At 34.2% G+C, this 72089-nt stretch overlaps 2 protein-coding genes across 2 annotated transcripts; one reads left to right on the forward strand and one right to left on the reverse strand.

Moving 5' to 3' along the window:
- Positions 1 to 15817: 15817 nt before the first annotated feature.
- Positions 15818 to 41778, reverse strand: LOC131042565 (chloroplastic import inner membrane translocase subunit HP30-2). The gene is made up of 6 exons (XM_057975881.2): positions 41130 to 41778; positions 18317 to 18435; positions 17702 to 17828; positions 16730 to 16878; positions 16555 to 16617; positions 15818 to 16412 (listed from the first exon to the last, which is right to left on the reverse strand). Exons 1-6 carry the CDS (start codon positions 41475 to 41477, stop codon positions 16379 to 16381), a joined length of 840 nt encoding a protein of 279 aa, XP_057831864.2. The 5' UTR covers positions 41478 to 41778; the 3' UTR covers positions 15818 to 16378.
- An 83-nt stretch (positions 41779 to 41861) lies between these two features.
- Positions 41862 to 42338, forward strand: LOC131858520 (uncharacterized). Its single transcript, XM_059211777.1, has 2 exons — positions 41862 to 41875; positions 41963 to 42338. Exons 1-2 carry the CDS (start codon positions 41862 to 41864, stop codon positions 42336 to 42338), a joined length of 390 nt encoding a protein of 129 aa, XP_059067760.1.
- Positions 42339 to 72089: the final 29751 nt, after the last annotated feature.

Consider the following 72089-nt stretch of genomic DNA (forward strand, 5'->3'; position numbering starts at 1 on the left):
CAAAATCAAGTCTTCATCAAACGTCTTGCACCAAATGTCATTAGTAGTTTCAAGATATTGTCTTCAACAAGCAAGAATGGATGGCACACGACGGAACCTGCATGAGATGAAAATTCAAAAGATTAGCCTCCAAGTTTTTGAAACAAGCTCAACAAATGAAACAAACCCTATAGCTAATAATAAAGCTTAAACTAATAACGAAAAAATCTAGGCTAAAACAATCTTTCTAAACTAAATAACAAGAAAAAGAAAGTGAAAACAAACCTATCTAATACGTTAGCCAGCTAATCTAAGCTAAATTAGTCTAATTTAAGCCGATTAAAGAATAAACTAAACTAAAATCTAATTAACAAAACTAATCTAAATAAAAATAAATAACTAATCTAGTTAACAAAAATTAAAAATTAATATAATTAACAAAAAAAAATTTAAAAACTAATCTAAAAAATTATAAAAAAAAAACTAATCTTAAAAAAAAAAAAAAATTTAAAAACTAATCTAATGAACAAAAATTTTAAAAATAAACTAAGCAAATTAGCAAAAATAAAAAACTAAGCTAATTTTAAACAAAACTAAATAAAAATTAATTTAATTAATTAACAAACTAATCTAATTAATCAAAACTAAATTAAAATCTAATTAAAATTAAAAACTAAAATCTAAATTAAAACTAATTTAACAACTTAAATTAAAAACCAAACAAAAATTATTTAAAACTTAATATTTAAAACTAATATTAAAACTAAACTGAAAAAAAAAATTAAAAAAAGAATGTGTGCAGGCCCATGTAACCTAAAGAGGTCTGCGTGGGTCTAGAGAAGGCTTATGCAAGTTCTCTAGAGGCCTATGTGGGCTCTGCCAGAGGGTTGTGTGGGTTGCTAGAGCGGAGGGATTAGTAGAGTGGTGGGAGGGCACGTGGAGAGAGAGGGGTGGTTGTGTAAGGAGGTAGTAGTGTGGAGAGATAAGGGATGAAGCATGGATTTTGGCATGGGTGCGAGATAGGGTGTGGAGAGTGTTGGTTAATAGATTTGTCCTTCAAAGAAAGTATAGAAAATGACTCAAAATGTCCAAGAAGAAGGACGAATAAGTATTGATAATCTTTCTCTGAATTTTAGAGGTACAGCTCCCTCATAAGATTTATTTTTAATTTTCTAGGGTATGTTTTTAACCAGAAAGTAGAAAAGACCAACTAACATCCGCCCATCACCATGGCACGAATGCGGTTATGAATTGAGAGACAAAGAGAAACATAAATAAATAGCACAAAGACCATTCACTCAGCTTCTCCACCACAGAATTACAAAAGGAAGGTTTGATATTTTCCTAAGACAAAAGGAAGGTTTGATATTTTCCTAAGACAAAAGGAAGGTTTGATATTTTCCTTTATGAATGACTTAAACTCAAAGATTTGATGACAAACATATGCACAATTAGAATGGACAGGAAAGCATTTAAAGACAATTTAGATAATTCAAAGATTATCCCAATCTGTAATAACACATTCAAACACAAAGATTTAATATATAATTCTTCCTTTCTTCAAATACATAACAAATGGCTCAAAGACCATGTTGCCCCTGCACAGAAATCATGTCGAAAAATATGCCACCCCTTTCTCCTTTACAACAGCAAAGTAACAGCATCAAATTTAAATTAGAAAAATTTGCAAGCTATTATGATATATAAAATTACAAATGGGTTTTTAACTATTTTTGAACAGCTCGCCAAATCAGGGTACTTCCTTTGTACATTGAGAAAATATTAAAATAATACATCATGTGAGCTCGTGTGGTCATGAAATTAAATCAGGGAACATTTAAGACCATAATATTAGGTGGGTTGTCCTCAAATTAAAATAATCTGCAACTTTTTTTTGGCTACATTTTTGGACTGGGGGATATATGTGCAAAATTGAACTGTCAGACTGAACCATTGAACCTTTTTATGTTGGTTTGGAGGTTCAAAGCAGAAATAAAATTCATAACTTTCAGCTGAAAAACTTCATTTCCCATGAAATTTTGATAGCAAAATGAATCGTTGAAACCTTTGAACTGCAGGGTTCAATCAGAAGGTTTAAAATTACAGACTTCACCCACTTCATTAATCACTTTGTCTTTACATTTTCCTGTGCGCTAAATTATTAGAGTTGAATGAATTATTGATGTGCCAATGTTAAAAGCTAAAAATTGAGTTGGTGCTAGTAAAAATAGGGGAAAACATTGTGGTGTCAAGATGCATCGTAAAGATCTTGTAAAATTGCAAGAATCAAATTTGATTTATCTATTTCAATTGTTCCTTGAAATATCATGCATGGTGGCTTGACATTTTCATCTTCAATGCAATGTGACATAATAATTTCAAGTGCTTTTATTTGCTTAGCATCTAAGGTTCCATATGATATACATGATATCATATCATCGGGTATTAGTAAGTCATTTTGTTTCATAGTGTTAATAAAATTTATTACTTTATTTGTGTAATCATATCCTTGATATTCGACATTCACTTTTTGAAATATATTATTTGGTATTTGTATCACACAATCTATTTTAATAGAATTGATCTCTTCAAAACTAACCTCAAAATTCCCATGAGATTGATGATGTCTTTGAATTGATTCATGATTGCACTGTATTTTTTGTATTTCTATCTCATTCAATTGATCAAATATCGTTACTCTCTTTATTCTTCTTTTGCATATATATTGCTAATTGGCATAGGTTCATGTACAATATGTTATCATCTTATGTGCATGTTGTCTAATTTTTTGTTCAATCTCTTCCTTTGTAATATCTATCATAAATTTAACATGCCTTTCTTTATCATTTTGGTTTCAATGATTCATTTATTCCCACCTTTGTGCATTTTTCATTTGCTCATGTTGTTGTCTCATATAATTTCTAGCAGATTCTCTTTGTTGTTCTCTTTATTGCTCCTCAATTTTAGGACTTCTTATTCATCTTTTTGTGCATTATCTATATTTGTTAATGTCATTGTCTCATATAATTTTGAGCATATTATCTTCAATGTTTTCTTTCTAGCTCTTCATTTTCAAGATTTGACCTTGGACAAAGAGCCATCCTACAATTTTTTATCAGTAAGAATATTTGTATATTATATTAAAGATCAAAAAATTTAATATATGTATGTGTATCCATTTCCACCTACACTAACAAAACCTTCCATTCAACCCATATTTCTAAATTGTTATCTAGAAAAACAACACCCTACTAAAATCAACCACTAGCCTAGAACTAAGACAATCTTGCTAATATCATATAAACATTATGTATTACTATGATGTCCAAAAAAATTTAGATTGAAAAAACTAACCAACTAGGAAATTAAGCCTTGTCTAGCAACAAAACCCAGTAATCCTCCTTTGAAAATATGGTCTTCTTGCCCTTCGACTTTGGCCCACCTTCTTCCTTGGATCACTTCTCCATTTCCCTCTCTTGAATATACTCTTTGATGAACCAAAAACATTTACCCGTCTCGGCTCATCATTCATCTTTGTTTTCATCAGAGCTTTATGTCATAATTGGTCGAAGAGGAGGTGTGAAACCTACAGCTTGCACCCATCTACCTCCTTGAGCTAAAAAGCTTTCACCTAGTCTAGAGATAGTTGTGTAGGCTCCAAACATCAATCTATTTTCACACAAGAATCCATCACCCACCAAACTTCTGCATCCATTCCTAGCATCGTAAATTATAACCAATCCAATTTACACCTCATGTTTCTACTCCTACTTTAGCCTAGCCTATCTTCATCCCCTCTCTAGGTTCATTTTGACCCTATTCTCCAATTTTGATGTCATGAAAACCCTTTGGTGGGTCCCATCATGGGATACCCTCCCCTCTTTCTCTTTATTTTGGTCCTAGAAGGACTGGGGCATGGGACAGCCTGGTCTGAACCAAGGCGCCCTAAAATGCCCTAGTCCCTCTCAAATGGGTCCCAATTTGAAATGAGGTAGGTTCTATATATGCCCGATGATATTTGATCCCCAGGGCTACACATGACCGTTGGAGGTCAGCCTAATTGGTAATATACCTAGGAGACCCTATATAAAGACATCCTATCAATTTATTTTAGATCGAAGACTCAATCTGTATTATTTTTGCATCCTTGAATCATTTATCATCAAGCATCTTCAAACATTCAAGGATGAATATTCATCCTTCAATCGTTGTGGAACAAAGTTACATCAAACTTCATGCAAGCATGTGTGTGTGATTAGGTTTTTTCATATCCATATGTTTGTCATGCCATTACATTCAACAGTTGTGATTACATTGAAAGAGTGTTGCATCATCATCAACAATTGCATATTTGAGGTATATCTCCTTAACATTTATTTCATTATTTCATTAACTTTGATTCCTAAACCGGCATTTGACTTAAACAAACCCTTATCCCCAACATCTTTCCCTTTCTTTAAGTGTCTAGGAAACAGGTTTAGGAGCTACACTTGGGAATTTCGGCAATGTTGATAGTGGCGAATAGGTTCAACTTTTGATAGCAAAAAATTCGAAGGACCGGGGTGGATTTGTGCTACCTGATCTTGAGAAATTACGTAAAACTTCAGGGAACGGGTTCTAAACATCTTATTTTGCCCAAATCTTAGTTGGTGGCTCCATGGGAATTTTATAGCTTACTATTTCTACCAGTTTACCTCAAGTATCTCTTATTTTACCCTAATTTCGTAATTACATTACAAATTCAATTAAGAAAGAGGATAATCAACCCCAACCAGTGAATATAATTAGAATCTTAGACCTTTCCTTATTTTGATTGAACCTAGATCTATAGGATTCACTCCTCTTTCAATGTATGTTGTGATCATTAGGATATTTAGTGGATTTACTTGTTGAAACCCTAATTCCTAATTTTCTCACACATTACATTTTGGTGAGCCCAATGGATTTCATGCATAATTTTGATTTGTTGCCTCATATATGATTTGTATGTATTCTAGCTTTCAATTTTGCACTCATAGATCATAAAAACATAAATTTAGAGGTTAAAATCATAAAAACCCCAATTTATTTTTGCTAAATTTGACTTGTGGGTTGCATAATTTATCTCTTATATTTTCATATTTGAATTTAGGCACTCATAATGGAATTTCCTAAATCTGAATTCTTTTATATTTCACACATGATTACATTGTTTTTTAGTTACACTTATCACAATCATGTGTTAGATAATGGCCTTTTTCACTTTACATTACTTCTTTTCATTCATAGTACTTTTGCATATTGCATTTTTAGGGTTTCAAAGATATTTCCTACTTGCAAATCATATCTCAAAGCTTTTATACATATTGCATGTTGCTTTATCATGGTATTTTTAAGAAAATACATTACATATGTAGATCACATAAAGGCTTTTGTAGACAATGATAATACTAGAGTTGACATTGGAAAAACTCTCTTGTACCCCTCCTAGGGCATCTTATGTGAATGAAGAAAGAGTCAAAACTCGTATCACTGATCTCTATAATAGAGAGAAAGCATTGAAGAGAAATATGGCACCATCTTTTTCTCATAGGCATACCCTAGTGCAAGGGGGGCAAGATCAAAATATCGGATTATCAATCTCTTTAGATCCTCCTTATTCTCCTAGAGTTTATCTTAGTCATCAAAATATTTGTAGAGAAGACGATGTTATGCATTTTATTCATGATATATTTCCTCACATAACATTAAGAAAAGATGAAGCCTTAGGTGATAAGGACATTCCCTCCAAGCCTAATAAAGATGATTTGAATAATAGTGATAGAAAGGAGAATCTCCCTACAAAGGATGTTCCTTCTTCATCTAATTTTCTCTTTGATCCTTCCATGTGCCCTTACATTAAAAAATTTAAGAAAGTTCATGATAATAGTCCTTCGCAATTAAAAATTTCTACAAGGTAATAGTGGCCAAGGACTTGGAAAATATGAACAAGGAATCAAAGTCCATGTAATCACTCCTTCACAAGCTAGTACAGAAGGTCTAGGATATGCACATCATTCACCTATGGATGATCTCCTTAGGGTAAAAAGGTTTAATTAGAGGACCTTACAAGACATAGAAATTTTCATCCATCTAAAGGTGCTTCCTCAAATAATCCTTTTTGCTCATATCATCAAAATCATGACCATCATGCCAATGGTTCTCCTGATTTTCAAAGGGAATACAAAAACTCATTGATAATGGAACTATCAAAATCATTGAAGGCAATCCTCCTCCCTATAGAAACCCTTGTCCTATATCTCAAGAGATAAGATCTACTCCTATTGATGATCAAGAGAAATTACCTACAAGAATCTTTTGGATATTGAAGTATGATAAGAATGTCATTTTTCCTTTCATTAAACTTAATTACAATTATAAGAATAAGGAAGGTGATGAGCATTGTCTTTTTCATAGTGGTTATTCTCATTCTCTTAGAAATTGTAAGGCCTTTAAAGATATGATCGATCTCACATAGATCTTACAACCAATCTTGCACTTTTCCTTGGTGAAGAGGCAGTGCCTTAACACTATATTCACCCTATGATGTTGCTCCTCACTTATGACACTAGTAGTAACCTTAATTAGGGGCTCTTTGTAATGAGTGGTGATGCTTTTTCAATAACAGACATCTTGGGGCAACAACATGGTTCATCCTTGTTTCCTCATTTGCGGGGTAAGGACAATATTTATTCAATTTTTTCTCTCCTTTTTGAAGATTACCTTTTCTTTTGAGTTGCATTGTGCATATTCACTTTAGAGAATGTTATAGATTCACTTACTAAACCATTAAGCACAGAAAAATTTAGCTAGTACAGAAAGACCATGGGTCTCACCTGTTATGAAGCTTCATTTGTTCAATTTCCCTTTATGATTTATGCAAGGTGTTCAACAAGAGGGAGAATGTCTTGAAAATGTCTCAACCTTGATATTGCTATTTTTGAATTTAATTACATCGAGAGGTGTATTGCACTCACATATGGATGTAAAACTGTATGTTAATAAAAACAAAAAAGCATTTATTTTGATGTGTTTATGAGTCAATGAAATTAAATTAAATTACTTAAGCACTAAGATGTGTATTACACTCACATATGGATGTAAAAATGTAAATAATTTTTTCAAAAATCATTTATTTTGGTGTGCTTATGAGTGTCAATGAAATTAAATTAAATTACTTAAATTAAGTGGAGTCGCTTGATCATTTAAACTCAAAATGAAATATCAAGACTCTAAGTTTGTTGATTTCATGATTTGATACGTTAAAAGAAGTTTCAAAATTTTATTTTTAATATAGAATTATGAGAAAAAATAAACTAATTAAAATTTAAGAATTGGAAAACTAGATAAAATAACAAAAAAAATAAAATAATTTAAATGAGTTGAATTAAATAACTTAAATGATATTGAATTAAAAAATCGTATATAATATAATCATCACACATGATAATAAGGCCTACAATTTTTCTTGTTAACAAAAGATTGAAATTAAATAATTAAAATGAAATTCAATTAAATAACTAAAATATTTTATTTAACTCTTTTTAGTTTGATTTTTAGTTCTATTTTAATATGGATCTAATACATAGTGCATGGTTCAATGCACTTATACTTACTTCAATTAGCTTGCATTAATCTAGGTATTTATTTTATGAAAGTTACAAGTAATCTAGGTATTTATTTTATGAAAGTTCAAGTTTTCCTTAGTAATATTACTCTTAACTAAAAGAAAAGTATGCATTGCAATTTTTTAAATAAAAAGTATATTAACTACTTTTAATAGTTGCAACTTTATGCATCTTTCTATTTTTTAAAAATTAAAATAAATGAATGAACAAAATAGAAAGTGATTGAAATAGTTGCAATTTTTAAAATAATTCTCAAGTAAATAGTTATAAGTTTTAAAATAAAAAGTAAATTAAAATAAATACTTTTAATAGTTGCAATTTTCTACATATTTCTATTGTAAAAAAAATTAAAATAAATGAATGAATTTAATAGTTGCAACTTTTTATTTTCAATTTACAAATATTTACATCTTGAAAATAATAGTCGCAGCTTTGCATCTTTCTATTTCTGAATGTTTCCATCTCTAAAAATAATAGTTGCAACTTTGAATATAAATTTTTAATTTATGTTTTTTTAAAAATTAAAATAAATGTGAAAGAATTTTAAAGTTGAAACTTTCTAAATATAATCTCATCTTCAATTCTCTATATAACATTCGTTCATTACTCGAATCCATTGTCACTTTTGTAATTGATGGAACTTTTTGAAATGCCTTCAATGGCCCTCGTTTGGTTGTTGACGCTTCTTGCAAGCCTTTGTCTACTATTGGGTCAGCTCTATCTGCCCTTGTCATGGATGAATTTCCCCCCTCTACCCCTCCCACGGTGGATGTTGGGTCAATGGGTCTTTCTACTATTGTGGGTGTGATGTTGGGGGTTTGGTTGTTTCTGGTGTTGTTGGTGCCATGATCTCTGTCATGGGTGATCTTGTTCTTCCCAAACCTCCTTCCTTTGTAGTTGAGTGAATCTTTGCTTGCATGGCCAAATCTATTGTTCATCATCACAAAGGAATTTGTCCTCTTCCTTGTGCCAAGACCTCCCCTGTTGTGGTATGTGGCCACGAGGTTGTGGAAAATGTTGATTTCTACCAACGTTGTGCTTTGGTTTGTAAATTTGTTGGGTTTTGGCCTTCTTTTTTGGACCTTCATCATTGGGTGAGTGATTCCTAGAATCCTTTAGTTGTTCATGGCATTGAGTTTTTTCCTTGTGCTAAAGGCTTTTTCATTGCTTCCTTTACTTCTACTCATAATCACAATTTGGTTTTGGGTAAGTTATAGGCTTGGGGAGATCTCTCTCTCTCTCTCTTAAGCCTTGGACAACTTCCTTTACCCCCTTTATTGAACCTCGTATTGTTCATCTAGTTTGGGTCCGCCTTTCTAATCTTCCACTCCAATTCTTGGAGCCTTCTTGTTTTGAGGCCATCGGTAACTCCATTGGCAACTTCTTGAAGGTTGATGATGTCGCAACTTCCATGGGTCATTCTACCTTTGTGCGCCTGTTAATTGATATCAACATATCTCTACCCCTCCCTAGGGAAGTGGTTCTAATGGTTGGGGATAGGTCGTGGACTCAATCATTGGATTATGAGGGCCTCCTTTTCGCTGTTGGAAATGCTTCTCAATGAGTCACTTAGCTTCAGATTGTTCTCTCTCCTACAGCAAAGATGTTGCTACTTCGTGAAAGGATGCTACTAAAGATCATTTGACGGTCAATGCTTTTGATTATGATTTTATCGACTCCTCTCAGGAGGATGATGTCTCCTCACGGGATGAGGTGCCCCTTACTACTGATGAAGACTTTGTCGACCCTCTTGTTACTGTTGTTGTGCCCTCTTCCGCCCTCGAGGCTCCTACATCTATTGCTCCTGCTCCACAACTCCACTCTACTCCTGGCGATTTTGCCCCTGTTGTTTTGTAGCAACAGTCTATTGTTGTTCTGCAGCAGCAGCCTAGTAGTAACTCTGCAGCGTCCTCCCCGCCTGATTTTTCTTTAAATGTTCCTAATGACAGTGTTGCCTAGACAATTGTTTGTCGCAAGCGAAAGAGGAAGTCTTCCCCCCTTTCCCAAACCCCTTTTTGTCAAGTTTTGGGGGTTTCTGCCCACTCTGACCTATCTAGCCTTGTTTGTTTGGGTTTGCGCCCCTTCTTAGTTTGTCTTTTGCTGCCTATGAGTTGTTGTATGCTAATTGATAGCCTATTGGCTATCTGAAAGGTCAGCACCCTTGTTAACGTTATTTTTATAATAAAAAACATTCATTCATTGCATTCATATCTTACATTCAATATTTTGCAAAAAGAACATTCACTTTCACCAAATTGTAGAATTACACATTGTAGTAGAGGAGTCAACCATAGAAACAAAGTAGCGGAAAAAGGTAAGTTTTTATGTATATCTTACATTTGTTTTCAATGCAATCACATCTATAATTATCAATATAATATTTGTTCTTGCATTCATTCATTACATTCAATATTTTGCAGCAAACAAATTCACTTTCAACAAATTGTAGAATTGTGCATTTGCAGCAAAGGAGCAGTAGCCAATCACACCATATCAATGAATATTAAAAACCTTATTCTATGCTTGTGCACTCTAATTATTTTTTGAATCACTTTCCATTACCTTGATTTGTCATAGGATATAGTACAAATAATTTATCTATATTTCATTCCAAAGGATCAAAAATCGTGAGAATGAAATAGAAATAATAGAGATTGATAGCACTGATACAGAAAAGTCCATATCAAGACCACAACTTCAAAATGTTTTAGTTAAGTCAAATGACTTGAATGACACTGAGTTTGAAGACTCCATCACGGGCCCACTTCTTTCTACCCATTTGTTTGAGTTAAAGGACTTAAATGATACTAAAATAGAAAAAGTGAGGAGATCAATAACGAATCTGAAGACTCCATCATGAGCCCACTTCTTTCTACCTATTCCTTTGATTTAAAGGACTTAAATGGTACTGAAATTTTAAAAAAAGAGTGAGGAGACCAATAACGAATCAGTGCAACGGACAAGTTCAACAACTGGAACTAATAAGCTCTCATGCTCATGGGATACAAGTTGCAGACATCACAACTTTTGAAGAAATGTTGAAAAGTATCATGCTACTTTTCATAAAATAGTTGTATTTAGTAAATTCATCAAAGAATTGTTTTTATGATAAACACTTACAGCAAGGAAAATCTGAGATTCTTATCCAAGCTATCCAAGGTTACCTGGACAAAATGTAATGCAATACTATTTATAGTATTGTGCGATAATAAATTCTTTACTTATGAGTAAACAATTGAAATTTTGTTCCAACATCTTCTATTTTACCTAATTTTTACTTTTGTTAGTGACATATTGTGACAAATAATTTGATCATAGTTGGTCTTTTTTTTTACTATTTATTCAAAAATATCCAAACAAAATGTAATTGAATCCTATTTATAGTTTTATGTATTCAATTATTAATACATAATTCAAATTTTGTTTGAAAATATTATAATTTATATATGTCTAAGTTGTTTAATACATACACATAAAAATTATAATATTAGTTTTCTTCATACCACCTCATAATTTATCTATGCATGCTTCAAATTTTCGAAGTCATAATTGTTTTCAGATAAAAAGAAATTATATATTATTAGAATTATCAAAATGTACAACCACTCATATATAGATTTTGTTCATCTATGTTGTGCATTACATTCTAGAATTTCTTTCAAATACTCTAAATGATCTATTCAACCATTTCACTTCAAACTCATTACTAGTAAAAAATTTATTATTATTTATGAATATTAAATACTTTCATAATTTGATATCTCTCGACGTATCTTACTTAGATTTATTAAAATATATGTATACTAGTTATTAATTAGCAAATTGTAATTATCTTTTCATTGTCATGAAAGTTGCCAAATGCAATAGTCACAACCTGTAAGATGTTTTAATTGTTAAAATAGTCAAAGCATGAAAAGAAAAAAGATAAATGAAAGCTTGATAAAGTAAGATCGATCTTTCCAAACACGGATAAAATCACAAATTGAAAGAGGAAGTTTTCTATTTTTTGTGATGTGTGCCTAAGTGGCTTTCAAAACCATTTATGATTTATGTTTTCTCTCATGACTATTTATTTAGTGTTTGAGTTGAAGGGAACGTATGTTATTCACAGGTTGAAGCAAAGATGTGTTGCAAAAATTCAGAGAGTGAAGTTGTATTGGTGTAACTATTTGAAGGATTAATAGAAGTCTTGAATCTCTTTGGATGGAGAATTTTTTTTCCAAAAGATTTTCTCTACAAAATTATTGAATTATGGTTTGCATATATTTCATTGTTTATTTCCATCTTTCATTTATTGTCATCTATTTATTTAGTTGTATAAAATTACTAGCATAATTTCACTATGCAGTATCATCCTCTTTTCAATGTACTTAACATTCTTTTTGCTCCAAGATCTAGATGCACCCTAATCCTTGTAAGCATTCAATGTAAAGTATTGCTCATCTTCACACTAGCGGTTCTTTTTGGCTCTTTGGTATAGGGGCAGTCAAACACAACTCCACATACATCCATAGGAATCCATAGGAACAATATCCAACAACACTTCAACAACAAAAAAAATTGTGAACATCAAACTTCAATCCATATTGTCAACTTTAGCCAAAGGCAACAATTTTAATCCAGCAAGGCTTGGTGTGTTGATATATTTCATTGCCAAATTTTCCGACCAAAATTTCGATAGAAGGTTAGCTTGGTATCTGAATCCCATACTAAGTTTTTTCCTTCTATCAAAAGATTAAAACTAATATTCTTATTTGAGCAAGACAATTCTGATGGGCATGGTCATCTTACTACCATTTTTACCTTTCAATATGGGCACTTTTCTAATGTAGATTCTAACAAGTTGCAATGTACAATAATTGCATCACAATGGTCCAATGTTATGAAGATTTTGTTGTCTTTGTAACACTTTACCTCGTTGTCTTGGTCGACTCCTTTTATGTTTGTAAAACATGGAAGACTATCTACTTCAAGCTAGTGACCATGTGCACATGCTTCACCTATGTCAACCATCTTAAAAAGGAATACAAGACCATGAAGATGGCTATGAATGCCTCTAATTATATCCTCGATAGCATTTTATTTACCATTCAAACTGCTCTTCTATGAAATTTGCTAATATATTGTTGACCACTTTATCAATCTCTATATATAAAATCACTCCGTACATTTTCACTCTGAAATATTGCATAATATTGCTTCTAAATCAATCTGGTGGACATTAGTAAAATCATTCATTCATTCATTACAGCCATGGAATACAAGAGACCTTAAAACCAAGTAAAAACATTTTGCTTATCTCAACTTAGCAAAGGCAATCTTTCGTTCCAAAATAAGAGAAGCTGTAATGAAATCTACCTCCGTTGGCTCAACTGATGATCAAGCTTTTTTCATCCATGTCTCCTTCGAAAGCAAAATCTCAATCATTACCTTAGCTTTGAATAAAGTACTCTTCTGTAGACCTGATTCACGGTGGCTGTGTTTTCTTCATCGAACTAAAGTGGGGCTTTCGCTTGCTCTTGGCATCTTCAAAAAGTATAACTTATCCATGAGAGCCTCCACAATTCCTTTCATTGTCTTCATTAACTGAAATATAATTTCAACATCAACTGAGAGCTTGAGGAACCATACATCTTCATCAAGAGGTTTTGCATCTCTTGCCATGCTGCTTCTCGTTTCCAACTATAAGACTCAACAATTCTTTAAAAAAGCAATAAATCTTTCCATTTGATCTAGTTGAAGACATGAAGACTTCCACAAGAAAAGAACTTGCTCTATTACCCACAATCCTTAGATTATAATATCGAGACCATACAATAATCATCAGCATTCAGACTCACGTGAAGGGATTAAGAACTTAACATTTGGAAATTAGATTTAATTTTATTTAGGAAAAAAACAGAGCAATCAACACACCAATTGAAAACACGAGTTTATCTTGAAGAGACCAAATTCTAGGAGATAACACAGAAAAGTTAGGAAAATTACCCTCAAATATCTCTAATGACAACTAGAATCTTATATCTCTTGCACTCATAGCTAACCTAAAATTAACTTATTTCAATCCTTATGATCGCTTACAACAGCTCTCTTAACACGCTCAGTTCGATCATTTAATACAAAGATGATTGTGCACTCGGACACTTGAATTCTCTTGGAATTCACTTCAATTCCGCTCACTTATGGTATAATGTATTTAGAACATATATTAATGTCCATGTAAAGCCAAAATAGAAAAGGAAAAAAATGCCAAGAAATCGAAAAGTGCAAAATTCAAATACCACAAGCAATTTTTGAAAGTGTGGCGAAACTAATGCTTTCCAACAAGGTACGTTTATAAAATTGCCACTTTTTAGGAGGCAATCGTGAGACTGCCACTTCTATGTAGTTTTTATTCTCTGACTGCTGGAAGCCAAAAATTTTGCATAGAATTTGGAAATGAGGTGACATTTTTTCCAAATTCCGTAACTTTTTGAGATGAATTTGAAGATACAAGAATATTCAACTTCAAGTAGCACCAAAGCTTTGTTTTGGACCCTACCACACTAGCGGCCTCTTAGCTTTGATCACTTTATCATATGTCAATCGTGTGACTGGATTCGTTTTCAGATACATTGAGTCGTGTCAAAGACATCATAACTATTTCTTCAACTGCTATGGGCCCCAAGACATTCATATCACCGAAGATTTCTTGCACTTGCCACTTTTAATCAACATGTGCATCCTCTATTTGTGCAATTGTGTCATAAACTGGGTGGAAACCTTATCTGCAAATACCTACAAGTAGAGCCTATTCATCTCAGCCGACTGAATGATGGTAAATTTTCATAATCCAATACCGAGAAATATCATTGGGTTAAAGAATTGCTTCTTACGAGATTCAAACATCTATTTTAGAATATTGAATCTTAGAACATATTTCTCCACTTGAATATAGTTTCAAGATAGATATTCAAGGACAATCGTCTCAACTCTCTTGGCTGTTGCTGAACAAGATAGTAATGGCAAGCTTGTCACAAAATACATAGCCTGCCCATGCCTACACAAAAGTTCACAAAAGTTCAAACTTGAAAACATCTGGTAAGGCTACACAAGCAGAAACCTTCTTAAAAATCACTTCTTTTTAATTTCTACATCTTACAATTCTAACGTCCTTTGTTTTTAGATCTTTGACAAGATTGCTGCTATTGCCATGTTGCATCTAAGGAAATTGTCGTGACTAAACAATTGAAAAAAAATACGGCACAAAAGTCACAAATCAATTGAAATTTCCTAGGCTCTACTTGCCTCCACATAGAGTGGTGTCTTACCTGTGACAAAGGGTTCCTACAACAAAGTGGACAAACGATTTTTTGTCACCTAGGGCCTCATAGAAGGTGCATCCTTTTTACACTAAGCTTCGTAAGGAATAAAGTGGACTACCATAGGAGTCAATAACATAAATTTACTGTTATAAATCAGTGACAGTTGAAAGCGGAGGATTAAGATTGGACGAAGGGTTGGGATACAAGACTAAACAAACAAGCCCAAACGAGAGTCATTAAGCTCTAACTCTAGCCATGCTTAGCAAATAACCATACAGAAATAATATAAACAGTTGAAGATGTCTTCATAATTGAAAGTTTTCATGATTGGTGGTTTCCAAAGAATTACCAACCTGGTCAAACTCAATCTTCTTTTAAAAGGGTTTTACTATCAAAACAGAAGATTAAAAATTTGTTATAGATTCACTGGTTAACATTCTTAATCTCTCTAAATCAGTAATACCAAACTTAAACAAAGCTCAATCTTCTTTGGCAAGGGTTACACGACTGCAAGTAAGATTCAGAGGCTCCTACAAATTCACCAAGAGCATTCTCTATCCTTCTAAGAGAGTCCTCAGCCAAAACTCACATAATAGCAAAGATAGAAACCTAAACAGAAGCAACTAAAGGAAGGTTACTCGATTGGAACTTGGTGTTTCATAAAGAACCATGTAGTTCATGAAACTGTTTGTGGGATGCTGTTGTTGTTGGACAGCTTGGCTGCAGTTTCACTGTTGTCTGACTTTTTGTGCTGATTGACATTTGTTGTAGAGGGTTCCAGGGCCCCTTCAAAACCTGTTTTCCCATAAAATCAAAAACAGGTGTAAACATTGATGACAAACCATACAAATTAATAACAACCCAGAACCAAATTAAGGCATACATCAGTTTGCATTTAATAGTTCTCATTAGGCATAATGTTTTATTCATGGGATAATAACAAAATGTCTCATTATCTGCCAACACAGCCATGGCACGTTGTTTCAAGGGGGGGAAAGATTATTTGCTATTGATATAATGAAGAAAATTTAATCAATAAGCACAATGTCATTATCATTTTCACATACGGATATGATGACATGACACTCGTGGAAACCACATGAAGTTTGGCAGTAGAAAAGAATAATCCTAAACCAATATGAACCCTGAAAACACCTCAGTATGATAAATCACTCTTGAGACATGTATTTTGAAGCTTGATGCAGCCCATGTCTACTTATTTAAGCATCAACAAATGGCACCCACACAATTGTGCAGGGATATTAATTTCTTCTCTAGTTACAACAGTATGGCATATCTACCTGGAACAATGTATACTGCAGTAACCTGTTAATGCCAAATCTTGGACTGTTATGCAATCCATACATATCAAAATTTCAGAGTTACAATGTTGAAAAGTATGGATATGACAGTCATTCTCCTCAACAGCATACAATTTCTAGAGGACAATTATTGCTTTCCCCTCCACATCACCTCTGGGTCCCTGCCATCAGAAATCAAGTGATTAAGAGAGATCCTCAGTTTGGAAAATTGTACAATTGTTTCAATTCTTATTGAACATAACTTTTGTTGCATAATACAAGTCAACCATCTTGTTCAGCATAAAAAGATGTACAGAGTAAAACCTTTGAATGTGGTCAAGGATGAGCAGCCTTGGTCCAGGAGGAACATTTGCATCTCTTAGTGCACTGCAAGTACAGAAATTGAAGCAATACGCTAGTCATTGAGGAACCAAAAAATATCTAGTAAATTTCTATGTAAGCCGCCATGTCCATAACAATCTTCAAATTCTAAACCTACCTGTCCGTCAAAAGAGGCAGTGTACTGTCCGTCAGCAAACTCTTCTTAAAATTCTTTTCATAATTTTGAAGCCCAAGTTTGCTTAACATTGTTCTTGTTTTAAGATAATAGACTTCTTCAGTCGATGGCTGAAAGAACTTTTGGCCTACCTGTAAGAAACAAGAAATTAATTCATAGTCCAAGGGTAGTTTTTTAAGATGACAGATGAAGCAGAGTACAAATTTGAGTCAACATTAATCAAATACAAATATTATATAAACAAGGAACGCAAAAAAAAATTCACTATAGTTCATGTTATGGCTCTAATACTTATCCTATAAGTATGTGTATGTAGACCTTTTCACGTGTGACCTCACACGTGATGGTATAAATTATCCCGAATGATAAGACTTTGGATCAACAATGTAATTTCATCATGATCATTCTTATCGATCTGTTTTGGACAGCAAGATGTCTTGTGTACCTTCCAGTCCAAAAAGTGATGCGAAACTATATACCCACAATCCACTAAAAGTAATATACTAAAATGTTGTTAAAATCATACAGTTAGTTCCTGTTGGAAAAACCTGTAAAAGATCACATAGAGCATCTTTTGAAGTTAAAGTTAATTTCTTCTTCATGATATCAGCTCAAGTTTGATTAATGTGAAGTTCCCTCCCTCCAATTTCATTGTATCAGAGCGATGACAACTGATGTACACAATGCGCTACTCACGTGCTTTCTCTGCACACTTTGTAATACTAATGACTAAATGAATTCATTATTTCTGAGAAACAATAAAACTTATTCCCTCCAGTTCATCACCATAGATAAAAGTTTGAGAACAATATAAGAGTCAGCATAGGGCTTTGCCATTGAAAAAAAGTTGTTTTCTAATCAGTGGTTTAAGTGATCCGTAGTCCATGAAAATGATCAAAAAGCTTCTGCATAGACTGGCCATACAATCTTCAAGAATATTCTTTGGTTGCTTACCTTATAAAGACTGCCTTGAAAAAGAGCACAGAAAAGGCCAGAAGCAATCGCATTTCGTGCCATGTCTGGTCCTCCCACACCACTTACAAGTGTGAACGTTGCTCCTGAACCAAATGCTGCCACCATGCTGGACACAACTATATTATAAGCCATATATTCTAGTTCAGGTCTAGCTGTCTAGATAATAAGGATACATGCTTATTGGAGATTAAAATAAATATGAACACTTAAAGAAAAGAAAGAGTAAGTCTTAAGTTTTTGTTGGTAAGGAGACTGAAAAGTGATTTCATTTTAAATAACTCCAAACACGAGAATACAGTGGCTGCAAAACAGAAATCGAAACTTTAGATTACAATTTTTCAAAGGTCCACACTGCGAAGTATGTTTCTTAAACATGACAACTTTATTTAAATTGTATCTCTATAACTATAAAAAGTATTGTGATGGAAAGACTTCTCCTGGCAGTCTTAGATTTAGGAACAAAACATTGCATGTTCAACTCCAACCTATAAGTTTATTGCCAGCAGATAAATAATTCCATTCCAATTGATCATACATGATGCAGCGCACACAGGACAAACACATACATAGACTTGTAAAACAGTAAGGTTTCACCTTGTCTGAACATCCTCCACACCTCCACGTAGCCTCTTCATTGCACATGCAATTCCTGCATAAACACCAGTCACAACTGCAAAGTTTCTAGCTTGCACCCACGGCCCGACTGCTAATGCCTGACATGAATGCCCATTTATTAAATATTGATTATAAACCTGACATTTTAGGATAGAATCTAATATTTGTGAAAAGGTAATTCTCCAACACAACTTTAGAGATAAAGAAATAGACAGACTTCCAGAAATTAAGTGAGAACGAGACAAAATGAGTAAAAATGGAGTTCAAAAGTAGATTACAGTTTCTACCACATACATAAAACCTGTGCACAAAATACATACAAAAATTTGAGACAATACAACATAAATTATTTTTTAGGTGTGAATTTTTCAGTGTGACTATTTAATACAACCTGATCAGTATTATAATCATAGGTAATAATATAGTTTGTACTCATCTGTTGATCGGAGTCTAGTAACTATGAACAGTGCGATTCTGCAAACCCAAGTTCTATTCCATATATGGTCATCTTGTTTTCTTTAAATGATCATATTCCATATGCACACTAAAATTCTGAATTTACTGGGTTTACTTCAATGGGATAGTCCTGACAATGATTACAAAATTTGAGTTCATGGACTGTGTGTATAGTGATAAATTGGAGAGCTTTCCATACAATAGACTTCAGTTCATTTCCATGTAGGCAACAAACAGACATTGAGATAGCCCTGAAAATGTTCATTAAATTTGAAGTCCATTAGATGAGAGTCTAATGATAAATTGGAGTACTTTCCATACTAGAGACGTGTGTTCATTTCCATGTTGGCAGCAAATTGACGGAGTTTGCTTCAATGACAACTTAACTAGGTCCAGATCCTAAACGGCTAAACCTACAAAAAATGGATCCAGTTCTTCTTGGATGCATGGATTTATCATTCAGGGATCTCCACCTCATTCTGCCTGCAAACAAATCGTAAATTCATTTGTTAATTCAGGTTTGTTTCCTATATTCAGTAACACACCTGAAGCAATAAAAAATTAATCCAGATGAGTTTCCTAGAGTAGTAAAACGTATCTGTTGACGTGCGTTTTGTGACCACACCAACACAGGATAAAGTTTTCTAACCGTCACTTTATCCTCTTGTGATCAAAATCAGACATGTGCTAAGATTGCAGGAAGATCATACATTGACTCCAAGGTTCCAACTGCGCACTAGCGACTTTATTGTGGATATAGACTCGTTTGGCTTTGATGTTTGCTGGTAATCTAAGGGGACTTACATTTGGGTCATTCTTTCACTTCTTCGTTGTGGGATATAGCAATTCTGTGATGCTTCTACTTCGAATGAACTGAACTGGAATGAACCGAAATTAAAGGGGAAAGGTTTTAGGAAAGCTATTCTAATCTAAGAACTCGATAGATAACAATGCTTTAGATGAGATCAACCACACTTCACTTCGCCACTAGAAGACAACTACATGAAGCGGGTGCAATTTTCAAAGGTTGTGTTCGAAGGATTTTAAACCATTGATGAACAACATCAAAGAACAATGTTTATCACACAATTCAGATTAAGAGCACACATAAAATAGCTCAGTCCAACCTTGCACTGTTGATAAAAATCATCTATCAACAAAAGGTATGAGCAAGTGATCTTCACCTTAAAACACTGCAATCAACCTTGTTCATCTAAATTAAAATTACTTTCCATCACTATGTTGGGAGATGTCGATTAGTGGCAACCTCATACTTTCCATCACTATGTTTTACACTTTTTGATATTTGTGACTTTGTCATTTTAACATTTGTAGTGCAAACTTGTAGCCTTTGGGCATTTTGGTGTATGCAATATTCCTATTTTTTTTATTTTAAAAGCAAAAATCTATCTTTCCCAAATCTTGCAAGTATAAGAGCTTTCAAACATCAGATGTTCCAAAGTTTCTTCATAAGTATAGCATAGGACACACCTAGAAGGACCAATGACCCCTCGTGCATTAAATTCTCAAAAGTGAGAATGCCTTTTTGCATAAATAGCCAAACAAAAAGATTAACTTTAAGCCACCCTTCCGGTTGCCAGATCTTCGACCAATCCATCCAAGGGTTGAGAACTTGGGAATGAGTAGACAGAAACGTCTCATAGCCAACTTTGACAATATAGGTGCCTAAGCTGCCATGACCCCAAGTAATTTCATCCTCAGAGTCATTACTAGAGAAGAAACGTTCAGACCAAATACTATTTATGATTATAGGTAATTCAAGAGGAATAGTAATAGGCCATTTTTACAATTTTTAATTGCTTGCATCTGTAATTCTAAATTTGAAGTCTTAAAATATTGCTCAATCATTATCCAAGCTTTAGATTATAAAGCGATTTAAATGGGAAGCAGTGTAAGGAAATCTTTGATAAAAGGGGAATGTTGATCCCAATCATCCGATCAAGAACAAGCCTTATTACCTTTTACCAATTTTCCAAAAAAGACCATCTTTGACCAATTGAGAGGCAAGCTTCAACACCTGCCACACGAGAGAGCCACCCCCATCCAAGGGATACCGACTCACATCACTCAAGTTAACTAAAACCAATTATAAATGCTAGTCATCATTTTGTTAAAAAGGGAGATGGGGTTGGAAACCCACCACCAAAAAAGTTTCCAACTAGAGATTTGTTATTCAGATCAGCACATCTGAGACTCAACTACCTTTCACCTTGGGTTGAGTAACCTTCTCCCATCTGACAAGGGCCCAAATTGACAACTCCTTTGCATCATTCCAAAGAAATTTCCTAGCCATTTTATCAAGATCCTTCCACAAGGAATGAGGATGGAAAATTTTAGGTAGGCAAGGCCTAAACAACAGATTGAAGAACGGTAAGTCTAACACCATAATTAGCCGTTTGTTGGACCAATGATTGATCTTAATTTTAATAGCTGCAAAAGAATTCTCCAAACAATCATAGGTAAATTTTTAAACAAAAAGGATCACCTAGATGCTCTAATGGCAGAGAAGACAAAGTGAAGCCCAATATGTAAAGAATGTGTTGTGGGAGCCACTAGTCAACATTGAAAAACACCACATTGGATTTCTAAGCATCGATGACTTGGCCAAAGGCAGAAAGGTAGGTATTCAGAGTTTCTCTAATCATCCTTGCTTCGAAGCAAGAGACAACCCCCATCAGTCCAGGATCATCAACAAATCATAAATGATAAAAAAAATTACTCACCAACCTTGAACCCAGCTAAAAGCCTTTGTTGTATTTTTTGGAGGAAGATTCTACACAAGCCTTTAGCAAGGATGAGAAAAAGGAAGGGAAAACAAGGATCTCCTTAACGAAGGCCCTAAGAAGCGAGGAAAGGAAGAGAAGGGATACTATTAATGAGAACCGAATAGGAAGGAGAGCTAACACAACTCAAATCCCATTCAATCCAAACCTGCAAATGACCAAAGGCAACCAACATTTTAGCCAAAAAGCACCACTCCACTCTATCATAAGCTTTAGACATCTCGAGTTTGATGAACATTCCTTTATGGTTGGCCTAATGGATAGAATCAATAACCTCCTAAGCAATCACAACACCATCAAGAATTTGTCTTCCTTCAATGAAGTCAACTTGTACAAGAGAAATAATCTTCTAAAGGAGAGGTTTAAGTCTTTCAACCATAATAGACATAATTATTTTGTAGATCACATTACATAAAGAGATGGGCCTAAAGTTAGAGAGGAAAGACCCTTCTGCCTAAAATTAGGGCAATAAAAGTGCAATTCAGGGCATTAAGCATCCTCTTATTTCTGAAAGACTCCCTAACAACCTCCAAAACACTAATTTGCAGGTAGTTCCAAAAAGTTTAGAGAAATTCAACACGGAAGCTATTAGGTCCAAGAGACTTTCCAATTCTGATGCCAAAGACAACCTTCTTCACTTCCTTTGCTTAGTGACATTGTGGAAGAATTTGGAATTCTTATCTCCTTCTGCTAACCAGGTTTCTCTTGATTTTTGTCTCCAAAATGCCTCCTCTTTGGCTAGATTGTCTTCATAACAAGACAACAACTCCTTTTCTTTTAAGTATTTCTCTTGATCCATCCCCTGCTTAATAACTTAATCATTTAAAGATTCCAATTCTGCTTTTATTTCCTTCTTCGTGGTGAATATATCCTTGAAATGCTCCCTATTCCACTGTAAGAGCTTCTGCTACACATATTTTAGTTTTGCAACTGTCATGCTTTAATTTCATTCTTCGTAGTGAATATATCCTTGAAATGCTCCCTATTCCATTGTAAGAGATTCTAATTCAATATTTTAGTTTTGCAACAGTCATGCTTTAATTTCCTTCTTCGTAGTGAATATATACTTGAAATGCTCCCTATTCCACTATAAGAGCTTCTGCTTCACATATTTTAGTTTTGCAAGAAAGCAAAAGAGCTCTGAACCCGAGAATTGTTCCTCCCCCCACCAATCTTCAACCAAATTATAAAAAGTATTATCCTCCATCCACATGTTTTCAAATTTAAAGGGGCAACAAGCTGGTTTTTTATCCCCCATAATCATCAACTGTATTGGGTAGTGATCTGAACCAAAGCAAGGAATGATGGAAGCCTTGAGACTGAAGGGGAATGTGGAAAGATCCCCTTGAAGGAAGAATCTATCCAATTTTTCAGCAATATGGCTAAAACCTACCCTTTTGTTATTCCAAGTGTATAGCCCATTTTCTGATTAAATCTCTAATAGATTGCATCTACTGACCCAATCCATGAAGTCTACTTGAACTTGGTCGATTCTCTGCACACCTCCTCTTTTGTCTGACAGATGGAGAATAGCATTGAAACCCTCACCAAGAATCGTATGGGCTGAGGGATGTGTGGTCAAGAAGGTACTCAGTTCCTCCTATAATTCCCTCTTTCTTATGCTGGGGGTCGACCTATATACATTTACTAGTTTGAAACTGAGATTTGACATTATGCTCTTGATTATTCCTCCAATCCAGTACCTACCTTCTGCCACTTTCTCAAAAGGAGACCCCACCTGGTTTCCAGAAGACCACAAGCCCCTCGGAGGCCCCATCAGCTTAAACTCAATCCATTTTCCAATTTCCCAACTTCTTATGAAAAGCCTGCATTTCTTCATTGGTTAACTTTGTTTCCTACAACATGATGAAATCTGCTTTTGAAGCTAATATCCTATGCTTGACCAAGCACTGTTTGTTAGGGGCATTCACATTCCAAGTTAGGAGCATCATGTCCCCTAGGGAAGGGATTTGCCCTTCCCCTTTCAGAAGTGTAGTGATATTGGTTTGGTCCTCTGCTTCTCCATCTATGGATCTTAACTCTAATAAGAACTTTCTTCCTTTCCTTTTGTCGGACCATTTACCACAATCTGGTTTATTCTTGTTAGACAAGTTTTGACAAAGTCCTACTCCCCTAATCTCCTCTCAATCTTCATCCCCCTCTTGGGGAAACTCATCACTGAACAGTGCCTCTTGATCTGCCATCTCCATCTCATCCAAATCCAAAATTCTCTTGATCATTTCCTATTTTTCCTTTAATGTATCTTCATCCTCTTCTTCTAGGATTTGGGAGAATCCAAGAAATTCACATACCGCTTCTAATTCCTTGTTGACTCTGTCCTCCTTATCCTCATCTTCCTCCTACCCCATATCTTCCCAGGGGCTAACCACATCTAGCTCAGCTTGATTATCTATCTTGATACCAGATGTTGTTTGAGGGGTAGATGCCTCCTTTAACCCCTGATCCTCCACATTCAATACAGTATCTGAACCGGCATCCCTACACCCAATAAGCACCTTCGACTCAATGTCATTTTTGTTCAATTCTCTATCAATCTCATTTTCCTGAGCTTCTACTCACCATTTAAGAGCTAATAATTCCTCCTTATTCTCAATATCCTTAGACCCCTCTATATTAGAATTCTTGTCCATACTTTGATTCTCCCTTATAGAAGTGTCATATCCAACCCTACCAAGATCCAGACCGATATGGTGTCCACAAATTGAGCTCCTCCTCGTTATTCTTCTGGAGATAGAAATAAGGGATGTCTCCAATTCCTAATTCATCTTATCCCAAGATTTAGGACAGCTCACCAGATATCCTCGCCCTAAGATGCATCGGCCTCCTTTTCCATACAGATCAACCTCAATCTTTTGCCACCATTTTCCTAACTCGGTGATGATTTCCAAATTGTCTAGGTATTTTAAGTTTGTGTCCATGTTGACAAGGATTTTAGCCTCCAACCCTGCTTTGCCCAAGAAAAAATCTTCATCAATTCCAATAATAGATCCAAGCACATCTTCAATCTTTTCCAGAGCACTTAAGCTCCAATGCTCCAGAGGTAGGTTTTTTAATTTGATCCATTTCAGATATCTTCTAGGTGAATGTTTTGTTCGGTCGAAATTTGGTTCCCAATTCAGCCGATAAAAACAAAATCCCTCAAAGAAAAGTGGTTTTCCATATAACAGTTCATTCTTTAAATATTTGTCCAAACAATCAATTAGGAAAAATCGGTTGGTTAGGATTCTAGCCCATACCCAACCTCTGAATTGTGATTCCCACCATTTGATGATTTCATCCGCCAAATATTCTCCACAGTCCATTTAGCAAAAAAACCACAATCCTTAAGATGTTCCCATACTGATTCTAGGGTTTTGGAGGATATGACTATGGCTTTGAAATTATCTTTTGCAAGTGTGCTCCAATTCTTCCTGCTTTCAATCCCCACACCCGCCTTTCTAATTGTTTTCCCATTGCTAAGATGTGTGGGGCGATGGCTGAATGGATTGTATTCCTGAGTGTAGGCTTTTCTTTCTTTATAATGGATGCTCTATAAATCCCAACCGGATGCTTGTTTGAAGCATTTTTTCCTTTGAGAGCCCTAGTCAGCTCTGTAATTCTGATAGTATTCCTTTTAGGCACCTGAAAGCCAGCCTGCCCTATCTATTTATGCATCCATACATCTTCACCAAATTGTTTAGATTTCAATGGGATCTTGTTTGCCCTTGAGGCAAACCCTAGAATCCTTGAAAAAGGGTTGCGATTCATTTGCAGAAAGCCCTGCCCTTCGTAGGATCGCTCATTTTGCAGAGTTTTTATTTTTCCTTAATGCTTACCACGATATTTAATAAATTAATAATTAATAAATAAAATTATTTAATAATTGAATAACAATCCCCTTTGGGCTAACTCTTGTTTGTAATGGTTTTCCCTCGCTAGGTCGACATGATCTAAGTTTTGGTAAGGCAGTTTGCTTCTTGGCCGACTTAGGAGAGCATGGGTATTATTAGAGATTGGTGTGGAGATGAAACCATGAGTTGGAGAAAATTGCCTGTAGGCACATCAATCACCGGGGCGACAACCTCAAAGTAAAATTTATAGGTGGGATGAAATTCTCACATACATACTTCCATTGTTCATTGCCTTTCACCATTGGTGCCAAGAGTGAAAGTGAATTTCAAGGGTGTGCCAGTTGTGAGAAGATAATCAACGTGGTTTTCCAGCTTAGGCCCAAGCCAATTATCAAATACAAAGGCAACACCAAGTCACTTCAAGTCTGAGTTGATGTGAACTTGAATAGTGCTCAGACTGAAGTCAAAGAGCTAGCGAACAAGGCTAAAGCTTGTGCCTCTACACGCAAGCTTATTTCTGTATATATAACAATACACATGGGAGCTCAATATGCCATCCCTCTAGCATAATTTGTATTCCTGAATCAATTTTCTCAAGAGGAAATTCTTCCTATATGCTAGGTAATTGGTATGTAGATTGCATAATTCCAGAATTGCCACCGTTGTTAAAAGTTCCTAGACATTGCGTAGTTAATATTTCCTGAGTATTATATTGTTATGTTTTAAGGGTATGCGATCTGGTGAATTGTTTTAGTTGGGCACATCCGAAACGATATTGTGGAAATGCTCAATTGAGTCTGAGTGTATAGTTTTAATGTCTTGGAAAATACTGTTCTAGTTTTATTTGCAGTCAAGATTTGAAATGTAATAAGTTGGTATATTTCAACTTCATCTAGTCCTTCCGATCTTTTGCAATTTTTGTAAGTGACAACTCCTTCCTGAAACAGCCATCAACATTTGGACATGGACATACAATACACTCTATTCTGTTATGTGGCAAAGGTGCCCATGAACCTTGGTCTAGGAATCTGTATACTGTTTTAGATACTCATGACATGTCCATTTGTAACCTCCACCACCTTGAATTTCATCAAGAATGGTGACATACATCCACAATGGAGATCTAAGGTCCAGTTAGATCCACGTTTTGTTTTCTTCAACATCAAACAATAATGATGCCATGATTGATATCCCACAATAATTAAAATTTTAATAAAACATAAATAAATATAAGTTGATTTAACCAATCTATTTTAATAATTTATAATACATATTTAATATTTATTAAATTGATTAAATTAGAAACAACTTTCACATTTAAATCTAAATTAAAATAAAATAAAGTTATAAATTTAAAATAATCTAATATTTAAATATAAAGAAAAATAATTTAAACTTCAAAAAAATCACTTCCACATTTAATTTTTTATCTTAGTTAAAAATTAAAAAATTATAATAAAGTGTATATAAATTAAAATAATATTAATAATTTGGTAAAAAATAATAATAAATAGTAATGAAATTAAAAATTAAAAAAAAACAGAAAAGGTTAAAAATATATAAATGTTTCAAACAAAAAAAATAGAAAAAAAATATTTCATTTTATATTTTATTTTATAAATTTAATTTTAATTTATTAAGTACACTGACATAGTGTGACAAGAATATTTTTTTTAATTTGTAAACAACTAAATATCAACTTAGATTCTTAGTAAATTTTATTTATACAGAAAAAAAAAATTAAAAAGATTAAAACTCTAGGTTTCAAAAACAAAATGTAAATAAATATAATGAACAATTAAATTTTTTAAATCTTTGGTAAACAACAAAATATAAATATAAATACAAACAATTTAAATTTATACATACCTCAAGATTAATAAGTGGTCGCACAAAGATGAAAAAATAAAGATGTCCTGAAACATTAAAACCCCTAGAAAATATAAAATGCCCAAAACAAATGCATTATGATCACATTGAAAGAGAACAAGAAAAAATGTGTAGTCACTCCAAAGCAAAAAAAAATATAATGATTGTCTTCCTGATATGCTCATGGGTTTATTTATACCAAAAAATGAGTGTTTTTCCCACGTTCTTCAATTTTTTTAATGAATTTAGCTAGATTCAAGTCACTTTTGTAAGAATCATAATCCCTAAATATCCAACGCAACTAGAAAAATGGTTTTTTTGGGTGGAAGCAAGTACAGTATCCAACCTGTATACACAGTGTACCATATATATATATATATATATACCGAGTATGGCATCATGTATACTTTCAAAGGTGATGGGCATATCTTGCAATTCCAGAAAAGGATGCTCACCTTATTGCAATGACACTCACAATTGGTGGTACTTCTATGGCCAATAATTCCAACACTTACAACCACTTGTGATCAAAGTTTAAAAAAAAGAAAAATTATCTTTGTAGTTTCATTTAGAATTAATTTTTTTGTTAGTTTTATAGCTTTAGCTCTCTAACTTTGTCTTAGTAGGTTGCTAGTTCATCTACATCTAAAACGAATTGGAACACATGCTCCTTCAATCACTTAGTTAAGTGCAATTGACTGCACTCAATAAAGACAAAGAACTTAGCGTATGTGCATTCCAAGTTACAGCTCCTTTCCTACAAAATAAAAATCGTTTACAAAGAAAGAGACACAAAGAAGTGGTATATCGCACCAAAGCATACTATCTTGGATGCTTTGTAATGTCCTTAGTCCCGCTCAGCACATAATCTTCTGTACTCTCACCCATTTTAGTGTTTTGGCATTTTGAGATACAGTTTGTAACTTCCTGAGCTAGTAATTTCTGATCTCAAATATATAATGGTTGCTGCCTATGGTGTTCGTAATATGAACACAAATGATTGTAATAAACTTCCTTTTCAGTTAGAACACAAACTGCCACATGAATATAGATCCTTCCCTACTTAACTGTAATTCCTACAACTTTCAGCATTGTATCTATTCACATGTTCTGTGAAAAGCTTGCATTTGACAACAGAGACAGTACATAAAGTTTTCCTCTAAGCCAATAATGGATACAATGAAGCCAATAGATAAAATATAACTCTAACCTTTTCATTGTAGCAACAGGCTTCTCCAGCAACATAAGTATAAGATCAGTACAATGATGCTTCCAAGTACAAACGCCTCCAAGAGGTTTCCATTTCTGAACTTTGAGCAGGGGGCATTTAGCGCATAAGAGACAAGTTATTTCTCCATGTGTTCCCAATAGGAACCAGCACGGAATGACTACAAGAGAAAAAGGCATTCAACATCGAGGTAAATGAAGATAGCTTCCACTTACTTGAATATTTTATCATTTTGATATTAGACTTGATGTATATGATGCTGTTATGGTATGATCATGATTCTACGATTACAAGTTTATGTTGGTTTTGTTGTTTATATGATGCTATGTGACATGCTAATCTTAATTCATGCTTATAGGTTGCATATATATATAATTTACATGTTTTTGTACTAACGAACCCAAACGAACCCAAACCCCTTTTCAAAATTTTGCCGTACCGGCGTACCGGGTTCTTCGAACCCGAACCGGTACCCGAACCCGAACCGGTAACTTAGAGATAGAAAAGCCACACCAATAGTAATTCAGGACTCACTCTATGATAAGAATTTCACAATATGACACAATCTACCGGTAACAGGGACAGCTTAGTCTGCTAAGAAGAAGACCTCTGCATCATTATCAGGAAATTGTAGCAAACCCGTACCAACGCTGAGACTTTGCAGCAATAAGGAATCAACAATTGATAATAAACAAACACCAGGTAATGAACTCAAAGCATACAAACTCACTCTGTTAGTCACCATATTAAGCAATCTGTTTTCAGATGATTGCCTGATTACAATGAAATCGATATTCAAATCCCAAGCTTGCTTACTAAACTCAAACAGCAATATTAAAGTCTCGATGCCTTACAAAATATCAATATCCTTCAATTATAGCTCAAATCATTAACTCCAGATTTATTCATATCACAACGTAGCATAACCTCTATAAAGCTCCCCCAAATATTAATATTTGCAATAAGCACTAGAGTTGCATTTGATATTAATGGAAGTATTGGATACAGACCTCCCGTATGTTCACACTACTCCAGCTCTTTAGATTAATTCAAATATTATGCCCAGTCAATATTTCCAAAATGAATCTTTATAAAGAACCCGTCATGTTGATCACCCACTTTAATTCACAACTATTATTGAAGTTTTTTTTCACATTAACCCGACCATTCTGAATGGTCATAAATAGTCAATACAGTAATGACTGAGCCAATGGAATTAATGCCCAACCATGGCAAATAAAATAAACTCTAGCATCTTATGATATTGATAAAATCTCCAGTTATAATATATTATCTGCAGTTACCAAGATTCTCTAGAATAGATCTTTATTCTCCAACAATAGAAAAATATTTATTCTTCCTGCAATAATAGTTTCATTCAGAAAATGATAAAATACCACTGTAGCAAATCGTTATTCTGAATCCCTTCTGAAATTCACATTCGAAGTAGACATTACAAATTTCTCCATTGATATGCCCAAATGTGAACTCTGTCACAAATTCACCACCAGTATCAGGTTGGGTTTTCATCCAACCCTACAAGTTTGAGGGCTTTTGCCCTCCAACTTTTTGAAAGCCAAAGCTCTCCAATGTCATCCGATAAAATAATTTTCTCAATGATCCCCAACCTTTCTTCCACCACCTTTTATAATAACTTATGTGGCAACCATTTCAATAGTAAATATTAAATTACAATAATTTAATATTTATATCATAAAGTAACTTTAATAATATTTTATTTTTTAACTTTGAAAAGTCACTTTATATTAAATAATTAATTAATTGTTAATTGTCTTAAAATAACTTGAGACGAATTAATAATTTAATTGATTATTTATTTATTCTTTAAAGCTAGCAAAAACAGGGCATTACATGCTTCCACTTCCCAGCTTGCGGTAGTTAAATTTGATAACAAGCCAACTAATAAGCTTGCGAGTGCTAGTAGCACTCCTTGTGGTTCTTCTAATATACCAACACCTACATCATCTTATTGATGGTAGTGATGATATTTTTTAAAACTCTACTGCCCTCCGAATAGAATCATCATGTTTTGTCCTATTAAGTGAATTAGAGTTCTTTGGTTGCTAGAAAATTGCTCCAAAAGCTGGTTTTAAAAATCTTTACTCTTTGTTTGCACTTCTTGAATAGGATCTTCTCTTTTAGTAAGAACTTAGGTCGCCAATCCATTTTATTTCTCCTCAGTTCCCTTTACTCATGTGTTCATTGTAGATTTGTACTCAGGTTTTAGTTTCCTAACTGCATGTTGGCAAGGTCAATGGGTCTTATACCATTTCTAATGTCTCTATTTAAATTTTCCTTATTTATGCCTTAAATAGATATTCCACACTCACAATAATACTTGCATAATTAATTGGTTCCACACTTTAATGTCCCTACTTTGAAATATAATTTAATAATAATAAATAATAAAATTAAAATCCAAAAGAATAAATATAGCTATTACATTAAACAGAACATAATTAAATATAATTATATTTTGATTAAAGTTAATGAACGGTCAAAAGGCATGAAATGATAAGTTGTGACTCCCTCAAACGTGAGATATAAAAGGGAGAAGAGAACCTCATTTGAGGAGGGGGAGAATTTGTAAATGAGATGTGCAGATCTGATTTAAATAAGAAGTGCAGATCTGATTATGGAAGATTGTGTCCCTTTCAAAAGGCAGAAATAATGAAGAGTTGCACTCTTTCAAAGGGTGCTAATGGTGAAAGGGTGTGTCTCTTGCCAAAGGGCATACATGATGAAGAGGTGTGACCTCTCCCTCGCATTGAGAGATATAAAGGGAAGGAATCAAAAGCATCTAGTGACATCACCATTGATCAGATCAGATCAGAACTGTTATTAAGTTACAGGCAGTGACATGTTTGTTCTTGGTGGTATGCATGGGGATGTGCTTAATATGTATGCTTAATAAATAATTTATGAAGCCTGATAATGTTGTCATGCAGAATTTAGTAGTAATATTAATATAAACTGCAATATGTATGACAGTCCTACTTAATTTCATATATATTCATAATACACAGGAAGTTAGTATACTTATAGTCTAAATCATGTTATTGCTATCAGTATTTAAGAAGATGGGGATGAGATGTTCCAAAGAGGGGCAGTCTAAATCCAAGCAATAGGTTAAGTCCCAAGATAGGGTGGGGATCAGCGACCCATAAGCCTTGAGGGTATAGACCCAAGATAGGTAAGGGCTTGGATCTGTAAACTTTGAGGGAACCTATTGTATTTGGTCTCTAAGCGCTTTGGTAACATACATAGACCCTTCTCCCTTAAAACTGCAGTAGTAGCAGGGTCTGATATCTATATTAAAAACTATGAATAATGAAATTAATCATCTAATGAGGAAAATAAATAAGCAATTGTTAATAACTGATAATTGAAGAATATCAATGACTGGCTTCATGATTAGTCTCTTAATCCATTTTAGTGTATTAAAATAGATTAATTATGTTAATCAGGTAGGGGACATTACACACACTAACGATAATACTTGCTTAATATTGCTTCTGATGGGACAATATTGAGTTCCTGCGGGTTGTTCATGTTAAGCCTACTAGTGGTTTGTTCACTTGTAACCTACGTCATAGAGTTTGCCAAATTTCAGCAATGAAATTCAAATTTTGGCAAACTTCAAACTTCTATATAAAATTCATTGAAATTCGCCAAGTATTCGTAAGCATTTTTTAGCGTTTGTGGAAAGCATTTTCAGGTTTTTTTCCCCTCATAAAACACTGCAAATCCACAGCACAAGAAAATGAGAAGGGCACCTGCTGCATTTTAGGTTTGAGCCACCATTGAGAGCTGCATTCGTGATTCAGTCCATCAAGTTGCATTTGTGAGTAGGTTATCCATTTTCACCGGCATCAGCCTTGCAGCTCCTGCATTTCTTTTCTTCTGGTTCCCACATCCAAAAAAACAACAAAATTTTATTTTAGGTTTATTTCTCTTATCTATTTATTTATTAGGTTTATCAAGTATTTCAAATTTTAAACAATATATGTTCACAATGTCAAATCTTATTTGCTTTGCATTAAATTGTTTTTAAAAATTTAAACATTTATCAGTTAATTTAACATTTATGATCTGTTATTTATTTTTTTTAAGTGTTACTTAACTTATAAAATTTAATAATGCATAATAATTTTTTTACAAAATATGTATATAACATTACAAATATGAAATATCAGATATTATTTTAGTTAAAGTAATTGCTATTGAAAATTTAACATTTTGTAATATCACTTGCCCAAACTGACTGATTTTGGCTCAAGGAATATTGTCAAACACTTTGTATGCTGTCTTTCTCTATTCTGATTTTTGTATTTCAGATTGTTTGATACACTTTGAAAGTTGCCAAGAAATTTAGGAAGTTCACCAATGATGTTGACAATACCTCTTACAATGAACTAGTATGCGAGTGCAGTTCTCTTTTGGTATTTTCAATGCATTTACATGAAAATTAGATATGGATTGCATACCTACAGCCAACTGACATTTCGACAAACAACTGGCATGCAACTATTATGCTGATCATATATGCTATTAAAAGGACATTTCATCAAACAAATGGTATGCAACATATATCTTCTTTATTGAATTCATTCCTAAGTACAATGCTGCTATGGATTTGCCAAGACTAATTGGCTTACAAAAAGACTACAGCAATGCCAAAACTGATTCTAAGTTATCACTTACAACAGCAAAATTATATGCCTAAGATTTCAATACTAGCTACTAATAGTTGCAAGAGGAACCTGATAATAGATGCTCGATGATGGAGATGAAAGTTGCAATCGGAATCAAGCACAAATACTGTAGCACGGCACTGTTCATGCGCACTGTAGCAGCAAGAACAAACTTGCAGTCTGCTCCTAAAACCTTGAATAATTTGTTGATAATCTCTCCCAACAAGAATGATATAACTCCATGTGCCAAAGAAGGATGATTCACAACCAATTATAAATGTTCTCCAACAATAAACTTCAAACCCTTGTAGAAAACTTCACCAATTTGCACAAATGAAAGAACTGAAGTATTCTTTCCCACAACTGCAATAATTCAGGTGTTATTTCACACCTTCAAAATTGCTATTAATAGGAAGTTTTCATTTCCTATGATCAAAGAAGAAAATTGCGAAAGCCCTAGGCTCCACAATAAAAATCAATCAAAATACTATTCATCAACTGGATGCCGAGAATGAACTCCTAACTTTCCTTTTATTCTTTCCTTAAGAGAGCTCAAACACCTTCCTGGCCAATGTGGGATAAAAGATTTATTCCCACATTAAATTATTCACTTAACGCACTTTATTATATTAAAGTGACTTTATTATTATAAAGTTACTTTAGAACTTTATAATAATATTAAAATATTAAATAAATCACTTAAGTCACTTAAACTTTAATATCTCTTGATGTACTTGTCTGATTGCTAAGCCGTCTGAGCCAGGAGTCGACTCTCCCCGTTCTCCATGTGATTGGATGCCTGCCTAAAAATAGAAACCCTGAATAGTGACTTACTATAAATAGTAAGTATGTGGAACTGAGTCAAAAAACCTGTGCAAAGGCCAAAACCTGAATCCAGCTGAAGAGTAATGTCTCTAATCACCAAGTAACTGCCACACGAGGCCCTCTATCAATAATTATTAGCCTACGAGGGTCAAATGATAGGCTAATTCTTACAAACTCTGATGCTCGCAAAATGGGGACATTACACATTTACTATAATTAAATTTGATATTGGTTTATTTTATTTTTTAATATTAACATTTATAAATTGAACTGTCATATTTTAAAATATTCAATTTAAATTTTAAACAATTAAATAAAATTTAACAAATTCAAAGTATTTAAATTAAATTTAACAAATATACTAAAATTTAACATTACTAAAGTAAATTTAACAAATATATTACATTTAATATAATATTTTTTATTTTAAGTTTAGTACATTTATATAAAGCAAATTATATGTCGATTTTTTTTTCAATTTTTTTATCCTTGTTGAATTTTATCTGAAATTTATTGTTGCCGAATCCAAACCTTGTGACTTAGCTTGGAACAATAGAAGATGTGGAGAAGAGGTTATAGCAGAGAGATTAGAAAAAAATTTCGTCTCTCGTTATTGGATGGGTGATAATTAAGTGACTACCTCTGAGATTTTAGATTGGAAAGGATCTGATCATTGGCCAATCAAGTCTACTACTACACACTTTCATGTCTCAAAAAATCCTTCTTTTTAGTTTCAGCTTATGTGGCTTCAAGATACTTCACTTCAGGACCTTATGCTAGTTTGGTGGCATGAGGGGAAGCCTACTTATAGCACTGCCATGTCATCATTTGTCAAGCAACTACAATCTGTTAAGATTAAAAGGTGGAACAGGCTATGTTTTGGCAATATTTTCTCGGCAAAGGTGCAAGCACAATCTCAAGTGGATGCCATTGCCTGCCAAATCAAAGATCAAGGCCTATCAAAGGATTTGCATAGAGAGGAGTCAACTGCAATGAAGGAGTTGGATGAATGGGAGCTTTAGGAGGAGATTTATTGGAAGCAAAAGTCACCAGTTATTTGGCTTCACAACTCAATGAACAATAGGAGATATGGCAATACTATCACTTCTCTCATTTCCTCTCAGGGAGTTCCTCCCTCTTCCTTTGGGGAGTTTTCTCAAGAGGCCACTAGATTCTTTGGGGCCTTGATTGCTGAGGATTCTCCTCTTGCCAATGTGGAAGAGGGTTTAGTGCTTGATTGCATTCCTTCCATTGTTTCTAATGAAATGAATGAAGATCTTTGTAGACCCGTTTCTTTGGATGAAGTTGAAGGAGTGGTGTTTGGAATGAAGAAGGGTAAAGCTCCTAGTTCGGATGGCTTTCCTACAGAATTTTATCAAGAATTTTGGGAGATAATCAAGTTTGATCTCTTGAAGATGGTGTAGGAATCTAATACAAAACAAGCAAATACTCAAGGCTATGAATATTGCATTACTTGCTCTCATCCCTAAAAAGGAAGGAGCTAACTCTCTTGACTCCTTTCACCCATTGCTTTATGTAAGGTGATTTATAAAATATCACGAAATTGATTGAAGATAGGCTTAAGCCATGGCTCGATAAATTAATCTTTGAAGAGCGGAGAGGTCTTGTTGCTAGGAGACAAATTCTTGATGGGATTATCATAGCGACAAAAGCAATACATTCTATGGCAACTTCTAAGGAAAAGGCAACATGGCCAAAGCCAATGACAAAGTCAAATGGAATTTCCTTCATAAAGTGCTTGCAGCCTTTGTTTTTGGTAGTGAGTAGATTAATTGGGTTATGAGTTGTATCACTACCTCTTCTTTACAGAGTTATTTGGAGCTACTAGAGGCCTTAGGCAGTGTGATCACCTCTCCCCATACTTATTTATATTAATGGCAAAAGGGATGGGAAGATTTAACAAGTCTCGTATAAGGCAAGGATTGATTCAGGGCTAGAATTGGGGCAATGGTCTTCCTCCTCCTTCTCATCTTCAATTTGTGGATGACATGGCTTTGATGGGTGTTGCTAAAACTCTTGAGGCAGCTAACTTTAGAAAGGCTCTACATATTTATTTGGCAACTTCCAGACAGAAGATTAATGAAAATACGTCCTTTATATTCTTTTTTAATACCCCTTTAACAATTCAAGCCAAGATTGCTAGGATTTTAAGGTTCCAAGTTGGTGTTCTTCCTTTTGTTTATCTTGGAGTCCCTCTGTTAGTTTACCCTTTGTCTAGTGGGTTTTGGCGGGATATTTTGGATAAGCTCCATAAGAAGGTGAGTCAACTTATAGCTGGCTCTCAATTGTTGGGAGAGAGACACTCTTGAAGTCTATGGTTTAGGCTCTCCCTCTATATAGATGTTTTGTGCAGACTACTCCAGAAAGTTAAAGAATTTGATGCTCTCTCTAGGCAATTTTTGTGGACTGGTAATTTTTTTTTCTTCAAAATGGAATTTGGTTAAATGGGATTCTGTTTATAGGCCGATATATGGTGGTGTTGGTTTACGTCAAGTAGGTATGAATAGTCGTGTTTTGGTAGATAAACTTTTTTGGAGATGGTGCATCAACCAAGATCAAGGTTGGGCCAAAATCCTTAATATAAAGTATTTGGGGGGAGTGGATAGCAGGGATGTTCCACGATGCAATATGGCAGGTAAAGGATCCATGATCTAGAATACTCTTAGAAGAGGAGCGTAGGTAGTTAAGCAAGGACTCTTTCAGATTTGTAATAAAAGTGTTGAAGCTTTGTTCCAGTATGACTCTTGGGATGGATTCCCTCCTATTCTTTCTCAATTTCCACAATTGCAGTCTTTATGTGATAGTTTTATTGAAGCAGGTTGGAGTAGAGTTGAGGATTTTAAAGTTACCCTAAGCTTGGGGCAAGGGGAAGCGGCTAGATGGAAAGAGCTGCATGAATGGCCACTTGGGGGATCAGTGGATGCTCAGGAGGAACTTGCTAGGATTTTGGCAAGAAGAATGTGCAACTCCCTAAAGGGGCAAAATGTTCTTGTTTGGGGCCCAAACCGAAGGGTACATTTTCAATGGCTTCAGGATACATGGAGTTAGACAAATTGACTTATAGGAAGGTGATTGTTCCTTGGTGGAAGTAGGTTTGAATCGGTTTTCCTGACCCAAGTGTATTTTTTTCCTGTGGTTAGTGATGTAGATAGATGTCTTACTTAGGAAAATCTTCAAAAAAGAGGGTTTCAGGGTCCTTCAGTGTGTTTTTTTGTGTAACAATAATGCGGAGATTACTCCACATCTTTTTTTTCAGTGTGCTTTCTCTAAGGAAGTCTAGCACTTTTGGTGGGGAGCCTAAAGCATGCTTGTGTTCAAACTTCATGCCAATTCTCCATTCGAGTTTTGGAATAGTGTTGGCAGACCCCCAGCTAAGACTTCCTTCCTCCAGGTAGCTTGGGATATTGACCCCTCTTTTATTATTTGCCAGTTGTGGTTAGAAAGAAATCGCAAGGTTTTTACTTTTTTAGGATAAGAGGATGTTGGCATAGCAAGTAGGATAGAGAATTATCAACATGATTTACGAATCTTTGATGGAAAAGTGTGATCTTTCTGTAAATAGAATCCTGGTGACATGCCTATCGTTCAGGATTTGAACATTTTGGGTGGGGATATTAAAGATCCCCTTTCTACGAGGAGTCAACAATTAAGGTGTTAACATGCTAAAAAGAAAGTTCAACGGGTTGGTAAGTGATCTCCTCCACCCCTGGGAGTCCTTAAGATTAATACTAATGGTTTTTCTCAAGAAGGTCCAGGATAGGTGGGTATTGGAGGTATTGACGAGGATAGTTTGGGAAATGTGATTTTCCTCTTTTTTGTTTATAAGGGACATCATACTAATAACTTTATGGAGGCTTTGGTTGTTTTTTATGTTCTTGAACGAGGATGTGCTCTTGGATGGTGCAAGGTTATTTATGAATCTAACTCTCAAGCTGTTATGGACATGTTGAATAAGCAAAAGTTGGAGGATGTTGACTGGCATCTGGCTATGGCTGGTAGACAAATTCTGAGTTTGAGGGAGTTAGTTTCTTTTTGCTATGTTCCTCAAGAGTGAAATAAGGCAGATGACTGTTTGGCTAAGTGGGCTTCTGAGAGGCTGGTTGGCTGGAATATTGAGGGAAGGGGTGAATTGCCCCAGAAATGTGTCCAAACATTTGATAAGATCATTAAGGATGACATGATAGGTTTGTTGTGACCTTTTATGGACCATCTTTTGGTTGGTGATTCTTGTATTTTGTTTCGATCTTTCTAATTCAATAAATTTTTTACCCCTTTTCCTAGAAAAGAAAAACTTGCATAATTAATTATAAATATTAACTTAACTTCAGAATTATAATTTGATAATTATAAACCTTGAATTTAAAGCTTAATACAAATTTGAAAATATTAAACTTATATTCTGCCGTAATTTTTTTTCCAATCTGCAGCTTCCTTGTATAATTGTCTTGAAATGTTTTATAAATTCTGTCTATAGTTAAAGGTTTTCGTCCATAAACTTGGCACAAAAAATTAGGGTTTTCATCCTTAAATCTCTAGTCTTTGAGGGTTTCGTCCTCTCTGTTTGCTGAACCATGTTTCACATTCCACAAGGAATGAAAAATCAGATATAAAATATATTCCTCATATTGGTGCTTACTTCTCCTTGTTTGGTGTCTCTTATATAACTTTTTCCTTCAATAGTCAGAATTCTTCACATGCCCCTTGACTTTCGATAAAATTAAACTTTAATTTTGTATTTTATAATATATTATTTTTAAATTTTTTAGTTTATTTAAATTGAAAAAATGGGGGGCATTACACACTCCTTAGCAGATGCTAGTTCCATTGGTTGTTCTCTAAAATCAGTGGACACTGACTTATAGGATATACCTCAGTTTTGATCTTTAGATTTTGTTCATATCACTTCCAATGAAACGGGTTTGATAGTATTTGCAAAGACAACAGAAATTTGCAGTATGTGAATTGAAAATTTGAAAGTGAAGGATTGGCAACATTGTGATATATGGCTGAAAAAAATTGCAGCATATTAGTGGCATAGTTTTGTTACAGAGGATAGGTTACAAGTTCAAAACTTTTTTCAATCTCTTTTATTAAGAACATTTTATAAAGAACTGGTGGGCAGTCACATGGTATACAGGTGACCAATGGATAAAGCATAAAACCCTAATTGTAGAAATTAAGGAGCAACTTTAAAACACAAATGATATCATAAAAACAGAAAAGATGAATGAAAAATGGATAACAGAGGCAAAAACAAACTTATTTTATATCTCCATCCGATAAAAATGTCTAGAGATGTTTCTTTTGCCCAGGGATGAATTATTGCTACCATGAGTTCAGTAGAATAAGTAGCAATCTGTTATACATATAATTGATTACAAGTGCTTATTGCTAACTCAGTTGGCTTGATTATCACTTTACACATGACAACTGACAGAAAATCAGCATGCATTTCTGCAAGGAAGATCAATATGGCTTTGCAGCCTTTCAGCTTCAATCAAGAGTCAGTTATTTGATTCAGGTAACTAACAACCTCTTGCTGCCACCTTATATCCAAAGCATTCTCCAGAAACATGAAACATCTATTCTCATGTTTATATAGATTTTGAAAGGCGCATTCTTCACAACAGAAAAACAGTAAGCTGAGATTCTCGATGTTATATGGACCACTATCACATCCAAGATATAGAGAACACGTAACAGCATATCCAAGCAAACAAGATGTATTGCAGCTCAAGGCAAAAGATACAAGAAGGAAAAACCCTAAATATAAAGATCAAACATGGTTCAGAATCCATCTTCAACTAGCATTCCACTCGAATTGGACACCCAAAGCAGTCTCTGTTCAATTTTTTGATCAAACACCCAATTGGGTGGGCCAAACCCTCTTGCTGAGGGCACAGAGAAAAGAGGTATTAGAACAGACATGGCTGAAGTAATTCCTCTTGCAATGAGGTGTAATTCCCCATCTGGTCTTATCCCCTGTTCTCCTCAGTCAAATTAATATCAGATTTAGAATTTCTGGCCAAATTAACAGGTATTCTGATGACAGGTCTATACAATTAAACTTTAGCCAAAGTTAACACTTAAGGTGTCACAAGCTAGCAGCGGATTGCCAACACTACTACTAAACTCTGCTCCAAAAAAGAGACGGAAAAAAAATATAAAGTATAAAACCATCAGGATGCAACCCATAAAGAAAAGGTTTATGGCCTAAATAATCAGGTGATCAGTCCCTATAGAAAGACAATGTAAACCTGCAAACCCAACGACACAAATTTAAATAACTACAAACAAATACATCAAAACAACTTTAGAAAGGGATTTTGAAATAAAAATATAGGACAAACCACACGAGTTTACAGCCCATAACGAAAGAATGAAAAAATTTATTGTCTAATTACCAAAGTAAGAACCAACACAAACTTACAAAACTGATATCACAGATTCTTTTTTAAAAGTTTGACAAACCCTAATCGATTTTTTAAACCAGATTGAAATTGTTAACCAAAATTAATGAACTCCATTACCCAATTCGTCAGATAAAACACATCTGTAGAAACTAGAAACCCAGTCCCAGGAATTTCAAAAACTATAGGGAAAACTTATTGAAAAATCTTTAAAAAGGATTCTGAAATAAATCCGTTTGAAATAAAGTAAAAATCCATCGAATTACGGCACAGACTGAAAATACTTTATTGCCTAATTCATCTGACCAACCATTTCTATATAAACAAACGCAAAAGCCAATAACTCAACAGAAAAAGCTTATCAAATTATTTACAAAAAACTATACAGAGAAAAAGAATATATATATTTCAACAAGGGATTTTGAAAAAAAATCATTGACCCATCATCAGTTTGCAGGCAGGAAAAAGTTCATTACCTAATTCATCAAACAACTCCTACATGAATCGATGCAAACCCCAAAACCCTATAATAGGGGTTTATGTACAACAGCATAAACATAATCTCATAAACAGCATAAACAGAATCTACAAAAATAAGGGTTTCCAAATCTACCTGGACTGGCTTGAGTGAACCCATGGCCTGGGGATTGAATCCAGTTGGCTGTGGAGGCATAGCGGACGTTATGTCTGAGGTGAGGGTACCCATAAGTCCTCCCATGACTCCTCCCTGCAACGCATTTGTGGCAGTAACCACAGCCACCTCAACTGGTGCAGACTGCTTGCTTAACCAAGTCTTGACTTGGGTGTCCAGCTTCTTGAAAGTGTTCTGAAGCTGTTGAATTGGTCCCCCTGCAGGCTTGTTCTGAAAAATTGCAATGGATCCCCCTATAGGCTTGCTCTGAAACTGTGAAACGGGTTCCCCTGAAGGCATGCTTTTCGCTAACTCGTTCCCTCCTTCCATTGATTTTTGTCAGGGCCCTCTCTTCTGAAAATAGCTTTCCGAACGTTATAAGAGGAATATCTCTGTGAAGAATTAGAAGGATCAGGCTTTGCTCAATGCTTTTAGAACCATGGACGAAAGCAGCTATGAATGAGATTCATGAGAGAACTTCAATTAGTAAGTAGGTCTTTAAACAATTGGCTTATCCTCCAAATGGTAATTGTTTTCAATTTACAATTTTGTTTATCAGGAGGATAAATATACCAGGATTTTTAGCAGCACAAAGGCATTGGGTGTATTATTTATCAGTCTCTTTCGGTTTAGTCTCGAACATTAAATTTCTTCAAAAGATAAAGGGTACTCTTTACAATTAATTAATATGGATTTTGTTTTTTTACCCTGTTAATGGGTTTCGGATGGTTAATCCCCTTTCAGAAAAAGAAGAGGTCAAATGGGAACCGCCAACTAAGGAGTGGATAAAAATTAAACTTTGATGGGGCATCTAGGGGAAATCCGGGAATCTCAAGAGTGGGAGTAGTCGTAAGAAACGATAAAGGGGTCATCATTTTCAAGGGTGCTCGACGACTGCAGGATGGGACAAATAATGACGCTGAGGCACAGGTGGCACTAATGGCCACGGAATTGGCCATAAACATGAAAGTATCAAAGTTGCACCTAGAAAGCAACTCCCAAATGATTATCAACGCAATAGCGAAGGCTAACACCCCGTCATGGAAATTATCACATTGGGTGGAGATAATTCGAGAAAAACTCAACTCCTTTGAGGAATTTCAGGGCTCCCATGTCAGGGGAGGTGCCAATGCAGTGGCGGACCTCCTCTCCAATATTGGATGTGACATGACATGCCAATTGGCCAAGTAGTGGAAGGGAGATGGCAGAGTGTGGAAGTGGAGTTAATGCAATCCGAGAAGCATAAAAAACTAGTAAGCACGCAAGACAGCTCGTAAGGACAAGTACTCACTATCAAAGGCACCACATTAATGAGGCAGTTCAAAAGCGCAGAGTATTTGTTCGAGACAATAGCGGAGGACAGTAAATATGTTGTGAAATTTTTTTCCATTTATGTCTCGTTGCAAACGACGGCGGAGGAATTACTATTTTGGTTTATGAGCAATGTATTATCAAAGAACCGGATTAATGAGGGTTTGTTGTGTCTTTGTAGTTTAGTATTTGGAGTTAATAGTTTTTGAGCAGGTTCAATGGAGACTAACTTCACTCTCAGAACAGAGAAGAAATTGGTCCCTTTTCTGGGAACGGTGTCAGACAAACGAATGCAAGGACTTTTCAAACACAAGGAAGAAAACTTGTGGAGTGCAGCTTGGCTAATGATGGGGGAGGAATTGGTGCGCATTCACTTCAAGTACAGGACGAATATGGAGGTTTACTCCTTGATAATAGCTTGGGCTTGCGAATTTGAACTCGAGGTGGAGAAAATTAAGCTTACAATGAAAAAGCTAATTGACGGGGACTACTTGATCAACCTTGATTCCATCTTGGAATGGGTGATTCCCCAGACCGGAATTCGCATCCGAGAAGGAGATGTAGAGGAGGAGATACTACCCTTTGTCCGAGGGCCAGAGAATCAATTAAAGGAGCAATGCAGGGAGCGAGCTTGTATAGGCTGGGAAGCCATGAAGCTCTCTGTCAAACTGATACGAACAGATGAGGTACTAAAATCCCTCAAGGTGGTGGCGCGCATGGAGGTGGGAAGAGAACTGCGTGATCGGTTCGAGGAAGGGAGGGCGGTCCAGTTCCTAGCAAGCCTTGAAGGAGACCCAGATTTCGGGAACTTGGATTGCATCCCGAAGATGAAGACTGAAGCAGCCAAAGGGAAAGCTCTAGCAGACATTGCAGATGAGGAGGAGAAGAAGCCGAACCAGAGCAATTCTGACTGAGTGGCCACAATGCTAAAAATCTATTTTTTTGCTTTCTGCTCTTTATTGGTTTTAATATATATATATATATATATATATATATATATATATGGGGATGACTGTAATATTCAGTGCAAGAATGCACAGTACTATTTTTATTTCTATTTTAGCTGGAACACTTCATAGTAGGTTTGGAGTGCAAATTTGGGTTGATGTTGAAATCTGAATGGCCTCGAAAGAATGTAGCTCTTTTTTGAAAATCAATATATCAAAATTAACGATCAAAAAAAAATATATGGATTTTTTAAATAAAAAATAAAGGGTTATTTTACATTATAAAAATAATAATTGAACTTTATTAATCTCTCGTAAGACTATCATTGGATTCATCTTTTAATATATAAATTAGAAATTAATCTCATTTTAAAGTTAGTTTTTTTAAATAAAAAATTAAATAATTGATTTATAGTATTTGATTGAAATTTTGAAATTTAGTGGCATTTTTTGTTTGTTTTTATTAATTTCTATTATGGAATTATAATGGAGGGGGTTGGCTTTAATAAGTGATTAAAATCTCTTTTTTTATGAATTAGAAATCATCTTTTGCTTGTTTTGAAGGATTGAGAAGATTGAGAATAAAAATGTGCTTAAAATCTAACTAATCGAAAATATGGCAAGATGTTATTGGCTTTTGTTTACGACTTCATAATGCTAGCAAACATTTGTAGTTTCACGAGGCAAAAGAATGCACATCCCACTAGATCTTTGTCACATAATAGCATATTAAAAGGGGAACCCAAGTAGTGTGAGTGTTCATTGATTCTATGATATATCTACCTGTCATGGAATTTGTTGCAATGTAGTTATAAATAGAATGGGGTTCTTTCTTCTTCAATTCTGGAGTGAGCTCATTCCATCTACTCTAGCAAAATCATAATGCCTCTCTACCTAGTGTTGTGAACAATTATTTAAATCTCTTGTAATATTCCTTCATACATTTGAGGATTTTTTTGGTCACTCGTGGGTTACTGATTAGCCCTATCCACTCATCTACAACATCATTAAAATACGTGGCCTCTACTCTTACACGAAGAGGATGTCTCTCTTTCTTGGTATTTTTAGAGTAGTATCTCTTGTTGATGTTCATTCCTCATGTATGATGCAAGAGATTTGATTTGAACATTGATTACATACATTAGGGGATTTCATGCAATGTTATAAGGAACAACTAGATTATTTGAGGATTATTTTGGTCACTCATGGGTTACTGATTAGCCATATCCACTCATCTACAACATCATTAAAATAAGTGGCCTCTACTCTTACACGAAGAGGAATTGATGTCTCTCTTTCTTGGTATTTTTAGAGTAATATCTCTCATTGATGTTCATTCCTCGTGTGTGATGCAAGAGATTTGATTTGAACATTGATTACATACATTAGGGGATTTCATGCAATGTTATAAGGAACAACTAGATTGTGTAGATAGAACTCACACAATTGATCTTCCATTTTTGGAGCAACTCTTTGGTAGGTGGTCAAAATGAGCATGGTTGTAATGCCCTACTAGGAAACCCCGAAGGGATTAAGCCAAACACAAGAATAGAGTGCAATAAAAAAAAAATTTAAGTTATATACAATGTAATGATACAATGAGATATCAAAGTTCAGATTACATAGCAGAAGACATCAACTAACATCTACAGGGTTTCCCAATGTGATTACTTAATTCCACAATTCACTTAACTCACACTAATAAATCCAATAAGCTGATTATCTTATAACGAGATAATTCTTAAACAAGGATAATTTCTTTCAGAAGATGAAAATATAAATCACATGATAATGTTCATCCATTAAGATTTATTCATACCTTACGTTCAAGCTTTCATTAAAAAAATAAGCCATGCATCTAATTTTATAACACACTACAATTTCATCATAAACTAATGAGATCTTTGAATGCATACTTAATTTCCTTAACCATAATTGAATATATTTCATTATTCTAAACTACACTCTTTCATGATCCAATTTACTGCATTAAAAAGACGATTGCATACATGCATTTGCAATAAATCTCATCCAATCCACTTATACATTCTATCAAAATGTCATCCATACATGCTAACACTAAACATGAAACATAAGAACAAAAGCATCACATAACACCAAATTGATCTCGAAGTTCACCCCTAGAGGGCTACATCTTTGGGTCTGTTCAACTGCAAGACCCCTCTGATAATTAATAAAGTTAAGAATACATGAGGTTCACATTATTTACAATCTTGTCATCAAGGCGAAACATAACCAATATACAAACGACCACCTCGGTCAATAAATACATAAACGATCCCTAAAAAGGAAAGGATCCAGTTGAACATAATCGAATCTAATACAAAGGTCCACTGGAGCATTCGCAAAACTAAGTCATCGCAACCCAAGGTATAGCATGAAACCAGGTACTCACAAGGGCTTAAGAAATAGGACGACTCCACAAAATTGCTCCTGTCAAGACAGTACAACAACACACAAGCAAACGTAGGGGACAAGTGTCATCACACAACCTGGTATGGTTACCATGGCAGGTCTTCATAGGTTTCGGCCCCATACATTGGGTTACCCTAGCAACCTAATCCGAACCTCTGGCCCATCCAAACCTCATGTGGACCCACACATCCTTTCATGAGGACAAGAATGATGGTTTGCCATCTCAGGCCTTCTCATAGCATGTCGAGTTTGTGTTAGCACCCATCCCATGTGTGAGGCACAATTATCTTACTTAGTGATTCATTAACTAACACATCTAATATACTATTAGGTTATCACTTATTAGACACACTTTCAATGGGTTACCCAGCAACCACTTTGGGTCACGGCCCCCAAGCGAAAGCCACTTTCCCATACAACACTAGACTATACTCAAACAAACTCAAAAACCAAGGAATACACATGGTCAAGCAAATGGAGTTCAAAATGGAGGGAACAACCATTAAGTCAAACATGACTTCATATGAGGTGCACTGACAGACGATACTCTAACTAGAGACCTAACCAACTATGGTCAACCACAAATCATCATTCAACACCTGCATAAAAGATATGACCAATTACAACACTACCACTAAACAATAGTCAAACTTGAGACCGATGACAGAAACAGGTACCCAAATCAACCATACGACAGGGTCCAATCAACAAATCAAAGCTTGCCATTACTTAAGCAAAAGCGAATACAAAAATTAAAACTTGCAAAGGCAATAATCGGAAAAGACAATCTTTTCCCATATTGATTTAAATATTTAAATGTCGATCAAGTTTTCTAAATGATCTAAGTTAGATTGTAGTTATCTACCTCATCTAGGTACAGGTTGTTCTTGGTATTCTAACTCTCTAAATTTCATTTGCATCGAACATACATAAATGCATCATTATGAGTTTTAAACCAAGTTCACATGAATATATTTAAATTAACATTAACCGAATAAATATGCTATTTAATCTTCAATTAAAACATCATTGACATACTGGTTCGGAAACAATCTCTCCAAATTCGTCTTTTCTAGAACCAAGTTACACTATACAGATCAAGGAAATATATATTTAAAGAAACCAATTATAAATAATTTGTTCCCAAATTAACAAATTATTTCCTTACGCATATATAAAAATACCAAAATTAAATATTAATTAACATATATTTTTATTAATCCGCGATTAATAAAATATAAACAATTAATAATTAATAATAGAACTAAAAAAAATTAAGTATTAATTAATATATATATATATATATATTATCACCATTAACATATATCTAAAATATATATTAATTAATAATTAATAATTAATATATAACAATAAAATATATTAATTTAATACTTAATAAAAATCATACATTTTAAAACCACAAATTTCATTTAACATATTATATATTTTTTTATATATAAAAAAAAAATATTTTAACAACATGGAAAAAGGGGGGGGAACGGGGGGTTCCACGTGGATCCCATGTGGGCCCCATGGTAGCTCATGCTATCATTGCCAGCGTTGCTACCAAATGGTAGCAGGTCGCTACCATTGGTAGCACTGCTACCCTTTAGTAGCAAACCGCTACCATTGGTAGCAGCCGCTACCCTTGGTAGCGTGTTACCTCCCCACGTGGTGGGGGCTTTCCCTGCCACGTGGGTTTGTTGTTTTTTTATTTTTATTTTCAATATTTATTGTCAAAAACATACAGTAAAAAAAAACAATCTCCCAGAGACTTTAAATTTTAATTTTATTTTCAGAAAGCATGGGTTTCTAACATTTCCAAATACCCAGATTTAGGAAGGGTAGCCTCTCCAAAACAATACCATACTGGCATAATGATAAGGATTAACATCTATTATCCAAACCCAAGCAGATTTCTCTGATTGAAGCTTGAATTAGAAAGCATTAATTTGGAATTTAAACAAACTTTTATTGTAAACAGGCAACTCAAGTTTATTTTTGATTCTAAAACAACCAAAGCAACCATAATCTAAACTTGGAATGGAAACAGAACAAGAGGGGATTGGATTGGAATTAAAATTACTACTGTTTCATTTCCCCCAAATAGATGAGATTTTTAATCTTCACAAATAGAGTTCTTAAAAAATCCAAAACAAATTCTTTAAAACAAGAAGCCAATGAAATAAACCAGAGGCCTAACTAGCTCAACAATCTTGGCAAGATTGAAGAAGAGCCCAATTCTCCAGCTCAAGAAATTCCTTCTCCTCCCCAAACCCCCAATTATTTCCATCCAAAAATATTTTCCAAAAAAAAAATTTCTAAAAAAAAACAATCTCCCATATTTTTCCAAAAACCTAGGTTAAATGGAAGAAGTTTGACCAAAATTTTTATTTTGGATTTAAAATTTTTATTTAAAATAAATCACAAAAAACATTATTTTAAACTATATCAATAAATTAAACTTGCTTTTCAATTTAAAATTGATTTTTCCAAATAATTGAAATTAACCTTTCTATTTCAAAGAAGCCAACAAGATTAAATTAATTCTATTGCAATTAAATTTAAATCTTTCTTTTCCAACCGCATAAACAGAATAAATTTAACATTACCATTAACCATTTAATTGAACTTGCTACCAACCTAAATTGAGCAACTCAATTAACGATTGATCACATAAAAATGGAGCCTATTTAATTTAGTCCACAAAAATACTAATGCGTAAACACACATTAAATCTAACTAGATAATAAGGATTAATTACTCGATTTAACCACACACAAAACACGCAACCCAAGAAAGCCAAATAGATAGACGACCCGCATACCCAACCAAAGGGATTACCGACGACGACTGACGACGCTCACTTGAGCACGACTATGGTCAAACGAGGGTCTTACGACCACCTAATCCAAACTCTAAGGATCAAAGAGGTACACTCAAACCTGCGAATTTAGGTGGAGATGAACCTCGCACCCATGCGGTATTGTACCTAAAATCTCCTGCAACCAAGAGTCATACATGCATACATATATATACTTAAATGAAAGTGTTAGCCCGAGATAATAACATGAAATAAGAGAATTAATAACTTGCATACAAATTGATGTAAAAACCACATTAACAGGTATGCACTAAAATCAAAACATCCGACTATAATCATTATATTATGATAAACTAACCAAGGTCAAACCGAGATTAGAAATTGATTAGGGCAGGGGTACTTCAATGGTGTAACTATGGAAATAGGGAGATCACTAATTAATTGGCTAATCTAAAATCATAAAAAAATGTTCTTGCAAACACAAAGCATAAACTCAAGCGTGGGGTCTGCAACTTACTAATTGTGTTGTTAAATCATCTAGTTTCTATTTTTTGACTATCAACTTATTTATCTTTGAGTCTCTCTCTTTAATTTCAACCAAATGCTTTGCTTTAGTGTTTTCCTTCTCTTTCTCCCATTCCTATTTAGATTGATCAAATTATCTTAATTTATCCTTCAATGCAAACCCAAGAGTTAATGTTATTGGAATTAAAGGTGGCATAGGAAGTATAGCCTTCTAAACAGGGATTGGCTCCTTCTTCTTTAATTCAACTATGGCTATTTGTGCTAGTTGGTCTAATCATGTCCCCTCTCGTTGGTGAAATGGCAACTGAATTTCTAGGCCTTTAACCTTTCCTTGTAATCCCAATTACTTTTACAAGTATTCCTTCAGCTAATCCTCAGATTCCTTCATTCTCTTAGAAACTACATGTAATTCATTATTCTCATTTTTACCTATAAGAAATATTTCAGGTACATTCTCCACCTTGAAGCCTTCATTGGATTCAACAAGGGAGACTAAGTCTTTCTACTGACTTGAGTCCTATGGAGTTTTAGCTTTCTTCCCAGCTATAAATGGATTTTCATTTGATTCTTGTTTTGAGCTAGACTTTATGTATACCTCCTGTATTTTCTATTTTGGGGGTTCTTGTTCTTTGTCCTCAAATAAGTCTTCCCTTTTTTACTATGTTTCAACAATGAAAACATTTTTTTCCTATGAAACATCCATTACACTTGAGAAAATTTGAACACCTTTTTGGTTGTTTCTAATTTATAGAATTCCTCTTAGTTGAAGAGGAAGACGAAATATGTTTTCTTTTGTGGACTTAGGTTTTGGCAGAGCAATAAGACTCTCTAGTTCAAACTTTGTGGGTTGGTTTTTAGAAGATACAAGATAGTCTTTTGACAATTCTATGTCTACGTGTTCATGAGGTCTATGGGTTGTTGGTAGAGGAGGAGGTGAATTTTCTTCCATTTCTTCTTCTAATGTTAAATTGTCCTCACCCCTTGGTGGTTTAACACCATCTTTTTCTCTAACTCCTTTAATTAGAGGAAGAGCACTAGTAGTCATCATAGCTAACTTCGCGCACCCACAGATCCTAAACGGTACATTGGATTTTGAATTTTTTTTTTGGTTGTCTTTGTATGCGACTTAACTACTTATAGCTATTGATCTGGCTTTTGGGTAGTAACGATCTGATTTATATGGATAGTTATGGATTGAAAGGTCAAAAAGTGATCATTTCAAAGTGTTGTCTGATACTTGACCTCTAATGCACCCATAACCGCACACGAAAAGGCCAACATATGTTTATAAAATACCTATTAACTAATATGTTTTCCAACTTTTTATAGATTAAAATTAACCTAAATATTTTATGTTAGGCATATTATTAAACGCATATTTAATATTATAAAGTTTAAAATGGGTGGTCGATAAAAATGTTGACCACCCATAACTACCTTCCCGCGTATGCGTTATGGGCCTCATGTGGCTTGAAATACCGCCATCTACGTTGCCCTAAAAACTTAGGGGAATGAAGATTTTTTGGGGCATTTTTATTGTTTGCCATGCAAAAACTTTGTTCTCCGTCGTTTCTCATCTACAACCATTTCTTCGTCATTTCTCCTTCAATCGACCCAACTCTTTTGTGCTCCCAAGTAATAGTCGCGCTCTTCCTCCTTGCATATTGGATGTCCAATGATGGTTTACTTCCTTCATAGTTGCATTATGCTTTGTCTATTGATGATTTATTTGTATGTGGTTTAGGGTTTCATTTCATTGCTTTGTTACAGTTTAATAATGTTGAAATCCTCACAGAGAATGGAAAAAAAATGATTATCTCTTCGTTTTCTTTGAAACCCCTTCATTATTTATCATTTTGTTTAATGGGTGCGTTGTTAAATGTTGTCTCTCTATTTATAATGCCAAAATCATTACAAAGAATGCCAAAAAAATTGATTATTGTTCATAATTATTTGATACCCCTTCATTATTTATCATTTCATTTAATGGGTGCGATGTTAAATGGTGTCTGTTCATTTACAATGCCAAAATAATTACAGAGTGCAAAAAAAATTGATTATTGTTCATATTTTTTGAAACCCCTTCATTATTTATCATTTCATTTAATGGGTGCGTTGTTAAATGGTGTCTCTCAGTTTATAATGCCAAAATCATTACAGAGAACGCAAAAAAAATTGATTATTGTCCATAATTATTCGAAACCCCTTAATTATTTATAATTTCATTTTATGGGTGCGTTGTTAAATGGTGTCTCTCTATTTATAATGTCAAAATCATTACAGAGAATTTCATTATTTATCATTTCATTTTATGGGTGTATTGTTAAATGGTGTATCTCCGTTTATAATGCCAAAATCATTATAGAGAATGCAAAAAAAATTGATTATTGTTCATAATTATTTGAAACCCCTTCAATAGTTATCATTTCATTTAATGGGTGCACTGTTAAATGGTGCATGTCTGTTTATAGTGCCAAAAAAATTACAGAGAAGGCAAAAAAAATTGATTATTGTTCATAATTATTTGAAACCCCTTCATTAGCTATCATTTCACTTTATGGGTATGTTGTTACTACCTTCCTACGTACACGTTATGTGCTCACTTGGCCCAAATTACTGTCAACTACGTTGCCCTAAAAACTTTGGAAAAAAAAGATCTTTTGGGGGCATTTTCATTGTTTGCTCTGCAAAAAAAAGTTGTTCTCCACCATTTCTCGTTCAATTTGTTAATATATTTATTTCAAGTTTTTGTATGACTGATAATATTAGTTCCAATGAGTATATACTCACTGTAAATAATACTATCAGGCATACATATTATACTAATTTCATACAACTTAATAATATTATCAGGCGTACATATTATACTGTTTTCAAAGAACTTTAATCTTTTCTATTGATTACTTCCAATAAATTTTATATGATAAATACAACAACATCATTCAGTAGTTAATCATATGAGAAATGAATATGCATCTAATAGAATATGAACAATATCCAATTTTTAATCACATCACAATTACATCTTTCACTCATGCATCTTGTGCTTTATATATATATGCATATACATATATATACATATACATATACATATACATATACATGTATGTATATGTATATGTATATGTATATATGTATATGTATATGTATATGTATATACATATACATATACATGTATGTATATGTATATGTATATACATACATATACATATACATATACATGTATATGTATGTATATGTATGTATATGTATATGTATATGTATGTATATACATATACATATACATATACATACATGTATATGTATATGTATATACATATACATATATATACATATGCATACATACATATGTATGTATATGTGTATATATATATATGTATATGTATATCTACATATAAATATACATACATACATGTATATGTATATGTATATGTAGATATACATATACATACATATACATATATATATATACACATATACATACATATATATATGTGTGTGTGTGTGTGTGTGTGTGTGTGTGTGTGTGTGTGTACACACACGCATATATATACATACATAAATACACACACACACACACACACACACACACACACACACACACACACACACACACACACACACACACACACACAATAGTATTTATTTTGTTCAAAGATGTTCAATGATGGATGTTTCAAGTTTCGTGGCTGTATGGTTATTGTCTTATAGAATATACGTGTATATGTAGCCACAAAACAAGTAACAAATTGTTAATATTTTTATTTCAATATAATGTATGTCTGATAATATTATTTATTGTGAATATATATTTGATGTAATCAACAACAGAATTACTAAATTCCTTATCGAAGGGCGCTCATTCAGGTTGGTACACGCAAAATAAATAAATTCCCTCTGTAGTCAATGTTTGATGTTATAAATCTTTCAATTTAAATTATACTATTTTCAGTAAACCAACATTTATTTCATATATTTCTTTCAATATCTTGGAATTGTATTTCATTCCAAGTTTTCCTATCAAAATAGTCATTGTAAATAATATTAACTGTCATATTGGATGTCAAATGATGGTTTATGCTCCTTTGTAGCTGCATTATGCTTTGTATATTGATGATTTCTTTGTATGCAATTTATGGTTTCATTTCAATGCTCTCTTACAATTTAATGTGGCTATATGGTTATTGTCCATACGCACATGCGCACACACACACACACATGTGTGTGTGTGTGTGCGTAGACACACACAATATAATTTTATTTTGTTCAAAAGTTTTCAATGATGGATTTGTACTCATTGGTACCTGCAGAAATTGATTTGTTTTTTCATCAGTTCTCTTAATGGCATTGAGGGTTTCATTTCAATTATCTTTCTATGTTTATAATGCCCCTATATTATATTGTGAACTTGAGTCCACTTTCTTTTCTTCATTCAACTTACGAACAACCTGCAATTATAAGAAATCCATAGTTTCCATATGTATTGGTATATATATAACTCAGACATATAGAATATAAATATGTACATATATATACACATATACAAATACATATGTATATATAGTGTGTACTTGACTCGTACACACACACACACACACACACACACACACATATATATGTATATATATATATGGCAGTATGTCATTTTATAATCATATCACAGTTATATCTAAACTCAAAATTTGTTCTTCAGAGTGCTCAAAAAATATAATTGATCGCAGACTGGATCAATTATCCATATGTGTATTAAATGGACGAGGTGTCACATATCCAAGCCCAATAGGCTGTGCAAAGGTGTTTTCTTGGGTTGGAGGGGCTTGTAAGCAAATTTCTATATGAGCAAGCAACTCTTGGTTTTGCATGATTTCTGAGCATCCAGGTGTAGTCCCAACTTGCATATTACTAATAGTTGCTAAGGTTGGGGACAACAAGTTCATCATATCGATCAAAATTGGGTGTTGGGGGGGTAGAGGATCTGCAGTTGTGGCCACATTTTTTCTTTTCTTTGTTTGTTTAGCTTTCTTTCCAGCTGCCTTCCTCGCCTTCTCAAGCTTTGCTTCCTCATCTTTCTTTGCCTTCTCTTGTCTTTGAATGAACCTTTCTTGGGATTCTTGCAATTTTTTGTTGCTTTTTCGCCCTAATAGCCTCCCTTTCTAGCGCATCTACTTCACGTTTTGCCTTCCTTTGCTTCATCTATTTTCGTTTTGTCAATTCCTCGTCTCTTTTCCTTTTTCCCACTTTGCCTTGTTCCATTTGAATGTACTCATCTCATGTCAAGATCTATGACAGCCTACTAAGACGTAGCACCCCTCTCCTACCTCCCTATGTAGATTGATTCATTCTTCGCACTAGAAGTCTCAAGAATCTGTTGATTTTCCTCGACACTTGCTACCAATCCTCTTGGGTGCATGGCACAAAGTCAAGTTATTCTTCACTTATGTGAATTTCTTCTCGACAATCAACACCATCTTGTTGCTCCCAGTTGGCTACATTGGTGAAGTAATGGATCACATTTGTTGGATCAATTTTTGGCAAAGTTAGCATGGAAAGGGTTACATCATCAGAGTTGGCTACTTCTTGAATCCACTCTAGTATGACAGCTTGTGTTGGCAAAGACATGTATGTTGATGTACTTTCCACACCCTCATTTGGCTGGTTGGCTTGTGGGGGCAGACTTGGTTCGCTAGTTTGTGTTAGCAAACTTATACCATCAATCATTGCTTGTGTTCCACTATATTGTTCCACAAATTCTTCAATATGTTCCTCGCTATAACCATACAACTGCAAGCAATCCTCCACTGCAATGTGCTCTGTTTCTTCTTCCATTATAGTGGTAGGATGTTTTGTTCCACCAGTTTGTTGTATATCCCCTTCAACATCAAATGCCTCACTTGGTCTCATATCATTCTGCAGTGTAGACCAATTAAGTGGTCATATTCTAGTCCTATGGAAGCTACTCATTATATTAGCTGGTGTTAATGCTTGGGAAAAGGCCTTGCTTGCAAGAGTTAGCAACTATACCCTTCTGATTTCAAATTGTGGGTACTTTGACATCCATATAGTCCTTTGTTGTTTGAAATAATTTTTGAATGGAGAAAATACAAACACATCAAGTGGTTGCAGTTTGTGGCTCGTATGAGTAGGCAGGGTTACCAAGTCTATACCTATACACCTCACTTCCTCAATTGTCTTGAGTGCCACATGGATACCATGACCATCAAAGATCAGAAGGGCCCTATTCGAGGGTGAAACCCCACTAGGGACTAAACCTGCAAAATGTTCCAACCAATTGAGGAATAACTCCTTTGTCATCCATGCATCTTCTTGGACTGCTATGCATGCTCCTGGCTTAGAGTTTGTAATGTAGTTTCAGATATGCCTCTTGGATTTGAACAAGTAAAAACTAGGAATACTAAGCCCACATGCACTAACAAATGCCAAAACGGTAATCCACTCTCTACTTTTTGAAATAAGCTGCGGTACACATCTCTGCCCTAATTTGGCTATCACTCTCATTCCATAATTCCTCATAGCTTGCAAACCAGACTCATAATTGTTCCAAATTTGACTGGATCCATAGTGATTCAATTTGTACATCTTCTTTAAGTTGTCATAGAAAGAGGCAACAATACAAGGTCGAAGCATAATGGCTCTATCGGCTTCCACTCCTTATATTATTCTCATTATCAAATCTAGGTGCCTCTGTATAAAATCTTCCCATCATGACCTCCCTGACATCCCATTCTGAATGGATTGGGCATATTCCCACTAATTTGGGAAACGGTTGATTGTAGTTGACTGATTTGCAGACCATGGCCAATTTCAGCCATATCCTTGTACCATTGGACATCTTCAGCCTCCTCCTCTTCTGATAAAATGGTGCGTGGACCCCTCACAACTGTGCTTGTAACTCCCATCAACCATGCCCTCATAGAGGTAATGAGGATACCATACTTGATTGATGCGGCTCCAATAGACATGTGCTTGTCTTCTATACATGCTATTGCTACTTTCATGTCAAATACGCTCCATTTTTTTTTTGGCACCTTTGAGGGAAACTATACATTCGGTGTTTCAAGAATAGGATTACAACCTACACTGGAAGGCTCATCTACAATAGTACGTTCCACATCACTTGCCTTGTTTGTTGCATGGGGCAAATCAAGAGTCATTGTGTCTTCATTTTGCGTCATACTATCTTCGTGAGTGAAGTGCACCCCACGAGTGACTCTAATTGTTCGACATCTAACAAATCTATTTCCTTTTATTCCTCATGCCATTATGTTCACTTAACCTGCAACCATACAGTAAACAGAGACAAAGACAAATCATTGAAATGAAACCCTCAATACCATTGAGATAATTGATGAAAAAACAAATCAATTTCTACAGGTACCAATGACTACAAATCCATCATTGAACATCTTAGAACAAAATAAAATGCTACTTTGTGTGTCTATATGTGTGTGTGTGTGTGTGTGTGTGTGTGTGTGTGTGTGTGTGTGTGTGTGTGTGTGTGGACAATAACCATATAGGCACAAAAATTGAAACTTTATATCAGAAGGACAAAAAATAGAAGCACAAGATATAGTAGTGAAAGATGTAACTGTGATGTAATTAAAAACTAGATATTGTTGATATTCTATTAGACAATAACCATATAACCACAAAACTTGAAATATCCATCATTGAACATCTTTGAATAAAATAAAATGCTATTGTGTGTGTGTTTCTATATGTGGGTGTGTGTGTACATATACATGTATATGTATATAATGTACATATATGCAGATACATATATCACAAGGACATAAAATAGAAAGCACAAGATGCAGGAGTGGAAGTTGTAAAAAAAAATGATTATTGTTCATATTTTTGCAGGTACTAATGAGTACAAATCCATCATTGAACAAAATAAAATGGGACTCTCTCTCTCTCTCTCTCATATATATATATATATATATATATATATATATATATATATATATATATATATATATATATATATATATATACATGGACAATAACCATATAAAAACAAAACTTGAAACTTTATATCACAAGGACAAATTATAGAAGCATGAGATATAGTAGTGAAAGATGTAATTGTGATGTGATTAAAAACTGGATATTTTTTATATTCTATTAGAGAATAACCATATAGCCACATAACTTGAAACATCCATCATTGAACATCTTTGAACAAAATAAAATGTTATTATGTGTGTGTGTAATGTATATAATGTATATATATACATATACATATATCACAAGGACAAAAAATAAAAGCATGAGATGCAGGAGTGAAAGATGTAACTGTGATGTGATTAAAAATTGGATATTGTTGATATTCTATTAGATGTCGATTCATTTCTTTTAGAGTAATCTTTTATTAACTAATAATTATTTATTTAATTATTAGTCTATTATACTCTATGCTTAAGCTAAACTTAGGAATCTTATAATTCTTTAGGGTTTCGAGTATTCTTTTATAAGGATTCTCTCTTTGTAATTTCATAACAACTGTAATTATTGATTTGTATATTCTTATGGCACAATCAATATGACTCCTTTTCTGGATCTTTGAATTTTGGCCTCCATAGCTATTTTGCTTCTCTCTTTCTGTGACAGGTTTGCATGTAGGTGATCTTTGGGAGCTATGGAGTTGATTTTTTCTCAGCTCCAATATGGTATCAGAGCTCCAGATCTGCATGCCCCTGTTCTCTTCATGAGAGTTTTTTGGGCCTTGTTCTTCAGATCTGTGTATTCGGGGCTTTGTGTAGTTGTTTTTTTTTCTATTTCTGGGGGTAGCTGATTTTTTGGTACATTTTGGTGCCAAAAGGACCTCACAGCTGGATTCAGAAGGCTAATTCCATGAATTTTGATATATAATTTGCCTATTTTCGGTGACAGGGGCTTTTGGGGCATGATTTTTTATTGGCACATTTTTTGAGACACGAAAATCCGTAAGGTTGTACCTACAAATGCATCAAAAAAATTTCGTCAAAAAATAAAATAAATTTTTTTACCCTTTATGCCCTAAAAAAGGTTTGTTTTTTTCTTTTGGCCGTAACTTGGGCATATGGAGGCATTTTTAGGCAAATCTTATATTGTCAGAAAGCTCTTTCTGAGATCTATCTAGATTTGGAGGTTTGAAGTTTTTCTTTTTTGATAGCATTTTTTTCTGTCAAAGTCAGAGCTTCCCTTTTGCACTCCGGGAGACATAACTTGAGCATTCGAACTCCGTTTTTCAAAAACTTTATATCGTTGGAAAGATTGTTTTGTGTTATTTCCATTCATATGAGTTTTCTTTCTAGATTCTTCTCCGGGTATATTTTATTCAGTTTTTTTCTTTTCAGCACTCTGGTGAATATCTCAGATGTTTCAAGTCCTGAGATCTCTTTCGTAGGATGTCTTGTCTTTGGTTGTTCTTTCTGTTTCTAGTCTTCTATCTCTTCTTATCATTGTCACATTTTATTTATGCAAATGCACTGAGATAAAGTGTCACCATGCATTGTATATTTCAGATCTTGCACATCTTGTGCCTTATTGTACATGCACTACTTATAAAGTGTCATGGGGGGGTTGATGTTTGTCTTTGTTTGCCATCTACCTTTGTCATGTGAGTGTTCCTTCCACGACATTAGCCTCACGATGTGTGTCAAGTGAGTGATCCTTCCACAACACTATGTACTTTCTCTGCACCTTCGATGTTCTTGGTTCTTCATCATGCAGTTCTTGTTGGCCATTCTTTTCATTGTACTTGTCCCTCTCCCTTTTCAGCATTATGGGGAGGTTTGTCCTGTTGTTTTAATGCTTCCTTGGTTTGATTGATCAACTCTTCAGGCTTTGGTGTTTCATGCCATCTGTATCTTTGAGTTCAGTTGTTTACCTTTATTTGCCATCTAATTTGATTAGTGTCATTTGAGGGCACTCATGCAGATTACAGTCTTCTCTACCTGGTCATGTTCTATTTCAGAGGAGGTTCTTCAGATCAGCAGTTACTCTTCGACAATGTTTGCAGCTATTTCATGCTTCAGTGGTGTTCTTCATGCTCTTTTTTTTTGTTCCCATCTTCTGGAACACTCTTGTTTGGAGGCTTCTAAGTCCTTCACTTGAGCTTTCATCTCTTCTTGGAGAAGATTTTTTTCCCATGGGGATTTCTCCTTTTTCTCCACTTTACAGAGATTTTATTGTACTTGGGTACCTCATCAGGCCTAGTTGTCGGGACCCATTGTTGCTTTCCTGCATTTTTTACAAGTTTTTTTAGTCCTTAGTTATTTTTTAGCTACTCCCTAAGTTCATCTTAAGGGGGAGGGGGTGTTAGAGTAATCTTTAATTAGCTAATAATTATTTATTTAATTATCAGTCTATTATAATCTATGCTCAAGCTAAACTTAGGAATCTTATAATTCTTTAGGGTTTCGAGTATCCTTTTATAAGGATTCTCTCTTTGTAATTTCATAACAACTGTAATTATTGAATTGTATATTCTTATTGCACAATCAATATGACTCCTCTTTTCCGGATCTTTGAATTTTGGCCTCCATAGCTATTGTGCTTCTCTCTTTTTGTGACAGGTTTGCATGCAGGTGATCTTTGGGAGCTGTAGAGTTGACTTTTTCTCAACTCCAATAATTTATCGTATGATTAACTACTGAATGATATTGGTGTATTTGTCATATGAAATTTATTGGAAGTAATAAATAGAAAATATTAAAGTTCTCTGAAAATAGTATAATACGCATGCCTCGTAATATTATAAAGTTGTCTGAAATCAGTATAATATGTATACTTGATAATAATATAAACTTGTATGAAATCAGTATAATATGTATGCCTGGTAATATTATTTACAACGAGTATATACTCACTATAACTAATATTATCAGTCATACACAAACTTGAAATACAAACATTAACAAATTGAAGGAGAAATGGAAGAGAACAAGGTTTTTTTTGCAAAGAAAACAATGAAAATGCCCCCAAAAATCTTCATTTCCCAAAGTTTTTAGGGCAATGTAGTTGGTGGTAATTCGTGCCAAGTGGGCCCATAACATGTACGCGGGAAGGTTGTTATGGGTGTTCAACAAATTTTTTGACCACCCATTTTAAACTTTATAATATATATATAGCCACAAAACTGGTGTATACTTATGTGGATAATAACATCTATCTCTCTCTCTATATATGTGTGTGTGTGTGTGCGCGTGCGCGCACGCATGTGTGTGTGTGTGTGTGTGTGGAACCATATATCTAATATATACTCACTATAAATAATACTATCAGACATACATATTAATGAAATGATAAATAATGAAGGGGTTTTGAATAATTATGAACAAGAATCAATTTTTTTTGCATTCTCTATAATTATTTTGGAATTATAAACAGAGAGACACCATTTAACAATGCACCCATTAAATGAAATGATAAAAAATGTAGAGGTTTCGAAGAAAACAAAGAGATAATCAATTTTTTTGCCATTCTTTGTGAGGATTTCGGCATTATTAAACTATAAGAGAGCATTGAAATGAAAGTGTAGACCACATACAAAGAAATCATCAATATACAAAGCATAATGCAGCTACGAAGGAGCATAAACCATCATTTGACATCCAATATGCTTGTTAATATTATTTACAATGATTATATTGATTGGAAAATTTGGAATGAAATACAATTCTGAGATATTGAAAGAAATATATGAAAGAAATGTTGGTTTACTGAAAATAGTATAAATTAATTTGAAAGATTTATAACATTAAACATTGACTGCAGAGGGAATTTAGTTATTTTATGTGTACCAACCTGAATGAGCGCCCTTGAATAAGGAATGTACAGAGCTCAGGAATATGCAGTGAATTGGATTGTAATGAAAGTGACATGGGAAATTTTGTCTTATAAAATATTTTGAATGTGGAATATGAATGCATTCATTTGTGGTAGCTGATTTTCAAATTTGAATTTTTGTGGGAAACAATCAACCATTTCATATTAATTATGTAGTCCTTCATTGCTTCACTCCCTTCTATTTTCTTTGTTGGCTTGAAGAATGGTATTTGATTTTTTTAATTAATTTTATGCAAATTATTGGTTATTGGGGAGCCTTACACCAGTTGTTGCAAATGCAGGTACCAAATATAGTTCTTTTTAATGTATGAAGTTGTGAAGTGATGTTTGGGAGAATGTACACATGAGTGTCTATGAAGTCAATATTTGATTTTTTTATGTCATGTAATGCACCAATAACTGTGCATATGTAAACGTAATTTGAGTACATTTGTACTTTTTAGCCACTTGCATAGAGTGGTAAATCTAAACATAAAGTTTAAAAATAAATAAATAATCATTATATTTTGTGCAAGTTGATTTGTATTAAAATTGGAAATGTACCAGTAGTTGTTGTTTTTTTGTTTTTTTTAAATTTTTTGTGGCCAACTACACATTCAGTTGTTAACATGTATTGGTGTTCAATTAACTATTTATTAGTATTTTTTTAATTATGTACTAAGAAAAATATTTGTATTTTTTGGGGGGTCAATATGGCAATAAGTATGTGGGTATTGGAACTATGTCAACTATTGGTGCTCTTCCCCTAGAGGAGGTCATCGGGATCTATCATAGATATCATTGCAAACACAAAATTTCTCCCAAGTAATATTGGGGAATTAGGCAACCAAACTTCTTTTTATGAACAAGGCTACTAAACAATGATGAGACAAGGACAATTGGGTTCCCTTTTTTCTATATTCAATAGTCACCCTCTTAAGCATACGATGCAAATAATTTGGAAACATTTATAGGTTTGTGATGGCACAATTGGCTTAATAATTTAAAATATACTATATAAAAAAGGGATTGTCTCACATCATAAGTGAAATACCTGATTACATGAAATGCAACTACCACCCATACCCATGGTAGGGACAGGCACTTAGTTCCTTGTGAAAAAGAATCAAACATCTCTCGATATTGAAAATTCAATTTGAGCTATACTACATTCGCTACTATTGAGAATTCCTCCCTAGTCATGGCTAATCCGAACACTTCTAAAATTGTGGCTTCTAAAGCCTCTACTCATAGACCTTTCATTATGACTTCATTATTTTGAAATGTAACTACAAATTGTTATGTCATCCCTTCATAGAATTATGTCAACCTTAAACAATATTAAACCCATCTTGATCTCTCAAACAATGGCAAGAAATTTTAATTGGTAACTAACAATGTATGGTATGTTGGCTCCCTTGTGATAATATTGTGACCAATTTCTATTCAAAATCTTCCTCACTTGCACTGAACTCAAAATTTTTGTAAGGAAGTTAAGTAGTGAAACAACTTCCTACACTAACCGTGAGAGGAGGGTAATGCAAAAACCTTTATAGATCGTTACAAAAGTTTAAAAAACTTAACATAAATAGACACAATAACATGCATACCACAACACGGGGATTTACGTGGGGAAAACCCTTTCAGGAGAAAAACCCCACACTCCAAAAGCAGCTCAATATATTATTCAACAATCAATAGCATATTACAATACACTTTCAAATCAAGCTCTTCATAGGAGTACCACTAATCAGAGATTCAAAGGTAAATCAATAACCATAAGGCTCTTACACACAACCTCTATCTCACGCACCACATATATAGGAGTTACAATACAAGAAATCATCAAATAGTATTACAAAACCATGGGCTAAAACCACTTAATAAAGTAGAGCCGAAGTTATCTTCATTCTAGATACCCTATGACATGTCAAAACACACATCAACATGTGTTCCTCTCTTTTACAACTCATTTATGTGTCTGATGTAATTTATATTCCCTATTTTAGGAGTCCAAACTTATGGAGCCCATAACTTGTGAACCAGGTGTCCGATTGACGAATCATTTGATGTGTCGCAAAGCTTGTGAAGTACTTTATCACCTCGTAACCCGCTATGCCAGTTACACCCACTTTTCAAGGCATTTTAGAGGGCCTAAATTCCTCAAAATTAAATTTAAACCTTTCATCGCACCCTTTAAAATTAAAAACTTTAATATCTTCAAAACTAGCCATGATCCTGTGACGAACATTTACCAACATGCTTATCTAGCCAATCCAAAACTTTGAGGATAATTTAGCACTATTTTGTGCTCAAACAAAAACTTACTATAAATAGTAACCTCATGTAAATACAAGGTTGAGACACCATTTTCTCAACACTTTTCCTAAATTATTGGTGAATTACTACAATTGCTCTTATGTTCATTTCCTTTTGAACTACAAATTATCTTGTCGTCCCTTCATTGAATTATGTCAGCCTTAAACAATATTAAGCCCATCTTGATCTCTCAAACAATGACAAGTAATATTCATTAGTAAGTAATAATGTATGGTATGTTGGCTCCCTTGTGATAATATTATCGCCAATTTTTACTCAAAAGCTTCCTCACTTGCACTAAACTCAAAATTTTCCCAAATTGTTGGTGAATTACTACAATTGTTCTTATGTTCATCTCCATTTGACTAGTCTGAAATGAATGAAATGCCTATCTAAAACTAATGAAATCTTCTAAACCAACTTGTGTGTAGAGTGTGATGATTAAAAAATGAGTTTACAAGATAAGCCTAGGCCTTACCAAATAATTATTATGTTCATGTTCTCATAAGGCATTCATTCAATATGAAAGATCTAATCTCGCAATGAAAAGGTTCATTTGTCCTCAAATTATTTACTAGGTGGTAGGGGGTATGAAGAATAATAGTTTTGGAAGTAATTCAAATGATATATGATCAATTAATAGATGAAATGTGTGTGAAATCGATAAACGATAATGAAATAAGATGTTATTAAATGATATTAAACGCGAAGAATACATGTAATGGTGATAGACATGAAAGGTGGCATGCAAGAAGTACATGGAGAGGAGGAAAATTAAAATTCTATTGATGGATGAGCAACTAATGTGACTAAAGTTAAGTCCTCAAATTGGCCAAAGAGATTGCAATGGCGATATGTGTCCCATGAAGTAGTAATGATAGTGGAAAAGTGACTACATGCTTGTTACAAATGATGATTCTTGTCAAATGTTGTTGAATGTGATTAGCTAGATTGATGAACTAAATTAACAACATGTGTAATTACTAAATATTGTGCATCATCAAGTCTTGACTGAAAAGTAGGATCAACAACTATAACAAGTCCCTTTTGGTGGTGATGTTGCATGCTCATTTAGTATGAATTAAAAAATAAATATTATTAATGTATAATGTGTGCTTGTGAATGTGAGGGTAAGCAATTATGGTGGTGAAAATGGTTGTGGATGAATTAGTAGGTCCCATGTATCTAGGTGCTAGTTTGGAAGACTTCCTAAACTTGATAGAACCTTTTTGAGGTTTTACCCTTAATAGCACTTTCTCTCCTACCATAAATTGTCTTAAAGTGTGATTTGCATTCACATAGCTCTTTTGTGGATTGTTAGCTTCTACTAACCTTTGTCTGATTAACTTAACCTATTATTCCATTGCCAAGAGCATCTCTTGAGTGAGGTTAATCCTATCGTCTAGCTTATTCCAACTAATAGGAGTTTGGCACCACCTTCTCTATCACGCCTCAAATGGTGCCATCTTGGTGGTTGATTGGTAAGAGTTGTTATATACAAATTCTACCAATGGTAGGAAATCTTTCCATTTGTATAGTTGATCCATGCAATACATTTTTAAAATATCTTCTAATACCTGATTTACTCTTCATGTTTGGTCGCTTGTCTCTGGGTGGTATGTTGAACTGATGTTCAATTGGATTCCTAACGCCCCAAACAAATTTTTTTCAAAACCTTGATGTCATCCTCACATCCTTGTCTGATATAATCTTCTTTGGCACCTCATGAAATTGAAATATCTCTTGCAAACTCTTTTGGGTAATAACGGGTGCTCCATCCATCAAGTTTTCAAGTATGAAGTGGGCTACTTTGGTGAGCCTATCTACCACTACCAAGATGGCATTGTGTCTATTCCTAAACCTAAGTAAACCCTGAATAAAATCCATGCTAATAATCAGTCATTTCCAATTTGGAATGACATGAGGTTGCAGAAGTCCTACTAGAGGTTAGTGTTATGCCCTCACCCTCTGGCATTCAAAACAACTTGCCACAAATATTGTGGCATTTTTCCTCGTTCATTTCCATAAATAAAAAAACTTGACATATACTAATAATTTTATAAATCCTGGATATCCCAAATATGGTATTGAATGCATTTCTTTCTAATCTTTGTTGAATCTGACACATACAACCTCTATATCTCAAAAGACCATCTAGCTTGAAATTGAATCCATCATTTCTTAGTTTTTGTGGGTTATCCTGAAGGGATTCCTTGAAATGCTTATACGTATTCATCTCCTTTCGATTATTGTAGGATTTGAGTTTTAAAATAGTTGTGTATGGAAACTGTGGAAGATATATGTCTTCTTTAACTTAGGGCATTTGTCACCTAGTTTTCCTTCCCTTAATATAACTAATTTCAAAATCATAGTCGGAAATTAATTCCAACCATATTATTTGGTGGGAATATAGATTTGGTTGAGAGAATATGTATTTCAGAATAAGTGATGGTTCAATATAAGTTTGAAGGGCTTGCCCAACAAATAATGCCACCACATCTAAAGAGCATGCTTAATCACTACAAGCTCAAGGTCATGGGGTACATAGTTTTGCTCATAAGTTTTCAACTTTCTTGATTCATAGGAAATAACTCACCCTTCTTGCATAAGAAACCCTCCTAGGCCTTCCCCTAAAGTGTTTGTGACCACTAAAAAGTGACCTTCTGGATTTGACACCTTTAGAATAGGCATTGATGTTAGTTTATCTTTTAGATTATCAAAAGCCTTTTGATATTTTCTCAGTTCATTTGAACCTCTTACCTTTCCTCTAGAGAGTGGTGATGGGATTAACTATTCATGAAAAAATCATCATGAACTTTTTATAATATCCTACCAACCCCATAAAACTTTACACTTCGTGGACATTCTTTGTTGGCATTTCAATAGAAGGAGATTGTTGATATTCATTAAGGATATTGAGAAGGTTGTTGAAGATTATTGATATAACTGAAAAAAGGATGATAACTATCTTTATAACATTATTTTGTCATTGATGTCAAGAAATTGATTTTCCGATTCAGTATGATGTTGCCATATCTTAAGAAGTATGTTTTGATGAGTATTAAGTGGTCGGTAAGTGACACAGAAAGAATGTGATAAGAAAGGGGAGAAATAAGTTATTCGATGGGAAACTATTACAAAGTTAGACAATGATGAGATCATGATGTTTAGATTGTTTTTATATCCTACATATGTTGTTGATTGTAAGGTTAATACTATACTATGTCATCGAGCAAAGAGCCTAGTCAGTAAACCCTAAGGAACCTAGTTGGTAAACCCTAAGGTTATCGATATCGGTTAATGAAGGCGGAATGTCTACCGAGTAAAGTTTAGTATTTACCGAGTTGCAACCGAGTTATGACAGATCGCATTGGATGAATACAAGCAATATTTAATGAAGGACAATGATGAGCTAGAGTTGATTAAATGATTGGTATGCCGTGCATGAAGTTTGTTAAGGATCTATGGAAATGGAAGATCGGCAGGAAGATCTACAGCTTAGATTGAATCGTAATAACCTTGTGCAAGTTCCAAGAAAGGAATGCAAGTCCCTAGGCAAGGTAAAATGTTTTCAGATCAAGGACGCATTGAACCTAGTCAAGATTGAAGATCTGATGGCTAAGATTGATCATGGGAAATGTGATCAAGGAGATTTAGTGGTTAGCAAATTGTTTATAAATAAGGAATTGTTGATAAACAATGTATGCGGGCAAGTGTAAGCACAAGGCTGCTACATAGTGATTACCGAGCACAGAAGTTTAAAGACCTATTTGAATAACAAAGTAGGGAGCCCAACAGAGGGACAAGATAAGTCCTATGACTAGATTATTTTGAGAAAAATAGAATCTGCTTTAGCATTTTAGATGTGAAGTTGCAGATATATTTTTATTACTGTTATTTTGTAAGTGACAGAAAATCTCTTAACCGAGTGGACTTAACAGTCTTATTTGTAAACCCTCTAGCAAGGTAACATTCTTAATGAGTGTTTGAAATCCTTTGACAAGGTCACTTCTAACAAAGTGAAGATCCTAACAGATCTGAGGGAAATCCCTTAACCGGGTCACATCTAGCAATGTGTTTGTAATCTTTAACAGGATTTGCTTTTAACCGAGCATACTCTAGAAGAGTATATTTCTTAGTGGGTCCGAAATCCCATAGTGGTTTTTTCCTATTTGGGTTTCCACATTAAATCTGGTGTTATATGTGTTATGATGATTATGTGTTTATGAGTTTGCATATTTAGCAATTTTTGGTTATATTGCTGAAGTTTAAATTACCGAGGTTGAATCTGTTAATTTTATGGAAGATTAAGTTTGTATGATTCACCCCCTCCTCTCATCTTTGTTAGCTATTAGCATCTGCACTTTACAATTGGTATCAGAGCTTTGGACTCCGGAAGAAAAAGTTTAAAGGTACTTGAGGCAAAGATCCGAAGATGTATAAAAGGGATGCACCAAAGCTAAACAAGTCAAGTTTCTCCACATGGCAGAAAAGGAAGAAGCTGCATTTATCAGGAATTAGAGAATATGCAACATATTATTTGGAGAATGATTACATACCACCAAGCACCAACCCGATGACCTTGGAAGAGATAAAGGAAAAGCAAGAACATATTCAAGCTATGATTGAAATTACATCAGCATTGACCGACTCAGAGTTTAATGACCTAGAAGGCTGTAATGATGCAAAAGCAATGTGGACCAAGCTCATATCTGTGTATGGCGGTGATGAACATGTTCAAAGAGCAAAAGTAGATAGTCTAAGAGGACAACTTGAATCCATGAGAATGAATGAAGGTGAGAACATAACCCAATACAGTACAAGGTTAAAGGAGACTGTCAATCAAATTAAAGGAGCGGGAGGAACTATTGAAGAAAAGGATGTAACAAGTAAGTTGCTTAGAACCCTTCTACCTACTTATGCCATTCGAGTCTCTGCAATCAATGAACTAAGGTCTGTACCAAACATGCCAGTTTCTTTGTTTGCTACTATTGATAAGCTACATGCATTTGAGTTAAGTAATTTTGATAACAGTGGGTCTTCCATAAATAAAGTAGAATCTGCATTCAGTTCTTTTCATATTGGTAAATTTGATGATTACAATGATAGAATGAGTAAGTACTCTGAAGGGAATCACAGTGGAGCAAGTGAAAGATATCATAAGAACATGGAAGAAGTGCACAAACTGTATGAAGAAATCAAGAAGCAAGAAGAGTTTGAAGCATTATTAGCCAGAAGGTTACCGAGAGGAAAAGGTAAGTATAAGGGAAAGCTACCTTTAAAATGTTTCAATAGTGATAAAATAGGACATATGGCTTCTAACTGCCCTAACAAAGAATCTAGTGAAAAGAGAGAATACCAAGATAACAGGCAGAAAGACAACCAATACAGAGGACACCGAGACTTCAGAAGGAGAGACAGAAAGACATGCCTAGTAGCTGATGAGGAATCCAACGATGATAAATCTGATGAAACTAATATAGAGGAAATTGTTTATGTGGCTATTAAAGATGGATCAAATGAAGAAAGGTATGAAGAAAAAGCCCTAATATCTCACATAAATAATAATGATTCTTGGATCATAGACATTGGATGCTCACATCACATGACAGGTGATAAACACAAGTTTGTTAAATTAGAAGACTATGATGGAGGCTATGTAAGATTTGGTAATGATGCACCATGTCCGGTGAAAGGTAAAGGATGTATAACACTTCTTGACAATGCTAAATGTGATGATGTATACCGGGTTGAAGGATTGAAATACAATTTGTTGAGTGTAGCATAACTAAACAATAGAGGATACCGAATAGAATTTCAGAAAGGAATTGTCAAAGTTCATGACAAGCATGGAAAGTTAGTTGCTACCGGGACACAAACAAAAGGTAATACATTTCATCTTGACTCAACTCGGAACAAGTGTCTTTATGCTAGGAAAAATGATACCTGGTTATGGCATAAAAGGTTTTGTCATGTAAATTTTGATAATCTGATCAAAATAAGTAAGAAGCATCGAGTAAGAGGTCTACCGAGTCTGGAAAAACCTAAGAATGCTATATGCCAAGGATGCCAGATGGGTAAGATGACAAGATCAAGCTTTACAAGTAAGTCCTACACTTCTAAAGGAATTTTAGATATAGTACACACTTATATTTGTGGTCCCATGAAAGTTCAAAGTTATTATGGTGATAAATATTTCATATTATTTGTGGATGATTACTCAAGGATGATGTCAGTTATGTTTTTAAAAGAAAAATCAGAAGCTTTTCTAATGTTTAAATGGTACAAGGCAAGAGTTGAAAATGAAACAGGAAGACAACTGAAATGTCTTAGATCTGATAGAGGAGGAGAGTTCACTTCTGATGAATTTAACTTATTCTGCAATGATCATGGTATAAAAAGGCAAGTATCTGCACCATGAACACCTCAGCAAAATGGGATAGCCGAGAGAAGAAATAGATCAATTGTGGATTGTGCCAAAACCCTGATGATAGAAAAAAGGGTACCTCAAACATTTTGGAGAGAAGCAATCAGCATTGTAGTTTACACCCTGAACCGAGTTCAACTGAAGAAAGGAACTATGAAGACACCATATAAGATCTGGTATGACAAGAAACCTAATGTAAGTTATTTTAAAATCTTTGGAAGTAGATGCTATGTTCACAAAGATGACAAAAATGGAAATTTTGATCAGAAAAATGAAGAAGGAACATTTCTTGGTTATTCTTCTAGAAGTAAAGCATTTAAATGTCTGATCAAATCATCTAACAAAATAGTAGAAAGTGCAAATGTGAAAATTGATGAATTTGCAGAAAGAAATGATGAAGTAAATTCCAAAGAACCAGAAGATTATGAAGAATTTGTTTATGTTCAATCGAGAAGTCCTGCCGAGAAAGCTACTGAAGAAAATGAAGATAATGTCCAGTTACCGAGTGATGAAGAAGATCATACAAAACCTACCGAGCCTATATTAGCCAAATACATCAGAAGACATCATGCATCAAGTCAGATTATAGGAGATAAGGATGATCCAGTGATGACAAGGAACAAACCGAGACAGAACACATGTGTGATATCTGAATTTGAACCAAGAATAGTAAAAGAGGCATTTAACAGTGAAGATTGGGTAAATGTTATGACAAAAGAGATTGATCAAATCAAGAAGAATGACACATGGACATTGATCCCAAGACCTAAGGACAAAAATGTAATCGGTACAAAGTGGATTTTTAGAAACAAGCTAAATGAAAAAGACGAGGTCATTCAAAACAAAGCAAGACTAGTTTGCAAAGGTTATGCTCAAGAAGAAGGAATAGATTATGGTGAGACTTTTGCACCTGTGGCTACACTTGAGGGAGTAAGAACATTGTTGGCATATGCTGCTTTCAAAAATTTCAAGATATATCAAATGGATGTTAAATCTGTATTTTTGAATGGTATACTATAAGAAGAAGTTTATATTGAACAACCTGAAGGATTTGTTGAAGACAAAAGTAAAGATTAGGTATGTAAATTAAACAAAGCTTTATATGGTCTGAAACAAGCACCTATAACATGGTATGAAAGACTGCACTCTTATTTAATCAAGATTGGTTTTATAAGGACAAGTGAAAACAACAACATGTACATGAAGAGTGATGAGGACAATGGAATACTGATCTCAGCCATATTTGTTGATGATATTATTTTTTGTGGTAATGCCTCCTTATGCAAGAACTTTGGAAATGAAATGTGTAAAGAATTTGAGATGTCATTAATTGGTGAGATAAAGTATTTTATAGCTTTACAGATACTGCAAATGAAAGATGAGATTTTCATTACTCAATCCAAGTACATAAAGGGAATCTTGAAGAAATTTGGAATGGAGGATTCTAAACCAGTAAGTACTCCTATGACTACTAACTGTAAACTATTAAAGAATGATGAATCTGCATCTGTTGATGAGACACTTTACTGATCTATGATTGGGAAGTTGCAATATGTTGTGCATAGTAGACTGGATATAGCACATGCAGTAGGTATTGTTGCAAGATTTTCTGCAGATCCCAAGGAAACCCATATGACAACAATCAAGAGAATTTTCAGATACCTGAGAGGCACTGAAGATTATGGCTTAGTATATGAAAAGATAAATGATTTTGATAAAAGTTTATACTGATGCTGATTGGGTAGGCAACATAGATGATAGGAAAAGCACAAGTGGTGGAGCTTTATTTTTGGGAGAAAGACTAGTAAGTTGGCTCAACAAGAAACAAGGATGTATTTCATAGTCAACAGCAGAAGTTGAATATATTGCCGCAACATTGAATTGTACAAATATAGCATGGATCAAACAACTGTTGGAAGGTATAAATAAGAAAGCTACCAAGCCAGTAACTATATTCTGTGATAATACTAGTGCCATTAACATTTCAAAGAATCCGGTAATGCACTCTAAGACAAAGCATATCTCTATAAAGTATCATTATCTCAGAGACGAAGTTCAAGAGAAGAAAGTTGTGCTGGAATATATCAGTTCAAAGGAGAAATTAGCAGACATCTTCACAAAGCCACTGCCCAGGGACACTTTTGAGTATCTCAGAAGCAAGTTAGGGGTCCTACCCTTATCTTCTACTCACTGACAGAGTTTGGTGAAAGCATCAATTTGATGAATCTACATAATATTATGTGTGGATTGATGCTGATTTACGCACTTTAGAAGGTTTTCTAAAGGTGTGCAGGAAATAGTGAATAGAGACAAGTTGCTCT

Source organism: Cryptomeria japonica, chromosome 9 (genome assembly GCF_030272615.1).
Source record: "Cryptomeria japonica chromosome 9, Sugi_1.0, whole genome shotgun sequence".
NCBI classification, from domain to species: domain Eukaryota; kingdom Viridiplantae; phylum Streptophyta; class Pinopsida; order Cupressales; family Cupressaceae; genus Cryptomeria; species Cryptomeria japonica.

What these genes read in the sequence shown, in the direction of transcription:
- LOC131042565 (XM_057975881.2), bottom strand. Translation starts at nt 41,477, where the DNA reads ATGGAAGGAGGGAACGAGTTAGCGAAAAGCATGCCTTCAGGGGAACCC. An exon ending in GTGGAGGATGTTCAGACAAG is followed by an intron (nt 17,829 to 18,316) that starts GTGAAACCTTAC and finishes AGTTGTGTCCAG; the next exon opens with CATGGTGGCAGCATTTGGTT. An exon ending in CTGCCTCTTTTGACGGACAG is followed by an intron (nt 16,618 to 16,729) that starts GTAGGTTTAGAA and finishes CTGTACTTGCAG; the next exon opens with TGCACTAAGAGATGCAAATG.